At 46.2% G+C, this 69,726-nt stretch overlaps 5 protein-coding genes across 10 annotated transcripts in view; 3 read left to right on the top strand and 2 right to left on the bottom strand.

The window, feature by feature from the left end:
* Window positions 1-12,817, top strand: part of tnfrsf21 (tumor necrosis factor receptor superfamily, member 21) — a 20,587-nt gene extending 7,770 nt beyond the window's left edge. The window contains 7 exon segments of the mRNA XM_062467555.1: window positions 20-415; window positions 417-663; window positions 1,457-1,590; window positions 1,592-1,976; window positions 6,436-6,701; window positions 10,347-10,554; window positions 10,863-12,817. Of these exon segments, the coding sequence (XP_062323539.1) occupies window positions 20-415; window positions 417-663; window positions 1,457-1,590; window positions 1,592-1,976; window positions 6,436-6,701; window positions 10,347-10,554; window positions 10,863-11,092 (1,866 nt within the window). The 3' untranslated portion in view covers window positions 11,093-12,817.
* Window positions 12,818-22,147: 9,330 nt separating this feature from the next.
* On the top strand, window positions 22,148-38,943 carry LOC134024543 (adhesion G protein-coupled receptor F5-like). Of its 6 annotated transcripts, none has more exons than XM_062467033.1 (38): window positions 22,148-22,286; window positions 22,689-22,873; window positions 23,015-23,117; window positions 23,833-23,881; window positions 23,984-24,136; window positions 24,224-24,394; window positions 24,565-24,612; window positions 24,720-24,779; window positions 25,043-25,192; window positions 25,278-25,448; window positions 25,656-25,703; window positions 25,811-25,870; window positions 26,134-26,283; window positions 26,369-26,539; window positions 26,747-26,794; window positions 26,902-26,961; window positions 27,225-27,374; window positions 27,460-27,630; window positions 27,838-27,885; window positions 28,254-28,403; window positions 28,489-28,659; window positions 28,929-28,979; window positions 29,416-29,445; window positions 29,597-29,623; window positions 29,754-30,737; window positions 30,977-31,092; window positions 31,199-31,257; window positions 32,407-32,549; window positions 32,660-32,869; window positions 33,847-34,044; window positions 34,183-34,323; window positions 34,546-34,721; window positions 34,849-35,013; window positions 35,156-36,529; window positions 36,729-36,770; window positions 36,886-36,945; window positions 37,285-37,354; window positions 38,178-38,943. In XM_062467033.1, the coding sequence occupies exons 3-38, from the start codon at window positions 23,016-23,018 to the stop codon at window positions 38,246-38,248; spliced, it is 6,048 nt and encodes a 2,015-aa protein (XP_062323017.1). In that variant the 5' UTR covers window positions 22,148-22,286; window positions 22,689-22,873; window position 23,015; the 3' UTR covers window positions 38,249-38,943. The 6 variants fall into 6 exon arrangements, with proteins under 6 accessions (XP_062323017.1, XP_062323018.1, XP_062323021.1 ...); XM_062467034.1 differs by having other exon boundaries at window positions 22,689-23,117; window positions 38,178-38,282; window positions 38,468-38,943; XM_062467037.1 differs by having other exon boundaries at window positions 22,689-23,117; window positions 34,246-34,323.
* A 2,887-nt stretch (window positions 38,944-41,830) lies between these two features.
* Window positions 41,831-51,059, top strand: LOC134024544 (adhesion G protein-coupled receptor F4-like). Its single transcript, XM_062467039.1, has 17 exons — window positions 41,831-41,921; window positions 43,143-43,200; window positions 43,411-43,423; window positions 43,602-43,733; window positions 44,713-44,865; window positions 45,018-45,085; window positions 45,243-45,301; window positions 45,862-45,980; window positions 46,224-46,457; window positions 46,801-47,034; window positions 47,614-47,757; window positions 47,952-48,139; window positions 48,243-48,422; window positions 48,639-49,958; window positions 50,070-50,111; window positions 50,222-50,257; window positions 50,341-51,059. Exons 2-17 carry the CDS (start codon window positions 43,150-43,152, stop codon window positions 50,404-50,406), a joined length of 3,039 nt encoding a protein of 1,012 aa, XP_062323023.1. The 5' UTR covers window positions 41,831-41,921; window positions 43,143-43,149; the 3' UTR covers window positions 50,407-51,059.
* A 63-nt stretch (window positions 51,060-51,122) lies between these two features.
* mep1a.2 (meprin A, alpha (PABA peptide hydrolase), tandem duplicate 2) lies at window positions 51,123-57,014 on the bottom strand. Its single transcript, XM_062467040.1, has 14 exons — window positions 56,949-57,014; window positions 56,825-56,849; window positions 56,644-56,682; window positions 56,435-56,475; window positions 56,274-56,349; window positions 56,033-56,150; window positions 55,500-55,675; window positions 55,055-55,276; window positions 54,610-54,756; window positions 54,010-54,216; window positions 53,267-53,713; window positions 52,386-52,559; window positions 52,062-52,287; window positions 51,123-51,543 (listed from the first exon to the last, which is right to left on the bottom strand). The coding sequence occupies exons 1-14, from the start codon at window positions 57,000-57,002 to the stop codon at window positions 51,393-51,395; spliced, it is 2,103 nt and encodes a 700-aa protein (XP_062323024.1). The 5' UTR covers window positions 57,003-57,014; the 3' UTR covers window positions 51,123-51,392.
* A 999-nt stretch (window positions 57,015-58,013) lies between these two features.
* mep1a.1 (meprin A, alpha (PABA peptide hydrolase), tandem duplicate 1) overlaps window positions 58,014-69,726 on the bottom strand; it is an 11,970-nt gene continuing 257 nt past the window's right edge. Inside the window, exons 3-14 of the mRNA XM_062467479.1 lie at window positions 69,585-69,629; window positions 69,409-69,461; window positions 69,225-69,300; window positions 69,014-69,131; window positions 68,560-68,735; window positions 68,153-68,374; window positions 67,627-67,773; window positions 67,253-67,468; window positions 66,764-67,100; window positions 66,444-66,579; window positions 58,415-58,580; window positions 58,014-58,244 (exon numbers count right to left, since the gene is read on the bottom strand). Coding sequence (XP_062323463.1) covers window positions 58,195-58,244; window positions 58,415-58,580; window positions 66,444-66,579; window positions 66,764-67,100; window positions 67,253-67,468; window positions 67,627-67,773; window positions 68,153-68,374; window positions 68,560-68,735; window positions 69,014-69,131; window positions 69,225-69,300; window positions 69,409-69,461; window positions 69,585-69,629 — 1,742 coding nt within the window. The 3' untranslated portion in view covers window positions 58,014-58,194. The remainder of the gene's footprint in view (window positions 58,245-58,414; window positions 58,581-66,443; window positions 66,580-66,763; window positions 67,101-67,252; window positions 67,469-67,626; window positions 67,774-68,152; window positions 68,375-68,559; window positions 68,736-69,013; window positions 69,132-69,224; window positions 69,301-69,408; window positions 69,462-69,584; window positions 69,630-69,726) is intronic.

Here is a 69,726-nt window from a genome sequence, read left to right as displayed (position 1 = left end):
TGTGGTTCTGTGTCCTCAGCTGCTGTGTATGCTGGTGGGTGCCCCTGCCCCCCCGCTCCCCAGCCCTGGCCCCCCGGGGCCCCTTTCCACCCGCCACTACTACCACCCCCACCCCCCCACGGGTGCTCGGCTGCTCTGTGACAAGTGTCCCGCCGGCACCTACGTGTCCCGCCACTGCACCCCCGCCAGCGTGAGGGAGTGCAGCCGTTGCCCCAGCGACACCTTCACCCCCGGGGAGACGGGGGCCCAGCAGTGCCACCCCTGCCGGTCGGCCTGCCCCCCCGGTCTGCTCCAGAAGCAGCCCTGCTCGCCCGTCCAGGACCGCCTGTGCGTGTGCCCGCCGGAGAGCTTCCCCCTGGGGGGCGTGTGCCAGCCCCTGAGCCTGTGCCCACCCGGGGAGGGGGTGAGGAGGCGGGGGGGGCGAGAGGGAGGACGTGCGCTGCAGGCCCTGTGCCAGGGGGACCTTCTCAGACGAGGCCTCAAGCGTGCTCAGGTGCCGACCGCACACAGACTGCCTGGAGCATGGCCTGGTGCTGCTGCAGCAGGGAACCAAGGACTCTGATAACATCTGTGGGCCTGCCCCCTCCCTCTCGCCTCTGGGATCTGCACTCACTGGCTTTGTACAAGATGGCTCCACATGGTCCAGGCTGCCAGCTGACAGGGGTAAGTGTGTGCCATCCTGTCTGATCAGTAGGAACCGGTGGAGGCGGGAACCAGATGGTAATAAAAGCACATGGACAGTTTGGATTGTGATTAGCTACCTGTTTGTAGGTAATGGGATGATATGGATTAGCAACGATCCAGGTGTCGATCCTGAAAGCCTGGACAGCCTGTGGTGATTCTATTAGGAATGAAAATCCTGTCAGTGGTGGACATGGAGGTATTGAGTTCAGGGTGAGGGAGGGACTACAGTCTTATAGATTACAGTTCTGTAAGCAGGAACTCTAAATGTGCTTTTGACTCACACCTGTGCTGTAATGCGGTTCAGGACCGATTCCTTTCAGATTAAGACAGTTTCTTAGGCACGTAGCTGCTGCTCTATCGAGACATTTTATTTTTTCCCAATTCAAGATATTATTTTTTCCTTTGACCTCTGACCCCCAGCTGTGGTTCCTGCTGCTCTGGAACTGAGGACTGAGCAGCCTGATCTGGTGTCAGATTAAAATCAGGAGCACAGCTGTGGGCAAGGGAGGGAGAGCAGAGAAAGAGAACGGGAGAGGGAGGAGGAGGAGGGAGAGCAGAGAGAGAGAGGGAGGAGGAGGAGAGCAAAGAGAGAGAGAGAGAGAGAGAGAGGGGGGGGAGGAGGAGAGAACCGTTCCTGGGCTGTCAGGCAGATTGCTTGCGGATTACAGTTTGACAATTTCATCCTTCTGTTTTTTTGTCTGGGTTAAGATCATTTTTATAGGAGTTATTTTAACTCCTTGTGTGTGTGTGTGTGTGTGTGTGTGTGGTCCAGGTCTGAGAGCAGGTGTGCAGGACCTGGATCTCTCCTCAGGGCTGCTGGTCTTCGCTCCCTCAGGAACCCTGGAGACCCTGACCCTGGCCTCCACCCCCACCCCCCCTCCAGCCTCCAGCCCCACACACACCCCCAGCCCCACACACACCACCTTTCCACCTCCCACCCACCGCAAGCACAGCGCCACCCGTGGGCACCCCCCCCCCTTCCGGGGGGTTGGAGGATGGCTCAGGGGGCAGGGTGGGGCATGGCGGAGGGGGGTACAAGCCCCCCAGGAGGGGCTCCCCTCGCCCCAGTGCCCACAGCCACTTCGACATCAACGAGCACCTGCCCTGGATGACGGTGCTGCTGCTGCTGGTGGGGCTGCTGCTGGTGGTGGGCTGCAGTGTGAAGCGGAGCTCCCGCACGCTGGAGAAGGGCCCCCGACAGGACCCCAGCAGCATCGTGGAGAGGGCCAGCCACAAGAGGACCACGCACACACAGGCCAGGGAGAAGTGGCTCTACTACCCTAACGGACAGGGTGAGTCCTGGGCTGTAACACACTGCAGAGCAGGGTGGTGGTTACACATAGCAGAGATCTCCCTCCTTCTTTTCTCTCTCTTTCTCTCTCCCTCCCTCCCTCCCTCTCTTTCCCTCTCTCTCTTCAAACCCCAGGGGCTGCTAGGTAACAGTAGTGTAATCCCAGCAAGGTGGTGGAAAACAATCTCACTCACATGTTCACCCACTCGCCTGCCTCTCTGGTCCTGGCCGCCCCAGGAGGGAGAACAAGTGCCCCCTGGCTCCCACCCAGTGCAGTTTAAACCAGATTATTCCAGTTCACTGTGGTCTGTTCTGTTGGGGAGAAGCTCAACTTTATCATGCTCAGGCAGACACACACTAGTCACTGGAAGGGCAGGGGAGGAAAGGGAGAGAAGGGGCAGGGAGGGAGAGGAGAAGGAGGGGGAGGCAGGGAGGGAGGGAGAGGAGAAGGAGGGGGAGGCAGGGAGGGAGGGAGAGGAGAAGGAGGGGGAGGCAGGGAGGGAGGGAGAGGAGAAGGAGGGGGAGGCAGGGAGGGAGGGAGAGGAGAAGGAGGGGGAGGCAGGGAGGGAGGGAGAGGAGAAGGAGGGGGAGGCAGGGAGGGAGGGAGAGGAGAAGGAGGGGGAGGCAGGGAGGGAGGCAGAGGAGAAGGAGGGGGAGGCAGGGAGGGAGGGAGAGGAGAAGGAGGGGGAGGCAGGGAGGGAGGGAGAGGAGAAGGAGGGGGAGGCAGGGAGGGAGGGAGAGGAGAAGGAGGGGGAGGCAGGGAGGGAGGGAGAGGAGAAGGAGGGGGAGGCAGGGAGGGAGGGAGAGGAGAAGGAGGGGGAGGCAGGGAGGGAGGGAGAGGAGAAGGAGGGGGAGGCAGGGAGGGAGGGGGAGGAGAAGGAGGGGGAGGCAGGGAGGGAGGAGGAGGAGAAGGAGGGGGAGGCAGGGAGGGAGGGGGAGGAGAAGGAGGGGGAGGCAGGGAGGGAGGGAGAGGAGAAGGAGGGGGAGGCAGGGAGGGAGGCAGAGGAGAAGGAGGGGGAGGCAGGGAGGGAGGGGGAGGAGAAGGAGGGGGAGGCAGGGAGGGAGGGAGAGGAGAAGGAGGGGGAGGCAGGGAGGGAGGGGGAGGAGAAGGAGGGGGAGGCAGGGAGGGAGGGAGAGGAGAAGGAGGGGGAGGCAGGGAGGGAGGCAGAGGAGAAGGAGGGGGAGGCAGGGAGGGAGTGGGAGGAGAGGAGGAGGGGGAGGCAGGGAGGGAGGGAGAGGAGAGGAGGCAGGGAGGGAGGGGGAGGAGAGGAGGCAGGGAGGGAGGGAGAGGAGGAGGAGGGGGAGGCAGGGAGGGAGGGAGAGGAGGAGGAGGGGGAGGCAGGGAGGGAGGGAGAGGAGGAGGAGGGGGAGGCAGGAATGGAGGGGAAGGAGAGGGAGAGAAGGGGGAGAGAGGGGGGAGGGGGAGGCAGGGAGGGCCTCAGCTTGCAGTGTGGGGTCACTAGAAGTGTGTAAATGGCTCCTCTCTGGGCTGCTGCCTGTTGGCATGTGACCATGTGACCATGTGACCAGGTGACCATGTGACCCTGGTATAGCATAGCGGACACGACACCCACAGTCCTGAAACAAAAACAACATTTTATGTGGTGAGTTTTATACTTGAAAAGGCTTTCTGGTGAAGCCAGGTCAAGAACAACTTGATTTTAAAGGTACTTTAATGCTGATCTTCAGTGCCTAAAATGTCCTGTTTAAACCCGTCACACAAGCCTCTCGGTTTGACTTTCCTTTCTTACTGAAACACGAGTGCAGTGAAAGGTTCCAGGTGCACCAAGAATCTGGTAGTTTTACTATGTTGTTTATCTGCCCGATGCTTTCAAGTATTTTGATTTAATTTAATTTCGGACTTAAAAGAGCAATTTGAATTTACGGCACACTCCTTGAAAAGGATTAGAGAATGTTTCTAAAATGAATACCAGAGTTTGGATTTAGTTTGTGTGTGTGCAAGTATGGTGGTGGGGCCGTGTGTGTGGATGTGTACTGTGTGTGTATGGCCGTGTGTGTGGCCGTGTGTGTGTGTGTGTGTATGGCCGTGTGTGTGGCCGTGTGTGTGTGTGTGGGGCCGTGTGTGTGGCCGTGTGTGTGGCCGTGTGTGTGTGTGTGTGGCCGTGTGTGTGTGTGGGGCCATGTGTGTGTGCGTGTACTGTGTGAAGATGTGTACTGTGTGTGTGTGTGTGTGGGGCCGTGTGTGTGTGCGTGTACTGTGTGAAGATGTGTACTGTGTGTGTGTGGGTGTGGGGCCGTGTGTGTGTGTGGCCGTGTGTGTGTGGGGCTGTGTGTGTGTGGCCGTGTGTGTGTGGGGCTGTGTGTGTGTGTGGGGCCGTGTGTGTGTGTGTGGGGCCGTGTCTGTGTGTGTGCACTGACTTTATGCAGTTATTTTTTCTCTTAAAAACAGAATCAGAGAAGCCTGAGGGCTTTACTGGAGCAGTTACACCAGAACACACAACGTAGAGTGTGTGTGTGTGTGTATGTGTACTGTGTGGTTGTGTACAGTTTGTGTTTTTGTTCAAAGGACTTTAAGTTTCATATCATGCATTAACATATTATTTTAGTGAGGAAATAATAACAGGAGTCAGATAGCTGAGCAGCTAGGGAATCGGGCTATTAACCAGAAGGTTGCTGGTTTGATTCCTGGCCATGTCAAATGACGTTGTGTCCTTGGGAAGGCACTTACCCCTACTTGCCTCGGGGAATGTCCCTGTACTTAATCGCTCTGGATAAGAACTTCTGCTAAAAGTGACTAAATGTAAACTACAAATAACTACTTTTAGGGAAATAAGTTTGTTTTGTTAAGCGTTTCTGGATTTTTAAAATGTTTTTTTATATCGGCCGATATCGGAATATCGGATTTTTAAATCACCAAATATTTGTATCGGTATCGGCCTTAAAAATCCTTTATCGGTCGGGCTCTAGTGTCTATGCATGTAGCCCAGCCCAGATCCTCCGTGTTTCATGGTCCATAATCACGCTCCAGTCTGAACTATGGCAGTATTCTGCAGCCAGCAGGTTGGTGCATTGATAGTCTATATTAATCTGGAGGAGGTGAGGGGTTAGAAGGACATGGACATGGGAACATGCTGAGTCTGCTGTATGGGGGGAGCATAGAGAGAGACAGGGAAAGAGAGAGAGACAGGGAAAGAGAGAGAGACAAGGAAAGTGAGAGAGACAAGGAAAGGGAGAGAGACAGGGAAAGAGAGAGAGACAAGGAAAGAGAGAGAGACAAGGAAAGAGAGAGAGACAGGGAAAGAGAGAGAGACAAGGAAAGTGAGAGAGACAAGGAAAGAGAGAGAGACAGGGAAAGAGAGAGAGACAAGGAAAGAGAGAGAGACAGGGAAAGAGAGAGAGACAGGAGGTAGGGGGAGGGAGGGAGACAGAGAGAGCCAGCAAACACCACCAGAAGACTTCAGCTTTCAAGATGTCTGTAGAGAGATCTCTATGTACTATGTTTGAACTGTCCCAATGGTCTGTGTGTGTGTGTGTGTGTGTGTGTATGAAAGATTGTGAACTTGTGATGCACTCCTGAGTTATGGCTTGGAGGGATCTGTTTCCATTCCTGGAGATCCTCTGGCTCATGACTGGGCAGCCATTCTGGACAGCAACACGTGGTTAACACTGTCTGTCTGTCTCTCTCTCACTCTCTCTCTCTCTCACACTCTCTCGCTCTCTCTCTCTCTCTCACTCTCTCGCTCTCGCTCACTCTCTCGCTCTCTCTCTCACTCTCTCGCTCTCTCTCTCACTCTCTCTCACTCTCTCGCTCTCTCTCTCACTCTCTCTCTCTCTCTCTCTCGCTCTCGCTCTCTCAGTAGAAAGGGATAGTAAACAAGGAAAGGCCCAGACAGATTGCAAAAACTGCATTGTCTGGCAATTACCCAATTTCTTGGTTGACTAATAACTTTTCTCTGAATGTTCTGACCTGGGATCTCCAGTTACAGAGACACCCCTGATGAGATTCCACATTCTTCATGTGTGGTGTTATATCTGTCAGGGGGGTGAGGACAGATGCAATATGCAGTCATTGATTGACCTAGTTAGTCATCATCATCATCACAGTCCTGGTGTCCTGCTCCTCATCAGACAGGCTGCTGTACTCAAGCAGCACTGCATGATTCCTTGATAAAAACATGGTGGATTAATACTAGCTTTATATTAGATATATATTAGAAAAAGTTATCTTGCTCTCTCTTCTCCTCTCCCCTCCTCTCCTCTTTCTTACCCTCCCCTCCTTTCTCTTTCTCCTCTTCTCCTCTCCCCTCCTCTCTTTCTCCTCTCCTCATCTCCCCTCTCTTACCCTCCCCTCCTTTCTCTTTCTCCTCTTCTCCTCTCCCCTCCTCTCTTTCTCCTCTCCTCCTCTCCCCTCTCTTACCCTCCCCTCCTCTCTCGTCCTCCTCTCTCCTCTCCTCTCTCTTCCCCTCCCCCCTCCTCTCTCTTCCTCCCCTCCCCTCCAGGGGTGGACATCCTGAAGCTTGTGTCATCTCAGATGGGGGGTCAATGGGTTGACATGTATCAGTCTCTGGCCAATGCCTCTGAGCGCGAGGTGGCAGCCTTCTCCAGCAGCTACGGGTCGGACCAGGAGCGAGCTTACGCCGCTCTGCAGCACTGGACGGTCCGTGACCACGACGCCAGCCTGGCCAAGCTGATCAGCGCCCTGCACAGGCACAGACGCACCGACGTGGTGGAGAAGATGCGCTGCGTCATAGAAGACAATCCTCAGGTTAGCTTCCTGTCTCTGACACACCCTCAGGTTAGCTTCCTGTCTCTGACACACCCTCAGGTTAGCTTCCTGTCTCTGACACACCCTCAGGTTAGCTTCCTGTCTCTGACACACCCTCAGGTTAGCTTCCTGTCTCTGACACACCCTCAGGTTAGCTTCCTGTCTCTGACACACCTTCAGGTTAGCTTCCTGTCCCTGACACACCCCCAGGTTAGCTTCCTGTCTCTGACACACCCTCAGGTTAGCTTCCTGTCTCTGACACACCCCCAGGTTAGCTTCCTGTCTCTGACACACCCTCAGGTTAGCTTCCTGTCTCTGACACATCCTAAGGACTATACATGACACGTGGAGAAAGAGGAGACTTAAACGCTTACATGTAATTTAAGTGTCCAAAATGAGAATGTAATACATTTTCATGATACGTATATTTTTCTTCATATATTTGCGTACTTGTGGACAACTTCAATCATGTAAGCATGTTTGTACTTGTACTTTAAGTAAATGTTTTTGTTTTTGCTTGGGACACTTCTGTAGCTTGTGATATATTATGACTGCTTAGCCGAACACACACTCTGTAGTTAAGAGATGCTTGGGATAGCTGTCTGTTTTCCAATTGGTCTCACTCTGAAAGTCTTACATTTTAGCTCTAGGATTAGGAGCAGGTCAAGCAGGAAGAGGGCTCTTGTGGGGTTCTATCCAAAACAAATAAACAGCAAAACCTCTTCAGGTCTTAATTCACTTGTGTGAGAGTATGTGGTTGGTGTCTGGATGTGTTGAGTGGATGAACAGTACTGCACTGTCTGCAGGGACTAGATGGCAGACTGACAGTGTTGGTACGTCAACAAGTTGTCAACAAGTCACAAGACTTCCCATCATGCCCCAGGGCCCCGTGACCACCCTGGCTTTAACCCTGGCACTTTAGTCCTCTCTCCCTCCTTCTCTCTCTCCTCCCTCCTTCTCTCTCTCCTCCCTCCTTCTCTCCCTCCTTCTCTCTCTCCTCCCTCCTTCTCTCCCTCCTTCTCTCCTCCCTCCTTCTCTCCCTCCTTATCTTCTCCCTCCTTCTCTCTCTCCTCTCTCCTTCTCTTTCTCTCCCTCCTCTCTCTCCTCTCCTTCTCTCTCTCTCTCTCTCTCTTTCTCTCTCTCTCTCTCTCTCTCTCTCTCTCTCTCTCTCTCTCTCTCTCTCTCCTCTCTTCTCTCTCTCTCCCTCCTTCTCTCTCCCTCCTTCTCTCTCTCCTCCCTCCTTCTCTCTCTCCTCTCTTCTCTCTCTCCTCTCTCCTCTCTCCCTCCTTCTCCTTCTCTCCCTCCTTCTCTTTCTCTCCCTCCTTCTCTCCCTCCTTCTCTTTCTCTCCCTCCTTCTCTCTCTCCCTCCTTCTCCTTCTCTCTCCTCTCTTCTCTCTCTCCTCTCTCCTCTCTCTCCCTCCTTCTCCTTCTCTCCCTCCTTCTCTTTCTCTCCCTCCTTCTCTCCCTCCTTCTCTTTCTCTCCCTCCTTCTCTCTCTCCCTCCTTCTCCTTCTCTCTCCTCTCTTCTCTCTCTCCTCTCTCTCTCTCCTTCTCCTTCTCTCCCTCCTTCTCTTTCTCTCCCTCCTTCTCTCCCTCCTTCTCTTTCTCTCCCTCCTTCTCTCCCTCCTTCTCTTTCTCTCCCTCCTTCTCTCTCCTCCCTCCTTCTCTCCTCTTTCTCTCCCCCTACACCTCTCCACTCCAGTCTGTCCCACAAGGTGAAACACACATTCACCCAGAGGATACAGTCTATCATTCATCAGCTTCTACTTTCTCTCTTTCTCCCTTTCCTCCTTCACTCCCTCCTCCTTCACCCCTTATTGCCAGATTCGCATCACATTGTGTGTGCGTGTGTGTGTGTGTACATTATCCCTGATGTCCTTGACTGTGAGGTCACATCCTGCAGTACTGTCTGGTCCTGCTGCTGGGGTCTGGAAGACTTCCTGCTTCCTGCTGTCGTCGCCGCTTCATCATCCCTGAGGGTTAGGGTTAGCTGATGAGTGCGTACTCTGCATCTGTGTTGAGAGTGGATGAGATAGCAGGTCATCAATAATGTGTTGAGGGACATCCATGCTTGTCCAGGTTAGACCAGACTCCTGACTAGACCAGGCCAGGCTAGACCAGGCTAGACCAGACTCCTGACTAGACCAGGCTAGACCAGACTCCTGACTAGACCAGGCTAGACCAGGCTAAACCAGACTCCTGACTAGACCAGGCTAGACCAGGTTAGACCAGACTCCTGACTAAATCAGGCTAGACCAGACTACTGACTAAACCAGGCCAGGCCAGACCAGGCTAGACCAGTCTCCTGACTAGACCAGGCTAGACCAGGCTCCTGACTAAACCAGGCTAGACCAGACTCCTGACTAAACCAGGCTAGACCAGGCTAGATCAGACTCCTGACTAAACCAGGCCAAGGTAGACCAGGCTAGACCAGACTACTGACTAAACCAGGCCAGGCTAGACCAGACTCCTGACTAAACCAGGCCAGGCTAGACCAGACTAGTCCAGGTTAGTCCTGACTAAACCAGACCTGACCTTCATGTGTGTCATTAGGTAATAGGGAGGGAGGTTGTATTTTCCGGGTCGTGTTGATTCATGAAAGACGGTTTGGAGCTGCTTCGTGACTGGGTTATTTTTACCTTTACATTTAGCAGACGCTCTTATCCAGAGCGACTTACAGTAAGTACAGGGACATTCTCCCCGAGGCAAGTAGGGTGAAGTGCCTTGCCCAAGGACACAACGTAATTTGGCACGGCTGGGAATCGAACTGGCAACCTTCAGATTACTAGCCCGACTCCCTCACCGCTCAGCCATCTGACTCCCTTCTCCCTTGACTTCCTTACATCAACCACAGGTGGTGTAATAGGCTCCCTCTCTGTCTCTATTTGTCTCTCTCTCTGTGTCCGTCTCCCTCTCTGTCTGTCTCTCTCTCTCTCTACCTGTCTTTCTCTCTGTCTCTTTATGTATTTGTTCATCTGAAAACTGCCGTGAGACATTCACACATGAACAAACTCTCCTTCCTCTGCACTCATTCAACCTTACGTCTTTCTGGTCTAAATCAAGTCCCACATTTCCAGAAACAAGCTGTTAATGATTTGAGCGTGTGTGTGTGTGTTCATGTCTCTAGTCAGTGACATCACTCCCCTGTTCTCTCCTCCATGACTCAATAGAGGACTTCTTGGAACAGTTACTCTGTTACTGTTCCCTACGGCCCCTGAAGGGTCCCTCCCAATCACTGTGTGTGTGTGTTTGTGTGTGTAAGACGTTATGGAATCAGAGAGACAACGGTGGAGAATATGGGTCAAAGAGACAGCATATGGGTCACATAGTGTGTGTGTCAACAGTGTGTGTGACTGAAACAGTGCCGTAACATCCTACTAGATTGTTCTCATCTGAGAGGACAACATCCATCTCTTCTGCCATATGGAGCTGGATCCCCAGACAGGACATTTGGTCACTATTGTGGGACAGGGTTTCCCAGCACTGTTCTCTTTGCTCTTCTGTTCCCTGTTAACAATCTAATCCCCTCCTCTCTTGTCCTCCATCGCTCTCTCTCTCCCTCTTTCTCCTCCCCACTCTCCCCCTCCGCTCCCCCTCCTCTCTCTCCTTTCTCTCCCTCCGCTCTCCCTTCTCTCCCTCTCTGCAGTTTGATGTGGCCCAGCTGATGGTGTGTGTGAATGTTCCTGCGGGCCCCAGCCCCCCCTGGCCTGCTGACGGTCCTGGCGTGGTGGAGGGGTCTCCCGTGGACCGCAGCAAGGGCTTCTTTCCCGACGAATCAGAGCCCCTGCTGCGCTGTGACTCCACCTCCAGCAAAGACTCTGCCCTCAGCAGGACCGGATCCTTCATTACCAAAGGTTGGTCACATGACCAGGACTGGTCACACAACTGAAGTCTGATCTTTTTGTGGTCCTGCCTGACAAGAGAATCTCAACTGCTCTGTGAATGTTTTGTCTCTCTGTAGTACAAGAGATTTGACATCAAAGTATCTTGTTAGAGATATCTATTTAAGATTTAATACCGTCAAGGATTTTTGGTGGGGATGTTGGTATTTGTGTTGACCTTGTAGAGTAGCGCAGCATAGAGTGACATTATTCTAACAGTCCATTGTTGCCTAATAGAGCATAGCGTGTAACAGTGTCCTCCTCCCTACCTAACTCTCCAGAGAAGAAAGACACAGTTCTTCGCCAGGTCCGTCTTGACCCATGTAACCTGCAGCCCATTTTTGACGACATGTTGCACATCCTGAACCCTGAAGAGCTGCGTGTGGTGGAGGAGATCCCCGCTGCCGAGGACAAGCTGGACCGCCTGTTTGAGATTGCTGGTGTGAAGAGCCACGAGGCGAGCCAGACGCTGCTGGACTCAGTCTACAGCCATCTACCTGAGCTGCTCTAGGGCCATCTACCTGAGCTGCTCTAGGGCCATCACCCTGAGCTGCTCTAGGGCCATCACCCTGAGCTGCTCTAGGGCCATCACCCTGAGCTGCTCTAGGGCCATCACCCTGAGCTGCTCTAGGGCCATCACCCTGAGCTGCTCTAGGGCCATCACCCTGAGCTGCTCTAGGGCCATCACCCTGAGCTGCTCTAGAGCCATCACCCTGAGCTGCTCTAGGGCCATCACCCTGAGCTGCTCTAGGGCCATCACCTCCTGCTCTCCTCTCCTCCTCCTACTCTCCTCCTCCTACTCTCCTCTCCTCCTCCTACTCTCCTCTCTCCTCCTCCTACTCTCCTGCTCTCCTCTCCTCCTCTCCTCTCCTCCTCCTGATCTCCTCTCTCCTCTCCTTCTCCTGCACTCCTCTCGAGTTTTGGCATGTCTTCCACCCTCAGACAGCCTTCGCCATTAACCTTACCCCTAACCCCTGACCCCTGAAATGCTCCAGTCCACCCAGCTCACTCTTCCTGCCAGTTTAACCAGGGAGTCCTTCCCCCCCCCCCACCCACCCAGCCCCCCCTCCTCTTCCTCTCCTCCCTGGGCCCAGCCAGACAGGAAGCCATGTGCCTGACCTCACCAGGTCAACATCCTTTCCCCTATCTCTGGGGACCGCCCCCCTGCAGGTGTCTGGACTGTCCAACAGCAACAGAACCGTCACCAACTTCCTGTAAAAACACACCCCTCGTTCTCGCCTCAGTGTAGCGTTGATGAAGTGTTGTCTTAACATTTTGGAGCTTGTTGTTGCTGCGCGTTGGTTCAGAAAAGGTCTTATGCTACTGTATGTCAACACTGTCAAAAACTAACTCTACTCAGTCCTTCATGCAAACATACTTTCGACACACAATGTCTGATCAACGCTAACGATGTGTATTATAATTAATGCACTTATGTTGTTTTCTAGAAATCATGTGATTCGTCTGCATTCTGCCATGCTTCCTGCCCCCCCGTTAGTCCGATGCTATTGCTACCTAGCATCTCTTCCTCTTCTGCGTTTCCTACATTTTCTTCTAATTGAAGTGTTCGTTTGAGTATCATTTTTATTTTGTTCAACTGATTCATGTTTCCAGTAGATGTTTGTCATCTTTATGATTTCTCGGGCATTCAGGCTTTTTCTTGTCTGGGGAGGAAGAGGATTCGTCTTACCTGAGTGGAACACTCCTTAACCCTACTTGAATCTGTCACCTCCTGGTACTTAATTAAAAAACAATGTATACCTTCTAGTTCCTTCAGAATTCTACATTCTTCACAAAAGAAGCACCACCAAAACAAGGTTTAACGATGATGGATGTCTCACTCAGTTATGCTCTGTGCGCTGGCTCTTTGGCACCCTCCAGTGGCAGTTCTGAGAATGATTCCCAGAGCACTTGAGGTGTGTGGAGTCTGTTTTCAAACTTAACATTTACATTTAGTCATTTAGCAGACGCTCTTATCCAGAGTGACTTACAGTAAGTACAGGGACATTCTCCCCGAGGCAAGTAGGGTGAAGGGCCTTGCCCAAGGACACAACGTCATTTGGCACAGCCGGGAATCGAACTGGCAACCTTCAGATTACTAGCCCGCTTCCCTAACCGCTCAGCCACCTGACTCCCCAACATGGGGAGTCATACTTAACATGATGTAACCAGTGTGTTTACTACTATGTAACCTCTTAAAATCAACCAATAAAAGTTTAAACATGTGTTATAAGGATGAGAATGTGGTATATACTTGATATGAAAATGTTAGAAGGTTGTTTTTTGTGCTTTAACTTTTTGGAGAAAAGGGAAGCAACAGAATACTTGTAGATCATATTACAATATCTTCTCATCAGTCCTTTACTGTAATCAATGCATTTCCTGATGTTTCCTCTGCATTATGCAACACAAGCCTTTCTTTTTCTTCTAAGAATGTTAATTTACATTTACATTTAGTCATTTAGCAGACGCTCTTATCCAGAGCGACTTACAGTAAGTACAGGGACATTCCCCCGAAGCAAGTAGGGTGAAGTGCCTTGCCCAAGGACACAACGTCATTTGGCACGGCTGGGAATCGAACTGGAAACCTTCAGATTACTAGCCCGACTCCCTCACCACTCAGCCATCTGACTCCCGGGAACCAGTGGCACCTTAATGCACGGGGTTACCTGGGCTTAAGCCCGGGGCCTCGACCAATCAGGGGCCTCTTAATAATAATACAAAATAATAATGATGATAAACATCCGTATTCGCGGTGTCATTACTCTGCTCTACAGTGGCATCTGGTGGGGGAGCCTCCACACCTGCACCACAGCACGATACTCGCTGTGCAACAGCTATGCACGTTGTATCCATGCGTCGTTGCTAACGTGTGCTGACGTTGTGACGTAGGCTAGCACTGAGTTCCCTTCGTTGACACAAGGCACTTTTTGCCACAAAAACTGAATTTCCGCCTAAACCGTGCAACAGAACATAAATAAAAATATAGCTGCAAGCAGCAATGTGGTGGCCAAGCAGGTCAGATAAACCAGAAGAAACTTTCGACATCTAGTGACTGCGGTGTACCTGGCATCCTTTGCAGTGGCTTATAGTCTCGCTAAACAGAGAATCAGAGACATGACAAGCTTGTCAGCTTTGGCTGGATTTGAACTTCTGACGTTGACGTTGCCAGGACACCAATTTATCCTAGTGAGCTATTCTCAGTGCTGGAAATCAGATTTCAGTGACTGCGTAAAAATATAAGGAATTTTTCCTGTGGCAAGCGGTTGTCAGATTTGTCCCAACTTTAAACAGCTGTAATTCAGTTCTCTTTTGACATGTCAAGGTGATTGTGGTCTGAAGATAATCTGTGCCAAATTAGGTGAATATTTGGTATTCACCAAAAACGTTTTATTCATTCATTCAAAATGGCGGCCACATCAATTCAGCTGGTATCACAATTTAATATGTGTCAGACACGGGATCGCCCCCTAGAGGTTAGATGACACAGCCTTTTGTGGACCTCTTTGAAACAGGGTCCCGAGCACCTGTACCAAGTTTGTTGTCAATTCAGCGAATATTTCCTGAGATATGATCTTCATCGCCGACTTTGATCAGCTTTACTGGAATGTGAAAAGGTTTGTGAGGCTTGATCTGAAGATAAATGGTGCCAAATGTTTGCTTATTGCAGCGCCACCTAGAGGTGAAATGGCATGACCTCTTTTGGACCTCTTTAGAACAGAGTCCCTAGTCCTTACACCAAATTTGGTGTCAATGCAGTAAAGAGGTGCTGAGATATGACCTCACTTCTTTTATGGTGGCTTGGTTGACGACTTTGATTGGCTGTTCCAGTCAAAAGTGTAGAAAAAAAAAAAAAACGTGATGTCTTTTGTGAGGCTTGATCTGAAGATAAATGGTGCCAAATCTTTGCTTATTGCAGCGCCACCTAGAGGTGAAATGGCATGACCTATTTTGGACCTCTTTAGAACAGGGTCCCTAGTCCTTATACCAAATTTGGTGTCAATGCAGTAAAGAGGTGCTGAGATATGACCTCACTTCTTTTATGGTGGCTTGGTTGACGACTTTGATTGGCTGTTCCAGTCAAAAGGTTTAGATAATCAAAAAACATGTGATGTCTTTTGTGAGGCTTGGTCTGAAGATGATCTGTGCCAAATTTGGTGAAGATTGGATAAACCTTATAGGAGAGGTAGCGAAAAAACATTATATTCAAAATGGCGGCCACATCAATTCAGCCACATCAATTTGCGTTCAAATTGATGTGGCATCAGAGTGCGTTGGACTCGTCTTGATCCAGGGAATACAACAATACCTCATTTTGGAAAATGAGGCATATGGTTCAAAAGTAATGTGTGTAAACACACCTTCAACTTTGACCCATTGGTGGCGCTAGATGGTTGGAATGGGACACATGAAACTTGGTGAAATTGATGAGGGGACTGGTCCCAAAGAGTGTGCCAAGTTTCACAACTTCTGACAATACGGTTCTAGGGGCTGCCATAGACTCCCATGGCAGATGTATAATAATAATAACTAGAGAGGGTACAATTTCTGGGGAAATTGTAGGGTGTGCTTGCTTGCATCGGTTGCACAGGGGTCCGTTTTTGAATGACATTTTTACAACTGATATTTCTGTATATTTTATATAAAAATGCATACTTATTATTTATAAAGATTACATATATTTAAAAAAAAATTTTTGCTGCTCATTTACAACTGAAAATACGAGTGAAGTGTAGAATGAAATAGATGTCTTCTCATTTCCCCTGCAAGAGGCAGCCTCATCGTTGAATCAAAACGAATAAATTTGGCAGACCTGTGTAAAAATTGACCTAATCTCTATGACTTAAACGTCCTTTTAAGTTTTTCCCTTCTCGTGATATTTTAAGGCATTTAGCCTACTCATATTGCATTCATTCATGAATAAAGAACCCCCTTTGAAGATTATTCTACGACGTTACCGGCAGTAGAAGATGGAATCGCGATTCAAACAGTACCATCTGCTAACTGAAAAAATGCCCCCAAAAACGTAAATAAGCTTGACATTTATTTAGTGGAAAATCGCTTTCATAAAAAGCTCACTGGTAGCGATCATTGTCAGTAACAACGCCAAGTGCGATATAGCCGTGTGGAGAAGCTGCCTTGGTAAATTGTACAGTACAGTAGACTACTGCTGTGTTCGTCTTGGTAGCGATTGCGTTGGTTGAATTTGATTTAATGTTCCGTTGTACGGTTTAGCCTGAAATTAATTATTTTCATGAACAGATTGACAAAGTTTAGGCTGTGGCAATGAAGTTAAGGTTAGTAGTTAGATAGACTTTTGATTTAAGTAAGGGGAGTGCCGAACATGTTCTGTCGCCGTTTGACTTCCTACAGTTGTGTAAGCTAGATGTTTTTGTAGTGTCTCGCGTAGGCTACAGCTTTGCAGTGAGCAACACTGGTTTGAAACCACAGGTAATGATAATTTCACCCACAAATCGTTTACTTGTAATGTAATGTCATAATAAATCCTACAACGAAAATTTATTTATGAGGAATGTTTATTTTAACGATTGAAAACAGATGCATCATAGACCACTGTAGTATGTGTTGCCCGGGCAACAGAGGCTAATGTCATGATGCTAATACTTCAGTGACATAGTAGACTACTGTTTCCGAAAGTGGATGTACTTCTTTAATAAAATCAGCTTATATTGTACATTACACGTCACAATTGTGTGTCATATCACAAAGTAAAATTAGTAAATAGTTATCACCCTGGCCTCTTTGCTTGTGGCGTTTCTGCAGCTGCCTTGCAGTAAAGCAGTTAGCTTAGCTATCTCCCAGAAGTTAACGAGCTGCTAAACTAATGTTCTGCTAGAGGTAGTCACGCAAGTTTTCGTGACGTTGGTGACGTAAGTAGCGTCATTGACTGTGGCTAGCAAGTTAGCCACCGTTAGCTTCACTTTTCGCCACAAAAACTTAATTTCCACTTAAACCATGCAACGTAACGTAAATCCCAATAGAAGCAACTCAATTGCTACCAAGACGAACCTTTTGACACCGCCGTTGTGTATGTAGTCCAAATATTGACTGATCCTTAGGGGGGCGAAAATAAATAATAATAAATAAATATATATGTGAGAGAACAAAGGTTGTGCCCTTGCCGAAGGCAAAGCACACCCAAATATATATGTGAGAGAACAAAGGTTGTGCCCTTGCCGAAGGCAAAGCACACCCAATAATAAATATAGCTGCAAGCAGCGATGCGGGTTCCTCCGCAAAATGGCAAAATATTATAAACATGTACACTGCAGAAGATCGAGAGTTGGACAACAAGGGAGCAAAACTACTTCATGTTTGGCCAACAACAGGCTGAATGGGGATTTGAACTCATGAGCATAAGGTTACTAGTCAGTCTCTCTATCCTCTCTGCTACACACCAACTGTTGAGATTGTATGAATAGAAAGGGCAGAGTATTAGCTTTGGTCAGCTTTTGGACAAAGGTTAAGAAACGGTTGACATTTCAAGGTGAAGTTGCATGAAATTGTGCATGGTATTTCAGAATGATGTCATCCTGTTTAACTAAACAGATAATCAAAATTATGACAGGCCAAAAGATAATGGCTGGATTCCAACCAACTACCTTATACTTTACAGGTCACCATGCCAGCCCATTGAGCTATTCTCAGTGTTGAATATTGTCATGTTCAGTTACTGTATAAAAAAGTAAGCTGTTTCTCCTGTGGTAAGCGTTGTTAGATTCAGCCTAAGTTGAAACTGCTTGTACATTTCCTATAAAAATGGGACAACGGGATGACTGGGTTGCTGCTGTAAAGAATAACTTTGTCATCGTTTTTTTAAACAGGTTGTTTGGAGTGCCATAACTTGTCATGGAAGGGAATTTTAAATCATTCCTAGCATCAGTGGGAATGTGTCCTGGCTTAGGTTACTGAAATGAATTTGTGCAACAGGCAAGGGATCCACCTGAACAATCAATTTACTTCATTAGAGATAACCATTAGAGTTATCTCTACCATGCGTAGACTACAAGTAGCTAGCTACTGTGGTGAACCTGGCTTGTTTTGCAGTGGTTTACACAGTCTCGCTAAACAGATGATCACAGTGTTGTGATGGGCTCAAATAAACACGCATTGCTATGTTTTTACAACCAGAGGATTGATTGGAAGACTAGAAACCGTTTTGTCAGAATAAAAATTTTACAAATATGCCTCTGACTGGTTTTGAACCTACAACCCTTTGCTTACCAGCACAACATCTCAGCCAATTGAGCCATTCCCAGACATGGATTACACAAAACTGGATAATAAAAAAAGCTGTTTCTCCAATGGCGAGCATTGTCAGATTTGGTCGAAGTTCAAACAGCTGTAATTCAGTCATATTTCGACATATCAAGGTGAAACTTTGCATGGTACTTCAGGGGCATCTCACCTTAAAGCCTATTAAGTTTGAACCATCCTTCAAAAATAAATTTGATTTAGTGACACAAACATATTGAGGCAATGTGGACATTTACATAAATACACCCATTTCAGCCATTTTGTATTTGATTCAATTGCCTTAAGTAACGTTTTTAAATACGTCAAGGATACATATCTGTACCAAATTTCAAGTCAATTTCACCTTTGGTTCAAGAGAAGAGGACCTTGGCGGACCTTATGGGTCCTTGAGGCTTTTTTTTTGTTCCTCATGACAAATGAGGCATGCACACCAAGTTTCAGAAGAATTGGAGCAATGGGGTGGAAATGCCATCACTTTGAAAATCGGACATTTGGGCGTGGCCTGTGGCGCCCCCTATGATGTGGCCCATATTTGGTGTGGGGGTACCCACTTGGATGTAGTATCAATGTGCCTAATTAGAAAATTTATGACCAGGGACTTTTTGAGATATTGGGGCGCAAGGAGAAGAAAAATAATAATAAATATAGCTGCAAGCAGCGATGTGGGTTCCTCCGCAAAATGGCAAAATATTATAAACATGTACACTATCGAAGATCGAGAGTTGGAAAACAAGAGAGCAAAACTACTTCATGTTTGGCCAACAACAGGCTGAATGGGGATTTGAACTCATGAGCATAAGGTTACAAAGCAGTCTCTCTATCCTCTCTGCTACACACCAACTGTTGAGATATAGAACTGTTTCTTTGAATAGAAAGGGCAGAGTATTAGCTTTGGTCAACATTGGGACAAAGGTTAAGAAACAGTTGACATTTCAAGGTGAAATTGCATGAAATTGTGCATGGTATTTCAGAATGATGTCATCCTGTTTAGCTAAACAGATAATCAAAATTATGACAGGCCAAAAGATAATGGCTGGATTCCAACATACTACCTTAAACTTTACAGATCACCATCCCAGCCCATTGAGCTATTCTCAGTGTTGAATATTATCATGTTCAGTTACTGTATAAAAAAGTAAGCTGTTTCTCCTGTGGTAAGCGTTGTTAGATTCAGCCAACTTTGAAACTGCTCTAATTCAATCATATTTTCACATACCAAGGTGAAATTGTTTGTGGTACTTCAGAATGATGTCATCCTGTTGAACTGAACAGATAATCAAAATTATGACAGGCCAAAAGATTAATTTTGGCCTTGGATTCCAACCTACGACCTTATACTTTACAGGTCACCATCCCAGCCCATTGAGATATTCTCAGTGCTGAATATTGTCATGTTCAGTTACTGTATAAAAAAATAAGCTGTTTCTCCTGTGGTAAGCATTGTAAGATTCGTCCAAAGTTGAAACTGCTTGTACATTTCCTATAAAAACGGGACAACGGAATGACTGGGTTGCTGCTGTAAAGAATAACTTACTCATAGTTTTTTTTAAAAGGTTGTTAGGAGTGCCATAACTTGTCAAATTTCAAATCATGCCTAGCATCAGTGGGGATGTGTCCTGGCTCAGGTTACTGAAATGAATTTGTGCAACAGGCAAGGGATCCACCTGAACAATTAATTTACTTCATTAGAGATAACCATTAGAGTTATCTCTACCATGCGTAGACTACAAGTAGCTAGCTACTTTGGTGAACCTGGCTTGTTTTGCAGTGGTTTACACAGTCTCGCTAAACAGATGATCGGAGTGTTGTGATGGGCTCAAATAAACATGCATTGCTATGTTTTACAACCGGAGGATTTATCGGGAGACTAGAAACCGTTTTGCCAGAATAAAAAATTAAAAACTATGCTTCTGACTGGTTTTGAACCTACAACCATTTGCTTACCAGCCAATTGAGCCATTCCCAGACATGGATTACACAAAACTGGCTAATAAAAAAAGCTGTTTCTCCAATGGCGAGCATTGTCAGATTTGGTCGAAATTCAAACATCTGTAATTCAGTCATATTTCGACATATCAAAGTGAAACTTTGCATGGTACTTCAGGGGCATCTCACCTTAAAGCCTATTAAGTTTGAACCATCCTTCAAAAATACATTTGATTTAGGGACACAAACATATTGAGGCAATGTGTACATTTACATAAATACACCCATTTCAGCCATTTTGTACTTGATTCAATTGCCTTAAGTAACGTTTTTAAATACGTCAATGATACATATCTGTACCAAATTTCAAGTCAATTTCACCTTTGGTTCAAGAGAAGAGGAATTTTGAAGATTTTCCCAAATTATCACAGTACAGGAAAATCCATCATGGCGGACCTTATGGGTCCTTGAGGCTTTTGTGTTCCTCATGAAAAATGAGGCATGCACACCAAGTTTCAGAAGAATTGGAGCAATGGGGTGGAAATGCCATCACTTTGAAAATCGGACTTTTGGGCGTGGCCTGTGGCATCCCCTATGGTCCGATGTGGCCCATATTTGGTGTGGGGGTACCCACTTGGATGTAGTATCAATGTGCCAAATTAGAAAATTTATGACCAGGGACTTTTTGAGATATTGGGGCGCAAGGAGAAGAAAAATAATAATAAGAATAAGAATACCAACAATAACAATAGGTTCCCTCCTACCGGAGGAACCTAATAATAAGAATACCAACAATAACAATAGGTTCCCTCCTACCGGAGGAACCTAATAATAATACCAACAAACACAATAGGGTCCTCTTGACGGAGGAACCCTAATAATTATAAGAAAAGGTAGAAACACTTGAGGTGGCTGCGCCACTTCGCGGTTTGGCCACCAATAAGAAGAAGAAGAAAAGGTAGAACTGTTTAACTCAGATGCAGATGTTTAAAATGTGTACATTTGACATTTTGTTCATTAAATGTTTAGCAAATGCTCTTCTCCAATGAGACAACAGGATGGAAAGAACAGAAGGAAATCTGGGATCGTAACTCAGGGAGACACTACACAATAACCACATCTCATCTACCATCAACTACTTGATTTCTATCCAGTACACCAGCTCAAGAGGCAGAGGGCGTGACCTCATTTCTAATAGTTATCTGACAGTTTGATCAGTGCCCTGCGCTATCCTGAACACCCTTATGCGCTTATGAACTACTCATGCTCTAACCACTGAGCCCAGGGAACTACTCATGCTGTAACCACTGAGCACAGGGAACTACTCATGCTCTAACCACTGAGCACAATGAACTACTCATGCTCTAACCACTGAGCCCAGGGAACTACTCATGCTCTAACCACTGAGCACAGGGAACTACTCATGCTCTAACCACTGAGCACAGGGACCTAAACATGCTCTAACCACTGAGCAACACCCTTATCAAACCTAAAATCATTTCTTGTCATCGCTTCCATTGACCTGTCATTCCTTTCTCTGGAGGGAAAGGAGTAGACACCCTAGACAACCTGGACACACATGCTCACACGCACACATTATGCTCACACACACTCACACACACACACATACTCACGCACGCACACACACACTCACACACATACTCACGCACACACACTCACACACATACTCACGCACACACACACACTATTACTGTTGACTCTTATCTCTGTGTCACAGGACACTGTGTGGATTTTACATCTGCATTGTTCCCGCCAGGGGCGTCTTAATAGCACCTGAGGCCCCTGGGCTATGGACAACATAGCCCAGGGGCATTTTTTAAGGCCCCGCCTGCTATTCGCACAATCAATTTAATTTTGCCCCCCTAAGAATCCGTCAATATTTGGACTACATAGAGTACGTCGTTGTCAAAAGTTTCGTCTTGGTAGCGATTGAGTTAAGACTACAGTATGTGATTAACAGCTGCATATTTGGGATTCCTACAAGAAGGGAGAGAATTCAAGAAACACCAGTATGTTCCAAGCCTGGAGGCATCTACATTGAAACAGCCTGTAGCCCACAGTATCACCACTTGAATGTGTGTATTTGCACTTTTTTAGTTGTTTGTCAGTATTGTGAGTCACTCAGAGTGGAGATTGAGAGAGAATGTCTTCCTTTTGAAAACAGGGTAGTCAATGTAAGCTTCGCCCCAACTAATGAGTTTAGTCACTACATACATGACACTAATGGTTTTACTCACTGAGTAATGTATGTCACAGACAGGCAAGAAATAATCGAGCAGTGTTCTCTTTCTCACATGAGGAAATAGAAGAAGACATCCAAACCTGTTGAGCCGGTGCTCGACACACAGGTTGGAGACTTGGTGCCGTGTTTCAGGAAGGGTTTGTGAGCTGAATGTTATCCACAGTTGACAATACGGGTTCACTCTCAGGGAGACAACAGACCACACTGTCAGCCACTCGCTGAAGAGGGATCCAGCAGGGTGAGACACAAATAATGGATCTCCACTTAATCAGTCAAAATGATTTGTGACTTTACGATGTGCATTCAGTTGTAAAATTTGGTTGGTTGTTGAGTTTACAGCTGTTTAATGTCTACATTAGTATTCTGTTGTGAGGACATTGGACTTTGAAAGTGAACAGATGAAGCCAGCAAAGGGTTTTCTAATCAAATTATCTTCTGCATTACTGAGTGTTATTACTGTAAATAACTGTCCAGATAGATTATCAAATATTGATCTAATTCTGTGAGGATTATGGAATTAGATTTGCTCTTTAATCAACTTCCAATGTACTGTGTGTTGGCATGGGGTAATTTTGGATTAAGTTAATTTCCTGGTTAATAAGTTAAAGTGGTATTAATTACATTATTGTGTGGCACTCAGGTTTGTTTAAAAGAAGCAGTGAAAGAGGACCCTGTGAATCCCATCGGCAGTCTAACCCTCCTGGGTTGAGAAACCCTGTGGTCAACCCTAACCCTGAGGTCAACCCTAACCCTGCGATTACAAGACAAGATGAGCCTATCAGGATGTCATGATAATTGCTGGCACCTCCAATTCTGACGAAAAGGGTTATTGTTAAGCTGGATAAATAACAGAACAAAACTATATTAAACCACTGATTTAATGAGCTGATCTTGCTGGTACTTGAGAATATTCGTTTTTTGTGTCTTATTCCTCACAATCTCCTCTGTTTTCTTTTTCACAACAAGAATGGCACTGCTAAAGAATGCAGCTCTGGTCCTGGCTCTTACGGTGACATGCTATGTTTTGGAAACAAGAAAATTCACTGCCATTTCAGGGACCATTTCCCAGGTAATGTGTTTATGGTTCTACAAGCAAAAGTCAAATGAACATCCTATTCTAGGTAGGAATACAGTCAAATGCATTAATAAACCCTCATAACATTCAAGATCAAACCATTATTGTGTGTGGAATCACATATGTTACAGTATGATTGCCTATGTTCAGCTATTATATACAGCACTTAGTTTTTATGGTTTTACTTATTTTTCACATTTGACTTTCGTGACACAATGGGACAACAACGGAGCGTCTGTGTTGCTAATGTCAAAATGTCCTTGGAGTCCTAGTACAGAACAGTAGGCCTTGGAGTCCTAGTACAGAACAGTAGGCCTTGGAGTCCTAGTACAGAACAGTAGGCCTTGGAGTCCTAGTACAGAACAGTAGGCCTTGGAGTCCTAGTACAGAACAGTAGGCCTTGGAGTCCTAGTACAGAACAGTAGGCCTTGGAGTCCTAGTACAGAACAGTAGGCCTTGGAGTCCTAGTACAGAACAGTAGGCCTTGGAGTCCTAGTACAGAACAGTAGGCCTTGGAGTCCTAGTACAGAACAGTAGGCCTTGGAGTCCTAGTACAGAACAGTAGGCCTTGGAGTCCTAGTACAGAACAGTAGGCCTTGGAGTCCTAGTACAGAACAGTAGGCCGACCAATTAGACAACAGATGATTTTGAAAGACCATCAATTTCCTTTCATAACTGTGTTTTCATTTTTATTTAATTCTCTTGACAGGAGAATTACACTGTAGAAGTATTGCCCCATTTTAGGGGGAAAAGAGCAGGTTGGTAAACAGTAGAAATGCCTTTATTAAACTGCTATTTGAAATGAGTAGTTAGCAAGTTATATGTACAAAGACATTAAACAGATCTTCTGTGATTCACAGCCCTGCTATCAGCAGTCGAGTACACCGTAGATGTCGAGCTAAACGTCACCGACTTCGCTACTGTTGAAAAACTGAAAGTTTTACTTGGCAACATGACCTTTTTACTATCACTGGGTCCCCAAGTTAACGTCACTGACGTTGGCATTACCACTGGTAAGGTCCAATCATCATATGACAAGTTTCTTGTAGGTTTCTGTCCTATTGGCACTGACCGTATACCGCTCGTTCCCTCTTGTTCAGTGTGCCTTCCACAGCTGACAGGATACCAGTGTAGGTGTGAGGACCAGTATCGCTGGTCATGTGACAAGTGTGCCACCTACGGACGATGTTCTAACATTACAACTGACACGTGCAGCTGCATCAATGCCATTCCTGCAGACGGACAGTTCTGTCAGTCAGTACTTCAACAAAGTACGAATCGAAACATCTCAATTAACATTTTGGTTTTTATGTCTATTGTGACATAAACACTTAAAAGTTGATGTCTACTAAGTATTAAGGATATTATTGTAACGGCAAAATCATTCAGTGGCTGAAAGATCATTAAATATTTTTTTTCCTGATATCTTCTCCATTAACAGACTTTACAACCTGTCTTACCACAACAGTCATTCCGATGAACGCAACAGGTACTTTTCAAATCAGAAAATCTCCCTGTTAAAAGGCCAACTGTATAATACGATTTATTTTGAAGTCCAGCACAGACCAGTGAACATTCCTCTCAATCTGTCCTCAGTTGCCAACACAACAGCATTCACCAGTCAGAATAGCACTGCAAACCCGACCACAACACCCAGTAAGTATCATCTCTGACAGCTGGGATGTGGTTACTTTGTGATGATGTGCCTGTTAAATACAGCCCATTCCTTGACTCCGACCACCTAAATACTGTAGAACTCTGCACTACTGATCCTTGATCTGGTGCTGTACTTTCTATATGCAGTATTTGTACGTTGGTTTGGATAAAAGTGATCAGTGGGTTCAGTCTATTTCTCTCCCTGTGTCTGTGTGAGGTTTAGTTACCTCTAATCAACAAACATTCCTTTTTTCTTTCCTCAGTCCCTCCAGTATTTTATTACCTCATCGACATTGAGGTGAACACCACCAATGTTGCAGCGTTGGAACAACTGAGATCAATTCTGAGTAGCAACATTTTCCCCATCAGCATCAACAACCTGATTCAAATCACAGATGTCAACATCTCTACTGGTAAAAACACAAATACATTTATAAAGTAATAGGACGTGCTCCGTTACAGGTATTCATGTTTGTCAATGTGGTTTTCCATCAACAGTTTGCTACCCAGTCGCTACTGGGTACCAGTGTAGGTGTGAGGACCAGTATCGCTGGTCATGTGACAAGTGTGCCACCTACGGACGATGTTCTAACATTACAACTGACACGTGCAGCTGCATCAACGCCATTCCTGCAGACGGACAGTTCTGTCAGTCAGTACTTCAACAAAGTACGAATCGAAATATCTTGATTGACATTTTGGTTTTTCTTTCTATTGTGACATAAACACTTTAAATTTGATGTCTACTTAGTATTAACGATGTTATTTTAACGACAAAATCATTCAGTGGTTTTAATGGCAACTGTTTTTAAGAGCCAATAATGCTGAAAGATCATTAATTTTTTATTTTTTTCCTAATATCTTCTCCATTAACAGACTTTACAACCTGTCCTCCAACAACACTCCCTCCGATGACAACAACAGGTACTTTTCAAAAGAGAAAAGCTCCCTGTTAAAAGGCCAACTGTATAATACGATTTATTTTGAAGTCCAGCACAGACCAGTGAACATTCCTCTCAATCTGTCCTCAGTTGCCAACACAACAGCATTCACCAGTCAGAATAGCACTGCAAACCCGACCACAACACCCAGTAAGTATCATCTCTGACAGCTGGGATGTGGTTACTTTGTGATGATGTGCCTGTTAAATACAGCCCATTCCTTGACTCCGACCACCTAAATACTGTAGAACTCTGCACTACTGATCCTTGATCTGGTGCTGTACTTTCTATATGCAGTATTTGTACGTTGGTTTGGATAAAAGTGATCAGTGGGTTCAGTCTATTTCTCTCCCTGTGTCTGTGTGAGGTTTAGTTACCTCTAATCAACAAACATTCCTTTTTTCTTTCCTCAGTCCCTCCAGTATTTTATTACCTCATCGACATTGAGGTGAACACCACCAATGTTGCAGCGTTGGAACAACTGAGATCAATTCTGAGTAGCAACATTTTCCCCATCAGCATCAACAACCTGATTCAAATCACAGATGTCAACATCTCTACTGGTAAAAACACAAATACATTTATAAAGTAATAGGACGTGCTCCGTTACAGGTATTCATGTTTGTCAATGTGGTTTTCCATCAACAGTTTGCTACCCAGTCGCTACTGGGTACCAGTGTAGGTGTGAGGACCAGTATCGCTGGTCATGTGACAAGTGTGCCACCTACGGACGATGTTCTAACATTACAACTGACACGTGCAGCTGCATCAACGCCATTCCTGCAGACGGACAGTTCTGTCAGTCAGTACTTCAACAAAGTACGAATCGAAATATCTTGATTGACATTTTGGTTTTTCTTTCTATTGTGACATAAACACTTTAAATTTGATGTCTACTTAGTATTAACGATGTTATTTTAACGACAAAATCATTCAGTGGTTTTAATGGCAACTGTTTTTAAGAGCCAATAATGCTGAAAGATCATAATTTTTATTTATTTTTTCTAATATCTTCTCCATTAACAGACTTTACAACCTGTCCTCCAACAACACTCCCTCCGATGACAACAACAGGTACTTTTCAAAAGAGAAAAGCTCCCTGTTAAAAGGCCAACTGTATAATACGATTTATTTTGAAGTCCAGCACAGACCAGTGAACATTCCTCTCAATCTGTCCTCAGTTGCCAACACAACAGCATTCACCAGTCAGAATAGCACTGCAAACCCGACCACAACACCCAGTAAGTATCATCTCTGACAGCTGGGATGTGGTTACTTTGTGATGATGTGCCTGTTAAATACAGCCCATTCCTTGACTCCGACCACCTAAATACTGTAGAACTCTGCACTACTGATCCTTGATCTGGTGCTGTACTTTCTATATGCAGTATTTGTACGTTGGTTTGGATAAAAGTGATCAGTGGGTTCAGTCTATTTCTCTCCCTGTGTCTGTGTGAGGTTTAGTTACCTCTAATCAACAAACATTCCTTTTTGCTTTCCTCAGTCCCTCCAGTATTTTATTACCTCATCGACATTGAGGTGAACACCACCAATGTTGCAGCGTTGGAACAACTGAGATCAATTCTGAGTAGCAACATTTTCCCCATCAGCATCAACAACCTGATTCAAATCACAGATGTCAACATCTCTACTGGTAAAAACACAAATACATTTATAAAGTAATAGGACGTGCTCCGTTACAGGTATTCATGTTTGTCAATGTGGTTTTCCATCAACAGTTTGCTACCCAGTCGCTACTGGGTACCAGTGTAGGTGTGAGGACCAGTATCGCTGGTCATGTGACAAGTGTGCCACCTACGGACGATGTTCTAACATTACAACTGACACGTGCAGCTGCATCAACGCCATTCCTGCAGACGGACAGTTCTGTCAGTCAGTACTTCAACAAAGTACGAATCGAAATATCTTGATTGACATTTTGGTTTTTCTTTCTATTGTGACATAAACACTTTAAATTTGATGTCTACTTAGTATTAACGATGTTATTTTAACGACAAAATCATTTAGTGGTTTTAATGGCAACTGTTTTTAAGAGCCAATAATGCTGAAAGATCATTAAATATATTTTTTTTTCCTAATATCTTCTCCATTAACAGACTTTACAACCTGTCCTCCAACAACACTCCCTCCGATGACAACAACAGGTACTTTTCAAAAGAGAAAAGCTCCCTGTTAAAAGGCCAACTGTATAATACGATTCATTTTGAAGTCCAGCACAGACCAGTGAACATTCCTCTCAATCTTTCCTCATTTGCCAACACAACAGCATTCCCCAGTCAGAATAGCACTGCAAACCCGCTTGTTAAATACAGCCCATTCCTTGACTCCGACCACCTAAATACTGTAGAACTCTGCACTACTGATCCTTGATCTGGTGCTGTACTTTCTATATGCAGTATTTGTACGTTGGTTTGGATAAAAGTGATCAGTGGGTTCAGTCTATTTCTCTCCCTGTGTCTGTGTGAGGTTTAGTTACCTCTAATCAACAAACATTCCTTTTTTCTTTCCTCAGTCCCTCCAGTATTTTATTACCTCATCGACATTGAGGTGAACACCACCAATGTTGCAGCGTTGGAACAACTGAGATCAATTCTGAGTAGCAACATTTTCCCCATCAGCATCAACAACCTGATTCAAATCACAGATGTCAACATCTCTACTGGTAAAAACACAAATACATTTATAAAGTAATAGGACGTGCTCCGTTACAGGTATTCATGTTTGTCAATGTGGTTTTCCATCAACAGTTTGCTACCCAGTCGCTACTGGGTACCAGTGTAGGTGTGAGGACCAGTATCGCTGGTCATGTGACAAGTGTGCCACCTACGGACGATGTTCTAACATTACAACTGACACGTGCAGCTGCATCAACGCCATTCCTGCAGACGGACAGTTCTGTCAGTCAGTACTTCAACAAAGTACGAATCGAAATATCTTGATTGACATTTTGGTTTTTCTTTCTATTGTGACATAAACACTTTAAATTTGATGTCTACTTAGTATTAAGGATGTTATTGTAACGGCAAAATCATTCAGTGGTTTTAATGGCAACTGTTTTCAAGAGCCAATATTTTTTTTCTAACCCGTAACCCAGTCAAACTAAGAAACACCACTGCAACTGAATCTTAACATCTATTAACCAAGCTTAGATGGTTGATTAATACATTTGTGTTGCTTTACCCAACAGACTTTACAGCATGTCTACCAACGACAGTTTCTCCATCTACGATAATAACAGGTACGATAATAACCTAGTAGTAACCAACCTACCACATGTAAATCACAGGTGGTACACAGGTGATCATATACAGATGAAACTAATGTAATTTGATGGTCGCGTTGGAGTGAGTTGGCTCAACGTGGTACAATGAGTGGATTATTTTTTCAAGATTTATTTTCGGGGTGAACTTTCCCAAGGCAAAGTCAAGCATGGGCAATGAACACCAACAATGTCCGAGTAAATTTCCGCCCAGTTCACAGTGTTCAACAACATTAACGTTCTAAACAATCTATGTCCCCCTATTGGCCAACATTTGTAGCTACACCAATTACACTTATCATCTCCCCAAAAAAATAAATTCAGTTTCATTAGTATGTGCTACGCCACAAAGCTAGGATCCAAAGGAGGTATCACCTGTTGGTTTGGGTACAGATTATTTCTCTCTTCCTTGCAGATTTTCCATCATCCACTCCTCAAATCACAAGTAAGTTGGAACTTTAGTGGAACAGTACTTTTGTGTAAATCAAAAAGAAAGGATCAAACTAATTCATATGAATACCACATAAATTACCTGAACTAAAATAATGTGCTGACATTACAATAACATTAATAATCAATAATATTTCCACTTACAGGCTCTACATCATTGGCACCAACAACAAGTATGTGCCATCATATACACAAAATAATAAAATATATTTTGTGTGAAAGATTTGTGATCTGCAGAATCAAACAATAATATGCCTACACTACTGTAATAATCACCAATCTGGTGTGTGTCTTCTGTTTTAGATGCTTCCACAACTGATTTGACAACCCAACAGAACACTACCCTGACCCCCACAACCCAACAGAACACTACCCTGACCCCCACAACCCAACAGAACACTACCCTGACCCCCACAACCCAAGAGAACACTACCCTGACCCCCACAACCCAACAGAACACTACCCTGACCCCCACAACCCAACAGAACACTACCCTGACCCCCACAACCCAACAGAATACTACCCTGACCCCCACAACCCAACAGAACACTACCCTGACCCCCACAACCCAACAGACCACTACCCTGACCCCCACAACCCAAGACAACCATAACCTGACCCCCACCACCCAACAGACCACTACCCTGACCCCCACAACCCAACAGAATACTACCCTGACCCCCACAACCCAAGAGAACACTACCCTGACCCCCACAACCCAACAGAACACTACCCTGACCCCCACAACCCAACAGAACACTACCCTGACCCCCACAACCCAACAGAACACTACCCTGACCCCCACAACCCAACAGAACACTACCCTGACCCCCACAACCCAACAGAACACTACCCTGACCCCCACAACCCAACAGAACACTACCCTGACCCCCACAACCCAACAGAACACTACCCTGACCCCCACAACCCAACAGAACACTACCCTGACCCCCACAACCCAACAGAACACTACCCTGACCCCCACAACCCAACAGAACACTACCCTGACCCCCACAACCCAACAGACCACTACCCTGACCCCCACAACCCAACAGAATACTACCCTGACCCCCACAACCCAACAGAACACTACCCTGACCCCCACAACCCAACAGAACACTACCCTGACCCCCCCAACCCAACAGACCACTACCCTGACCCCCACAACCCAACAGAACACTACCCTGACCCCCACCACCCAACAGAACACTACCCTGACCCCCACCACCCAACAGAATACTACCCTGACCCCCCCAACCCCAGGCACTACCCTGTCCCCCACAACAGGCAAGTAAAACTTGACAGCTGTGCATGTTGAAGAGCATTTTACTGTATTTGGAGAAAAGCGTCAACTAAATGAATACATAAAAAAAAACGACTACTATTAGATGAGTATATATAAGATTAATATGCAATATAAGATTTTTGTAATGCATATTGTGTACCACTGGAAAGATTTACTTGAATTGCTTGCTGTGAGACACAAATACATTTTAATTTAAATTATTCTTTGATGTTTTCTGTAGGTTCTGTAGGAGTTGTGTGGAACATGCAGTTCAGTTTGGATAGGACATTTACAGATGATCTAAATGACATTACGAGCTTTGAATACAATATTTTAAAAAACGGGATTGAACCAAAGGTAAGAACATGATTCAAGACATTGAATTGAAATTCCATGTTGAGATTTAATGTACAGAGAGTACTGCTTTTACTCAAAGTTTATTAACAGCTCTGTTTTCTCCCAGCTCCGGCAGCAATATGGGAAAACTCCAGGTTTTTTGTCGGCAACTATAAAGAAATTCAGGTACTGTTTGTTTTACTACAACTATTCAGAGCATGTGTTTTGATTGTTTAACCTTTTTTAACCCATGAAGGATTCATTGAGGATTATCTTTTGTTTAAGCAGCACTGCGTCTTTACATTATCACAGGCAACATGAAGCCAAAAAATAAAGCATAGTGGGATCATACACTAATGTAAACAATCTGAAAATCATGAAATCAGCCTCAAAATGCTTAAATGATTTAGAAACCATTTCATCCAGTAAAAGGCAATATCGTAAAGGAGTTCAATACAATGGTGCAGAGTACATAAAAGTCGTTTGACCAAACTCAGTTCTAACATTTAACACCCTGTGAACAAGAACAATACCTACCACATTTCCAATAAATAAAAATGCTAAAATAGGATGAAGGCCAGCCGACTTATATACAACGATATATACGGTATACAATATATACAAGGTATACAAGATATACAAGGTATACAAGACATACAAGATATATACTGTATACAAGATATACATGGTATACAAGATATATAAGGTGGTATACCTTATATATCTTGTACATACCAAAGTACAGAGGTGCATAAGACTGTTGCAGTTTACAACAACAACTAATTAAACAAATTAAAACGTGGCTTTGGGGTTAGTTATAACTCTTATGGCTTTAGGGTTGGTTATAACTCGTATGGCTTTAGGGTTAGTTAACTCATGTACTACGCATGAGTTATAAATATCACTGCCCCATCAATGAGGCGCCAGGAGATTGACTGACTGTAATTACAATTGTGTATTATATTAAATTAATGTGTTGTTTTGATAAATGATTATGGTGTGCAAGAACATCTTAGTGCAAGTCTTAGTCTACTTACCATAACTTGTATAACTAACCTGAAACATGAGTTATAACTAACCCTAAAGTTGAGAAGCGACTAACTTATGCATTCACACAGTTCGGGAAGGAGCTTCCCTTCCTGCCTTTGGCAGCTGTGTTGCTGTTAGCCTGGATAACATTTTGGAAATCATGTTTGTCTAATATTATAGTTTGCTCATTTGTGGGAAATATACTATGTACAGTATAGAACTGTATCAATATTAGCAATATTTGTCAGCTCATCACTTAAATCATTAGCGTAAATATATCTATTGTTTTTTATTTTTTCTTTAAAGGTCGGGAAGCGTGATTGTGGACTTTGAAGTCGTAACGACTAACACAAACCTTGCTGATATCAAAAGTGTTGAATCAGGGCTCATAGCAGCACTGGCACCTGTTTTCATTGTTAGGACTGACTCTTTTAAAACCACTTATGAAAGTAAGACGATGATAAGCCATCTGTTTGTTGTTCTCACTCTCTTACACGTTTACATTTTCATTAAATGAATAAGGTCTTAAACTCTCTAAAACCCTGCTCCGTATGTCCAGGCCTTGTTCCCTTACCTTACAGCCCCAACCCCATGTACCCTGGTCTCACTCTCACGCTCACATGTGGCCCTCCTCCTGCTTTCATCGTGACGGGAGACTTGGGAGTTACATGGAAAGTAAAGGGACAAGATACATCTGGCAATCCAAATTTCATCATCAACAATCAAAGCAAGACACTGACGGTTAAAAACACTAGTCCTAGTGATACTGGTGAGTAATACGATATAAATGGGGCAGATTAAAGTTACCCCTCAACTATGATGTAATGTTACCCATCAACTATGATGTAATGAACAGGGCAGGGTTAGAGTTATCCATCAATTATGAGGTAATGAACAAAGGAATCTTACCTCCCATGGGTAGGTACTGTGTATCACACAGTTTTACATTTACATTTATTCATTTAGCAGACGCTTTTATCCAAAGCGACTTCCAAGAGAGAGCTTTACAAAGTGCATAGGTCACTGATCATAACAACGAGATAGCCACAAAACATTGCGAGTAGCCAAAACATGAAGCACACATTGTGAACAACCAAAATAAGTGCCAAAGGGAAGAACCATAAGAGCATGTAGTTAAACAAGTTACAATTAAACAACATGAACTGCTATAAGTGCAAGTGTACCTGTGAAAAAAAAATAAAATAAAAAAAGCAAACAACAATAATAAAACAATATATCACAGCGAGTACAAAAATTTAAGTCAGTTACCACTAACCACAAGAGCAACAAGTCTCTAAGCAAGAGTCATTGTGATCCTTGAGGAAACTAACATCGGGTCAAGCGAACCATTCCTAAGTACCGTTGTACTCCCGGAACAAGTGCGTCTTGAGCCTTTTCTTGAAGGTGGAGAGACAGTCAGTGTCTCTGATGGAAGTGGGGAGTTGATTCCACCACTGGGTGGCCAGACAGGAGAAGAGCTTGTGTTGTAGAGTTTTATTGAGTAGGTACTGTGTATCACACACTGTCTGTAGGCTGCCTACTGGATATTGACCAATTATTGGAGTACTTGTTTCCTGGTGTAATTGTGGTTGAGTTGTCATTTTATATTCTCTGTTGAAAAAACTTTAAATCTAAAAGTCAAATCATCCATCAAATTCAAAGCTCGAAGTAAAAAATGAAAAGTGTGATTATTTAAGTGCCAGTCAGTGTGTCTATACTGTAGATGTATTTGTCCCGTTACTTCAGGTCTTTATGAATGCACTCTGAAGGGATCAAGCGTAGACTTCCATCAGACAGGAAATGTGATTGTTAATGAAGCTCCTAATGTCCGAGCCCCAACCCAAATCAACTCCCAGTGTGAGGTGGGGGGAAGCACTCCTCTTGAGTGTTGTGTACAGAAACCGTATCAAGTCGAGTGGAAAGACCAGAACAGTAAGGTATCAGGTGAATATGAACCTATTTATGAGAGTAATGTTATCCAACACTAACATTATGTTAATGTATCATTAATATGTATGCTAATGACCATTATATTTATGTTAAATGTGAGTAGCTACTTATTGTGCAATATGTTTCTCACAGTTGTATTTCAAGACTACTGCGTCACATGTACTTTCTCTATGCCTGATACTTGTGAAAATACAGAAACAACAAACTTTGTCTGCCAAGTCAAAAATTCATCTGGCTATAGTGTAAAAACAAAACTGACTATTTTTACAGAAGGTAAGAGATGTATTCAACATGAATACCTATAACCCTAACCATAATACCTATAACCCTAACCATAATACCTATAACCCTAACCATAATACCTATAACCGTAACCCTATTCTACATGAATACCTATAACCCTATAACATTCACCCTATGTTTCAAAGTTGATTTCCAATGTTTGATGCTTGATTTCCTATGTTTGCCTGCTATTAATAGTGAATCTATTTGCAGATGTAAATTGTGAAAATGATGAGTTCGGTGTTGGACGAAAAGATGATGTATCAGTAATAAAATGTGGATCTGGGGAAAAAGGATTGATTCAGGCAGTTTGTGATGGTGTGAATTGGGTAGACAGACGGGACACTTGTGTCTTGACTGTGATTCTCAACCTACAGACCGACTCAGAGGTACTGTACTATGATACACCAATGAGCATTTAAAGTATTTGTTAATTATTCTGTGTTTATAATATACTTTATGTATATTACTTTCATACTTTGATTTTTTTGTCCCATTTCTTCTGTTTTCATATAGTCTTTACAGGAAGAAGGTGTTCCTGATTTTGTCAAGGATCTTCAAAATACTACAGAGGGGAATCAAAAGAACATTGAAAGGTCCACTGCTACTATATCCATCCTCGTTACAATTTTGAAGAATGTGGCGTCTGTTTCTACTAATGTCAGTCGCGATGTTATGGAGGTATGTTGAATGCAAACAATTATGTACAATACTTCACTGCTAATTTGACATTTACATTAAATCAAGGTTATTCTAGTCTGACAATATTTTGAAACAAATCAGTTTTATTGCAGCTTAAATTACTTAATTTTTCTACCCACAGGGTTTTCTTAAAACAGTTAATGTACTCATTTCAGTAGGAGCACAGGATTCCTGGGGTCAGCTAAATGCAAACACGTCTGGCAACACTGGTAACACTGGCAACACCAGCTCTATTTTACTGGGGTCCCTAGAAACCATCACTGGGGCTCTACAAGGGGACCCCTTTGTCTTTAACACAAGCACCATGATCCTGACAAGAACAAAGTTTCTTCAAAATTCCTTCAGCTCAGAACAGAGCTCCAGTGTTGGCTTACATATTCCACAGATTAACTCCAGCAACAACTTCATTAACACTATCGCCTTCACCACCCTGAACAACGTCTTGCCTGCCAGAAATGGCAGAAATCTGACTGTCAACGGTACCATTATCAATGGAAACGTGCTGCTCGTTAAGTTAAACGGAACCGTCACAAATGTCTCTCTGAGCTTTGAAAAATTGAATAAATCATTAGCTAACGTTCAGTGTGTATTCTGGAGCTTTGATCTGGAGGGATGGAATGATGAAGGATGTCATCTGCAGTCTGACGACAATGAAACCGTCACCTGTAACTGCAACCATCTGACTTCTTTCTCCATCCTAATGTCACCATCCAATGACGGCTTTAGTGATGAAGAGCAAAAAGTGTTGGACATCATCACCTACATTGGAGTGGGCATCTCCATGGGAAGCCTGGTTGTGTGTCTGATCATTGAAGCTTGTGTCTGGAAGAGCATGACCCGGAACAGCACCTCCTACATGCGCCACGTCTCCATAGTGAACATCGCCGTCTCTCTCCTGATAGCAGACATCTGGTTCATCATCGGAGCTTCCATTTCAGCCAATCCAGGGGAAGACAAATATGCTGCATGCAGCGCGGCAACATTCTTCATTCACTTTTTCTACCTGTCTCTGTTCTTCTGGATGCTCATCTCAGGCCTCCTACTGTTCTACAGGACCATCATGGTCTTCTCCCACATGTCAAAGTCCACCATGCTGGCCATTGGCTTCTCTGTAGGCTACGGAGCACCTCTCATCATAGCTGTTGTCACGGTGGCATCCACAGCCCCAAATGAGACATACATAAGGAATGATACAGAGATGGCCTGCTGGCTGAACTGGGACAGTAGCAAGGCTCTCCTGGCGTTTGTGATCCCAGCCCTGAGTATAGTGCTCATCAACTTCTTAATCCTCATCGTGGTTCTGTACAAAATGCTGAGGAGAGGTGTTGGGGACACTGCCCAGCCTGATGAGAAGAACACATTAGTGGTCATCGCCAGATGTCTGGCCATTCTCACACCCTTCTTTGGGCTTACCTGGGCACTGGGAGTGGGAACATTGGTGGACTACAATAACTTTGGAACACATGTTGCTTTTGCTTTCTTCAATTCCTTACAGGTAAATTAATTGCTTGTTCTTTGTTTCTGCTTTGTTAACCCCTTGCACATATTTTCTTATTATATATCAGTATTTCATATTTATATACACTAATTATACATATACCATATACACACATTAACTATAGAGCTTTATTGAGTATTGTATACTGTGTGAAAATTATCATTTTACAAATGCACTTGTCTCCAATTTCTCATAGGGTTTCTTCATTTTGGTGTTTGGAACACTTTTAGATAGCAAGGTAAATAGCATTCTTACATTTCATTCTTACAATGTATAAATTAAGTTGTGTCCATTTAAACATAGATTCGTGTTGTATTTGACATATTCACAATATGTATATCCATATTTTATAGATCCGGGCAGCAATAACTAGACTGTTCCGAGGAGCCAGTGGAAGCACACAGGGTACCGGGGTAAGTCCACCTTGTCCACGTTATACAAACCCATCTAACTACATATACATTACGTTCAGTAAGCAGATGCTTTATCCAAAGCCAATATCTGGGACTTTCATGGCCCAGTGGCATTACTGGTGTGGTCATGTGAGGGGTGGTCACATTAACATGTTCCACCTTGTACTGCTTTCATCCTGAGTCATATTAACATGTTCCACCTTGTACTGGTCTCATCCTGAGTCTTGTTAACATGTTCCACCTTGTACTGGTCTCATCCTGAGTCTTGTTAACATGTTCCACCTTGTACTGGTCTCATCCTGAGTCTTGTTAACATGTTCCACCTTGTGGTGCTTCCAGACTCGCAGCACCAGCACTGGGCCATCCTCCTCCAGTGCCTTGAACATACTCAGAAGAATGCGGAGAAGAAGTAAGTTATCAACATACTTATACATACAATTATTTTCCCCTCAGTCAAATGTTAGTATCAGTAGATACATTATACAAATGACACCTAAAAATATATGATTATACCAATCATCAATCAATACCGCAAAAGGCCACCTGAATAAGGCCTTTAACGAATTACATCAATGTATTTACACAAACCTCCTGGTATGAAATAGGATTGACTGTTGTGATGCATGGGTAAAATATCAACAATACAGTACCAAAACAGTATAGTGTCTGTGATCTATAGTATTAATGCAACGCTTCAGTTATAAAGGTATCTCACCATATGGAAGCTAGTTTTTAGTTTAACAAAAACTGTTGTACCTGTCCTGTACCTGTCCTGCCCTGTACCTGTCCTTTACCCGTCCTATCCTGTACCTGTCCTGTACCCGTCCTATCCTGTACCTGTCCTGTACCCGTCCTATCCTGTACCTGTCCTGTACCCGTCCTATCCTGTACCTGTCCTGTACTGTACTGTACTGTACTGTACTGTACTGTACTTGTACCTGTCCTGTTCCTGTACCTGTCCTGTACCTGTCCTGTACCTGTCCTGTACCTGTCCTGTACCTGTCCTGTATCTGTCCTGTCCCTGTCCTGTACCTGTCCTGTCCTGTCCTGTACCTGTCCTGTATCTGTCCTGTCCTGTACCTGTCCTGTACCTGTACCTGTCCTGTACCTGTCCTGTACCTGTCCTGTCCTGTCCTGTACCTGTCCTGTATCTGTCCTGTACCTGTCCTGTACCTGTCCTGTCCTGTACCTGTCCTGTACCTGTCCTGGACTGACTCCTTTCTGTTCCTCAGATGTCTACAACGTCTCTGAAGTTGCAAACACCAGCAGCTCCGCCGCTACAGAGTCTTTCATCAACATCTGATGTTAATTTACTTTAAGATAATACAATATTAAATGTATGTATTAAATGTACTCGTTTAATTTAGAAGCAGTAATTAGCCCCACAGTATCATTGCACTAACATAATATTATACTTAGCACTTTAATCATATTATGTTGTGATTTAAAGCATTTTTCAAGTAACATTGTTGTAAAATCAGTTTAACAATGTGTGTTATCATTTTTTTTATTTATTATTAAGCAAAATATTTGGACCAACAGTCTAGAAAGAGCGACTTACAGTAAGTACAGGGACATTCCCGCGAGGCAAGTAGGGTGAAGTGCCTTGCCCAAGGACACAACGTCAGTTGGCATGACCGGGAATCGAACTAGCATCCTTCGGATTACTAGCCTGATTCCCTCACCGCTCAGCCACCTGACTCCCAGTTTGTTAAATTAAATAAATGTATGTGGCTAAACAAATATATTTGTTCTATACAGTATAGTGTCTGTGACTTATGGTATTACTGTACGCATTACTTCAGTCATAATGTTATAAATTATTGTTTTTAATTTAGCATAAATTGGAAAATAGCATTGACTGGCAGTTAAATAATCACACTTGTGAATAATTACTAACATTTTGTATTGTAATTCTTTTTTTAAATATGTAAATCAAATGCTGGCATATCTTCTGCAGGGTACCAAGATCTATAAATAAAATGCAAAAATAATGTTTCCCCTGTAGTTTGGTTAGTTTGCGAATCAAATCATTGAGATGAGGAACAGGATCCCCTCATTCACCTTGAAGACAAAAACAAGCAAGATCAGCCTTTTGTGAGTGAATAGTTATTTTATGCTGTAAATCATCAGCAAGAATCTTCTGAAATAATTTACCATGAGAATACTGAATTTACTGTAGTTTTTCTAAAAAAGATGGCTTGAAGGAACTTTGCTTCAGTCCTAAAACCCAGAAGGAGGGTGAATGCTCTGTAGTGAGGATGTTTGAAAGAATACGAGACAGTGGCCTTTTTTACATATGCTGATTGTGGTTCAGGCTTGGGATTTTTCTGTGTTCGTACATGAAGGAGTGGATCACTACAAAGGTAGAACTCAGGCCTACAATGACATATTATCAGAGCAACCTGCCGAACCTGCCAAATCTGTATATAGGCAAATAATTGATGTAAGCCAGGCCATAGGCCCCATTCAACATTTGCACATTTACCACTGACCGTAAATGGTTGGCAGTAAGGTGATATTACTGAGTCCTTGGTTTGTGGGTACAGGACCGTCAAATGAAAATACCACTTAATAAAAAAATGAGGCTCCATTTCTTTTATGATTCATGTTTGACTGATTCTTTAATTCATTAAAAGAAAGGAAATGTAAATGACCTCCAAAACCACCTAACTCTACCGATGCACCGATGTTTGTTTGAATAATAAAATATATATATAGCATGTAGAGTATGTAGCCGTCCATCTGTTGAGAAAGATCATCCATGTATGTGTAGCATGCTGGTCGGCTTGCTACAGTGCTTGACTGAGCATTGACAGATACAGTAGTGACTGTTTGTCAGTGAGAAAGATCATCCATGCATTTACATTTATTCATTTAGCAGACGCTTTTATCCAAAGCGACTTCCAAGAGAGAGCTTTACAAAGTGCATAGGTCACTGATCATAACAACAAGATAGCCACAAAACATTGCGAGTAGCCAAAACATGAAGCACTCATTGTGAACAACCAAAGTAAGTGCCAAAGGGAAGAACCATAAGAGCATGTAGTTAAACAAGTTACAATTAAACAACATGAACCGCTATACGTGCAAGTGTACCTGTGGAAAAAACAAGCAACAATAATAAAAACAATATATCACAGCGAGTACAAACATTTTTAAGTCAGTTACCACTAACCACAAGAGCAACAAGTCTCTGAGCAAGAGTCATTGTGATCCTTGAGGAAACTAACATCGGGTCAAGCGAACCATTCCTAAGTACCGTTGTACTCCCGGAACAAGTGCGTCTTGAGCCTTTTCTTGAAGGTGGAGAGACAGTCAGTGTCTCTGATGGAGGTGGGGAGTTGATTCCACCACTGGGGGGCCAGACAGGAGAAGAGCTTGTGTTGGGACCGGGCGGTCTTGAGCGGTGGGACCACCAGGCGGTTGTCTGAAGATGACCATAGGTGACGGGTGGGGGTGTAAGGCTGCAGGAGAGACTTGATGTAGACGGGTGCAGTCCCGTTCACTGCTCGGAAGGTCAATACCAGGGTCTTGAATCTGATACGGGCCATGATAGGTAGCTAGTGGAGAGAGATGAGGAGCGGGGTAACATGGGAGCGTCTGGGTAGATTGTAGACCAGGCGGGCCGCTGCGTTCTGAATCCTCTGAAGGGGGCGGGTTGCACATGCTGGGAGACAAGCGAGCAGTGAGTTGCAATAGTTCATCTTGGAGAGGACAAGTGCTTGGACTAGCAGCTGGGTGGAATGCTCAGACAGGTATCTCCTGATCTTCCGGATGTTGTAGAGGGTGAATCTACACGACCGGGAGACCGCAGCAATGTGGGCCGTGAGGGAGAGTTCGTCGTCCATGGTAACCCCAAGGTTCCTGGCAGAGGATGAAGGGGTCACCATCGCAGATCCCAGGGTGATTGAGAGATCGTGGGAGATGGAGGGTTTAGCCGGGATGATGAGAAGTTCTGTTTTGGCGAGGTTCAGCTGGAGGTGGTGCTCGGTCATCCAGGCGGAGATGTCTGTGAGGCAGGCCTCAATCCTAGCTGAGATCCCCGGATCGGTCGGGGGGAACGACAGGTACAGCTGCGTGTCGTCAGCGTAGCAGTGGTAGGAGAAGCCATGGGAGGTGATGATTGGTCCAAGTGAGGTGGTGTACAGAGAGAAGAGGAGGGGTCCAAGGACGGAGCCCTGTGGGACACCAGTGGAGATGTATGCACCATGCATGTGTAGCATGCTGGTCGGCTTGCTTCAGTGCTTGTCTGAGCATTGACAGATACAGTAGTGACTGTTTGTCAGTGCCTCCTGTATTTCTGTTCAATGGACAGAAAGAAGGAAGTTGACAGATTGTATAAATGTAGTCTCTCAATCCTTTAGTGATCGTATATATATCTGCATCTGTGGCATGATGACATTCCAATGAATTCTAGACACAGACAAGACCATGTACTGCCCTTCGCTCATCAGCAGATCAACAGTAACCCCAACTTAATAGCAGGTGCACATTTCTTTGTAGGGTAGACAGTCACACCTCCTTAAGTCTGTTTTTACAGACATGCAGACAGGAGGTTAAAGAGACACTGACATAGAGATGAGGGGTAATGTTAAGTGGGAGAATATTTGACTGCAGATCATGGGGTTGCAAGTTCAAACCCCCTCCGTGTATGTCGCTTTGGATAAAAAATCAATGAATATATGTAGACTGTCTGGAGAGCTCGGCCATTTCTTGAAACATCACCCTTACCCTCCTGAAGGAGAGAGTCTTGATTTGGTTGACAAATATTCATGGGAGATAGGACGCTTGTGTTGACTGATGCAATCAATGCAAATAACTGTTGGCGGCCGCGTCCCTCCTGCCTGAGGGTGCTCTGCTCCTGTGCTGTTCTCTTCCTGACCTGACAGTCTACCAGAGAAACTGGAGGATGTTCCTGGCGTATTGATTCTTACAAGCCAGCCACAGTCTCTAATTACCACTTGACCATCAAGGTAAGTATTTCCTCAATAATAAAAATATTAATTAATATAATAATTTTTGGGATGAGACATTGGTTTATGGACTAATATTGTTTTTGTAACCGTAATAAGTAAACAACATAGTTAAAAAAACAACACTTATATGTACACTTATATGTATTAATTTAGCAAATATCTTTATCCCAAGCAACGTACAAATGTTGTACATAGCAAGTACAGCAGAAGGGCAGAGTTCTACAGTATTTCTGTGGTGTTTAGTTCTAACCCAGCTACTATGCATGTTCACCACATCTCAGCTACTAGGCATGGTCACCACATCTCAGCTACTAGGCATGGTCACCACATCTCAGCTACTAGGCATGGTCACCACATCTCAGCTACTAGGCATGGTCACCACATCTCAGCTACTAGGCATGGTCACCACATCTCAGCTACTAGGCATGGTCACCACATCTCAGCTACTAGGCATGGTCACCACATCTCAGCTACTAGGCATGGTCAACAACAAGAATAATACTATGGTGCAACATTAACATCTCGATCGTTAATAATATAACAGTGTAAACTATCTGAGGGTGGATAACCCTAACCCTCACCCTTTTGTTCTTCTTGGTTCTGGACCTATTTGTTGAGTGCTTTTCCCCCTGTAATAGTTCATTGAAGGTAACCTGAGTTTAGACTCGGTACACACTGAATTTTAAACAGTATATAATGCTCACTATTAGTCATGTTTGTTAAATGATGATGTTGTTGGTCAGTTAAGTACATGTTATTTCCATGTGTTGTGTTTATCATTGAGCTCCATGCAAAATAGTGATGCAAAACTAAATTTGACTATGACCCTTGCGCCCTTCCGAGCAAAGAGCTCAAAAGAGATAAGAGACACATGGAAATTTTCAATAAAAGTTTGATATTATTATTATTTTTAAAATCTCGATTGCAAAAGGTAACAAATCCAAATTAAAGGTAAATATTGACCATATCATTCTATATATTTCTGACAAATCAGTTATTTTCATGGATTCACACTGTAATATCACTTCATGATATCATGAATTCATTTGACCCCTCCTCTTTTTGTATTGTATTTTACCTTATGAATGTCTACGCAACTTCAACATCAGTTGTTTTATATTCTGTATGTTTATATGTATGTTATGTATATTTATATATTCCTCTGTAAAGCATCCTTGGGTGTTAATACATTTTATTATTATTCTATTTGTTCTGTAGATAGAAGATGTGGCTAACAGGTCTAATTGTGCTGTGTGGCACAGCCCTCACCACTCAGGTAAGCAGCTCTGGGGCCTCACACTGCACTGGCTTTCATATGCAAGGGCCTGAAGGACCTAGGCTCTGAATATATTGTTAAATATAGTATATATATAGTAGTATATATAGAACTGCTGATATTTTCTCCCTGAAATCCATCCCACGGTCAATATATGATTATTAAGTTATTGATGCCTTTTTATTAACTCTTTCTGTCTTTTTAATGTAGGCGATTGGAGTCGGTGAGTTTTTTTTACATTTAAAGTGATTCCTTAAAAGTTAATCACGTGCTGAAGAGCAGAAGAGCTGACTGTTGTATGGTTCCAGTAAAAGAAACACAATCTTAAAATCTACCTCGATTTCAACCAACAAACTAAATATGGTTTCTCTGTGTATCCCTGCACATCACACTGATGGTAGAAACCTACCACGCTGAGTTTGTGATAGAGAGCAACGTCACGATGGACATCTCAACTGTTTTGGGCTCCTTAAATCTCTCCCAGATATCACAACCAGGAAACATTTCTGTCACAAAGCTTAACCTAACAGCAGGTGATGTTTAATGATTCTTCTTTTTATTTTATTTTCTTGGTGTGAGAGATTATACACTTTGGATGGAGTGAGTTGTGTAAAGTATAGGATAGTTGTGTAAAGTATAAGATAGTTGTAGCATTAGAATGTAGATCAAGTATTCTGGGTTCCAATACCATTAGATATTAAATTAAATTAAGACCAGCTCATATAGAGCATTAAACACAACTTTTATTATAAATGTTCTTTACCAACTGTGTTGTGTGTTTGGTTAGTTATGACTGGGTTGTGTGAGTGTTTATTAGGTTGATAGTGTCGATGTTTGTGTGTTTGGTTAGTTATGACTGGGTTGTGTGAGTGTTTATTAGGTTGATAGTGTCGATGTTTGTGTGTTTGGTTAGTTATGACTGGGTTGTGTGAGTGTTTATTAGGTTGATAGTGTCGATGTTTGTGTGTTTGGTTAGTTATGACTGGGTTGTGTGAGTGTTTATTAGGTTGATAGTGTCGATGTTTGTGTGTTTGGTTAGTTATGACTGGGTTGTGTGAGTGTTTATTAGGTTGATAGTGTCGATGTTTGTGTGTTTGGTTAGTTATGACTGGGTTGTGTGAGTGTTTATTAGGTTGATAGTGTCGATGTTTGTGTGTTTGGTTAGTTATGACTGGGTTGTGTGAGTGTTTATTAGGTTGATAGTGTCGATGTTTGTGTGTTTGGTTAGTTATGACTGGGTTGTGTGAGTGTTTATTAGGTTGATAGTGTCGATGTTTGTGTGTTTGGTTGGTGATGTCAGATGGGGAGTCAGATGGCTGAGCGGTTAAAGAATCGGGCTAATAATCAGAAGGATAACGGTTTGATTCCCGGCCGTGCTAAATGACGTTGTGTCCTTGGGCAAGGCACTTCACCCTACTTGCCTCGGGGGAAATGTCCCTGTACTTACTGTAAGTCGCTTTGGATCAGAGCGTCTGCTAAATGACTAAATGTAATGTCAATGAATGTGTGCAGTTTGTGAGATAGTTGGGGATCAGAGTACATGCAACTGTTCCTTTGGATATGTGTGGAGTAACGCAGTGTGCAACAACCTGAACTGCTGCAGTGACACATCTTGCTCTGCAAACATATCTGACTTCATCAACATCTGCATACCCAAAGTGACAGGTAGCTACTTTTATTGATGTTGTTGCAATCCAACTTTTATCAGCTGCCATTACTGTTGTTGTTGGTGCACCATAATATCACCAATAATATAATATACAACAGTTTGTATGTTGTATATACATGCCATTGCTAAAAAAAAACATCTTGTTAAGTTTGTCTCAGTGGATTGGTCACAATTGCTGGCAGTCTGACAGTCTCTGGACCGGATCTGGCAAAGACAGTAGGATACTTTTGTTATACAGATTTTATTTAAAAAATGATCCTTTGACATAATATAGTTTGTAGCATCTGATGGAAAAATGTAATTACTTCAGAATCATGTTCAGTACGAGATAACATATTACATTATTTAAGTTTTTCTCTTTTTATTTTTACAGCTTACAAAGGAGTTCCAAAATCTGAATGGGTTTAAGGGGCTGAAAGTGACTGGGAACAGGTAATAAACAAAGAATGTTAAATCTATCGATGTTGTCGGCTGTATTTCAGAGACAGTAGCAAATAGTTCACGTTTTCAAAGACCACACCAACCACTGGATACTTTTTTAGTTTTACTTGAAGTAGGAACAAGGATGAATGAATGATTGAAGGGGCTGGTGAGAGATCCAGGCAGGAGACTATGGATGTGGAGGATGAGTCCTGGGGCTTCAAGTGGGCTTCTCAGAGCTGATCTCCAGGTGTCTGGATAGAGCTGATCTCCAGGTGTCTGGATAGCAGAAGGGAAGCTCGAGAGAAGAGGAAGAGATGGGGAGGAGGGGGTGAGATGTGAAGGGTAGAGACATGTGAGTGGCTGATATAGAGAGATTGTTTATAGCAGGCTACTGACCAGCCTGATATGTTGGCATCAGATGTGTGACTGATGAGGTGATCAAGTTTGGTGGCAGATGCGAGTTGTGGTGTCCTCCTCTTCAACCTTAGTTACTTTAAATACATGATGATCACCCTCCTTCTCTTCCCTGTGGCCTGCCTGTCTCTGCCGTCTCCCCTCGGGGTCATCAGGAGCACAAACGCTGACTTTGAAGTGGAACTCAGCGTCATATTTGAAAATGCAAATCTCACTAGGGTAATAACAGTCCTAGAAAGTGAATTGAGGGCCACAATAACAGTTGTCTCGTCAGGTAAAAAACACAACTGAATTACCTATTTTTATATATATTTTTTTTTAATTTATTATTTGTTTTTAGTTTAGTCCAGGGCTGCCCAACCCTGCTCCTGGAAAAATACCTTCCCGTTTCCATTTCCTGAAATTAAAACCTACAGGACTGCTGCTCTCCAGCAAGAGGGTTGGGCAGCCCTGGATTAGTCATTTAAAATGAATTTGCCTTAACCCCCACAATGTCATTGTTTTAATCATCACAAAGGACTGGTTAGTATCAAGTACCCAAAGGAAACCGTGGATTACAACAGCCTCCAGACTCTAAACTGCACGTATGGACAAGCAATAGACAGTACAGGATGGGACCTGACCAATGGTAATATCACATCAAATATCGACAATGGGATTGTGTCAGAGGTGACGTTTGAATCTGGAAACTCCTCCAGTCACCCATCCAAGACCAATATCATCATCAGAAAAGTGACAGGAAACTGGGCAGGTGAGCATCATGATTCCAGCGTTGGAAACCTGATGCTTTGATCCCAACCCCCACACCCCCACCATCCACCCCTTCCACACACCCCCAGCCACCCCCAGCCACCCCTCCCACATCCCCACCAGCCACCCCTTCCACACACCCCCACACCCCCCCCAGCCACCCCTCCCACACCCCCACCAGCCACCCCTCCCACACCCCCACCAGCCACCCCTTCCACACCCCCACCATCCACCCCTTCCACACCCCCACCAGCCACCCCTTCCACGCCCCCACCAGCCACCCCTTCCACACCCCCAGCCACCCCTCCCACCGTCCCACTTCTGACAAACTTTGTTCCCCACAGGAAAGTACACTTGCAGCTTCTCCAAAGGTCCAAAGGTGAAACATGTCGCCTCAGCACAGCTTGACGTGGCCCTGCTGCCAGATGTCATCACCATGACCACCAAGCCTCTGTCTGTCGACTGCTCTCACAAGACAGAAAGTATTGTGGAGGTCAAAGCCACCATTCAGGCCACAACAGAGCCCTACACCGTCATGGCAACATACAATAACAAAGAGCAAACTGTAACTAATACAAGTAAGACTGAAGCACGCGATTGGGAGTGACATTTCTTCAACGACCAAGTGTTTAACACATAAATATATGTAACCCTAACTCACACTACCCTTGGCTTAACCAAGCAGTTACATCTGATACATTTGTCAATTGTTTAGTATCTGTCAGGTAGATCAAGGTTGAAACAACGTAATCACAATGCAGAAGTTTGGATATCATGGAACGATCAGCATCACTTTTAGCAACAAAACCCTAAATTAGCTTAAAATTCACTAACCGTCCTTCCTTAAAAAAGAAAAATGCAAACCATATTCTTACAACCAACTATGTAGACATTATTCTACTTAGAGGCCAGATGTAGGTAATCTCATCATCCACCATGATGCATTCAGTTAGCAAAGCTGGTCCCACATCGCTGCCCATTAATTCTATAAAATATGCAAAAGATTCATGGATAATCAAGGGACTTGTCTCATCTTTCATATTTTGATCCTAGGTAGACGCAATTGTGCTTGAATTTTCCTAAATGAAACAATCTGTATGACGATGGCTTGATTAATTTATGGTCGTAGAAAGATTCCATGGCTTGTTCTCTTATAGGTAATATGGCGCAGATCAACTACACCTCCAAAATAGAAATTAACTGCCAGACAACACAAGGATCCTCTCAATCTGTAACCTACACATTTACTAACAGAAACAATAAAAATAAGGAGGGAACTATATCTTTTCCAGTCTTTTACGGTATGTGCATTGTTCTGTCTCTTAATTTTTAGGGTCAAAAGTAACATTTTCCTGATTACAAAAAAAGTTACATGTTTTAGTTTTAAAAAAGCAAAAGAAAACTATTCATATTACAATTTTATATCCTTGAAATACCTTTACTCCTTGTAACCATCTCAAAGTAATATTTGTCTTGAAAAAAATGTGTCTTCCAGAGGGTGATACTACATGTCCTGCTGAGAAAGACTGGCCTGAAACTCCAAGTGGAAGCACGGTGGTCAGTCAGGAGTGTGAAGCAGGCAAAGTGGGCTCTAAAGAGCGTACATGCTCGAAAAATAAATGGTTGGAGATATTGTCCAAATGTATTTCAGAGAATTTAAAGAAAGTTGCCAATGCCGCAAATGTGAGTATGGTCTTTCAGCAGTGTTGAACATGAAAGTACCCTTTTCACTTAATGAGACAATCACTGGAAGACTTCTTTAACCCTGTTTTGTTTGCTCCTTTAGGACTTTGCGCAGGGCCTTGGGGCCACCCAGGCCGTGGCTCTCTCGATCTTCTCTGGGTTGAAGAACTCTTCAACGTCAGACAGCAGCATGAACTTGGCCGAAACGCAGGAGTCCATCAACGTTCTAAACACCATGGCAACTGCATCAGCTACCATCGACCTGACAGAGTCTATTCTGCCTGTGAGATGATCTATGACCTTTCAATTATCCACTTTATATCATACATTTTACACTACATTTCATTCACATAGCAGACGGTTTTAATACAAAGCGACATACAAATAGTGCAAATAAAAACTACCGCTGATACTCTTATCATTACCATTCAAGCAACTGAATCAGATAACGGAATTAACAATGTATTGTCATAAATAACACAAATGCATGATCTTATAGGATTTTCTTGGAGCAGCCAGCAATATCCTGAATAACTCATGGGAAGTCCTAACAAGTTCCAACAAGTCTTTGTTACACAACATGTCTTCCAAGTACCTCAATTCAGTAGAGGGATTGGTGAGGAATATCCAAGTGAACAACACGCAGGATCTGATCACCCATAACTTGGATCTGAAGATCTGGCGTGTGGAACCAAACACAACCTGTAACCACACGGTGTTCGGCGTAGCGGTCATACTGAATGCATCGTCAGGGAGAGTTAAAACCATGGCAATGAAAGAACTGGGGAAAAATTTAGAAATGAAATTTACAGACACACAACCTCCTAGTATCATCCTGACAGCGATTCTGGAGAACTCAAGCTCAAGAATCAACATTAAGCTCAGTTTCCCCCCAATCGAGGGTAGGACCGAGGACAGTGAGGTGTTCTGTGTTTTCTGGAACACCAGCACCAACGAATGGTCAAGGGAAGGTTGCTGGTTGAATTCCATTGAGAACCAAACCTTTTGTGAGTGTAACCACCTGACTTCCTTCTCCATGCTCATGTCAAAAACCTCAGTGAGCCTGCCATTCCTGGATGAGATCACCTACGTGGGTCTGGGAGTGTCCATCTGTTCCCTCCTGGTCTTCCTGGTCATCGAGGTGTTCGTTTGGTCCGCTGTTGTCAAGTCAAACCTCTCACACTTCCGCCACACAGCTATGGTGAACATCTCCCTGTGTCTGTTCCTGGCAGACTGCAGTTTCCTGGCCTCCTCCTTCCCTCAGGACCGGTCGCCCACCTGGTGCCTGGTTCTGACTGTGTGCAAACACTTCTTTTTCACGGCCATGTTCTTCTGGATGCTCTGCCTCAGTCTCATGCTCCTCCACCAGGTCATCTTCGTCTTCAGCCCGCTGAGAAGGCGGGTGTACATGTTCATTTCCTCCATCCTGGGCTATGTCTGCCCCACCGTCATCGTGGGAGCCACCTATGTGTACTGCAGATACACGGGCACCAACTATCACGACCACGAGACCTGCTGGCTCAAATACGAGGGCCTCCTGGAGGGATCCATCCACGCCTTCATCCTTCCTGTGGGAACCATCGTTCTAACAAACATGTTCTCCATGGCGGTGGTTATCCTGACGCTCTTGAAGTCATCTATCCCTGAGGGAGGAAAAGAGGATGATAAGGAGACAGTGAAGAGCATCATGAAGGCGGTGGTGTTCCTCACTCCCGTGTTCGGGGTCACGTGGGCTCTGGGGTTTGCTGTGTTGATGACTGATAAGGATCCCATAAATCCTGTCTTCCATTACACTTTCACCATTGTCAACTCCTTACAGGTACTTAAACTCACATTGTTTTCTAGCCTTTTCAAATCATGTATTTCCTAGTATGAAAATATAACATTTACAGAGAAAACATAATTTACCTTTTTACTCAATCATTTTCAGGGATTCTTCATTTTACTGGCTGGGTGTTTCGCAGAGAAAAGGGTATTTTGTGTGTTCTTGGAGACATTGTAGCATGTGCTTTGCATGGTGGGAATTGTTTTCTAATAATATGCTGTCCAGACTAACTTTCTCTTCATGTCTCTTCATACTAGGTTCGAGATGAGTTGTGCAAGCTCATAACATCAGGCGTAAGTTCACTTCTGTTCTGAACCCTTTAATATCTGTATTACACATTGAGGGGAAATTACATGTTCTCTTTCTGTTCTCCTAGAGGCCAGCCTCAAAGAGCAAAAGTGAGAGTATGAAAAACTTGACTACAAGCAACACCAAAGACTGATGTTCTGCCATGTTACGTCAATGTTCATCTAAACTATTTTGTACACACTGCAGACTATAGTTCATACTGCATCCTCTTCTTTTCTGTTCACGTTAAAATGTTCAAACGTTAACAACAGTACTCAGTGATTAACACAGAGAGATCGATCATTTAGTTGTTATTTAACGAAGATGGTTGGAGGCAGTAGGCTCAGATATAATTTGTAATTCTAGTTTACTGAAGTATACATTTAATAACAATGTTAATAATTTATTATGTGTTTTTGAATCGTTAGTAACTTCTCTTGCATTCCGCCTGCATTATTAGACTGTAGTCTTTATACTAGACAAGATAAATAATTCTTCCAAGCCATAGTTACCAGTTGTTGTGAACACACTAGTTTTATAATGGATTGGGAAACGCTTCAAAAGTTATCAATTGTATCAAACTATCAAGTATGAATGGATTATGAAACACTATACTGACTCTGGAGGGGTAGTCCCCTGTGTCCTTCTCAGCGACTGTGGAAGTCTATTCCTTATATTCCATTACATTGATGATATTTGTATCTCAGAATTAAAGGCTTAACAAACAATTACATGTAGTGATTTGTCAGTTGGTAAGGAAGTTCTAATTCTATGTTATTCAATCAGTAATGTACTGTACATTTACATATTTATTATTTACACAAAATACTTTTTTATTTTGTGAGACACATTACCTGATGAACTCAGATGTTTCTACGAGTGAAAGAGATCACTCAAAGAATGCTTTATTCAGGGTTTCTGCAGGAATCAAGTCACATTTAAGACTAACAGCGGCAACAGAGGGGCACCAGGAGGGAATCTTTTTAATGCCACTTGAAATGCAATTCATAACCAATTTCGCACATAACATTTCATGCAAAAAAGTGAAAAACTGCATTCCAACCAATTTAAGACCTTTGAAGGACCCATGGACACCTTGTTATTCTTTGTCCAGCATGATGGTCCAGGTGAGTGAACAGCTCAGTGAGCGCTCCTGATCACAGTCAGGATGGCCAGGGCCAGCAGCACTGTCCCCAGCGCTCCGCCCACCAACAGCCCCACGATGGTGCTGTCCACATGCTGCTGCTCACACCGGGCGCCAGCGTAGAAGGAGGCCTGGCCGGAAGCACATCTGGAGTGGAATGAACCACAGCCAATATGTGTCACTGGTCCAGAAATTAATACTTGTATTTAAGTAACTAGATAAGGTACATTGTCTGAAGAAAATGGTGTGATGTTTTCATTTCATTAAGAAAATGTATGTGTTTGCTGAAAGCAGTTAAAACTATTTTGATAGCTTGAATAGTGATTAAGGTTTACACACGTTTAAAAAAATATGTCTGCAATAAAATTGAGCATTTAGTAGGGAAGTATATCTGTTATTGTTTTGCATTGTGACATTTTCTTATTCTTGAAAATGTGGTGATTAAAAGAGTATATATCACTTAATACAAAAACTGACTAAGACTGCCTATCATGTTACCTCACTGCCATTCCACCCTGAAATATTCCCACTGCTATCGTAGGTGTTTTACAGAAGGATACTGAAGATTCAAGGAAAGGGGAACACAGATGTGATTTCAAACTGGTGTCACAATCGAGACTACTAATTCAGCATTGTGTGAGTGTTACAGAGTGTACTGCATGTACCTGCAGGAAGTTTTCCCTTCATTCACTACACACACTCCACCGTTGAGGCAGGGGTTGGGAAGACATGGGCTGCTAGATCTCACTGATCTATGATTGGTCAGTTCAGGGCTGGGCACAGATCTCACAGCTCTATGATTGGTCAGTTCAGAACTCTGCTTCTCTAGAGTGTCATCACTGGGCACCACAGGCTTCACAGGAACCTCCGTCTTTATTAGGTGGGTCAAGTCTAACAACACAACAGACATTTATGTTATTCATAATTAATTTGTAATTATTCATACTGAGGATACATAGCCATGTGGGAAGTCATGATTATATCCTCACCATCAAAGTCAGCCAAGATGATGAGGTCCTGGTTCTTTAGGAAGCTCCTTGTGTTCAGCTGCTTGTGAGAGATGAAGGTTCCCCAGCCCAGCTCAGGCCCTCTGTAGCACCGGCAGCTCTCATCCCACTCTGATCCTGAGGAGGCTGTGGGCCTGTTCCAACTGGGGCTGGTATCTGGAACCAAAACAGAGTCAGTCATGTATGTTCCAACTGGGGCTGGTATCTGGACCCAAAACAGAGTCAGTTATGTATGTTGACACACTTTCTACTCCTCCGGTACTGTAGGGCGTTGTGATGGTGTTTACACTGAGGAGGGTCAGGGCTAGCATTGTGATGGTGTTTACACTGAGGAGGGTCAGGGCTAGCATTGTGATGGTGTTTACACTGAGGAGGGTCAGGGCTAGCATTGTGATGGTGTTTACACTGAGGGGGGTCAGGGCTAGCGTTGTGATGGTGTTTACACTGAGGAGGGTCAGGGCTAGCATTGTGATGGTGTTTACACTGAGGGGGGTCAGGGCTAGCGTTGTGATGGTGTTTACACTGAGGAGGGTCAGGGCTAGCGTTGTGATGGTGTTTACACTGAGGAGGGTCAGGGTTAGGGCTATTAACATTTCAATTTGATTACGTCAGCAGCCGTTCTGTCCAAATATAGGGGTCTGTCTACATTTCAGTTAAAATAAATTGCGTATTTTATGGAAGACAAAGAGCTCTACTGTATCATATGTTCCTTTTGTGCTTTTGACCAAATATGCAGGCGGTGGGGGGGTACTTGACCTGCAGTTAAAGGGTTAGGGTTACACTGTCAAACCCTGCGACTACTTGATCTGCAGTTCAAGGCTCTAAAATAAAAGACTCCAGATCCATCTGGAGTCTAGACCCACCAGTGGTGAAGCTCCTTGAGGACGACATCCTCAGCTTGACGTCTGGGTCTTGATCCATGATCGTGACGGTCACCTGGCGGCTCGCCGCAGGCCACTCCATGACAGCGTCGTTTTCCCCACTGCAGAGGTGAAAGGTCACGCCCACATAGTCAGGACTGGAGCCATTCCTCCCGTTAGCATAAAGGTCGACACCGTAACCATAACCCTCTGCGTTGTAGAACCGGGGACTCCGGACACGTCCACCGAACGGCTCACTGGACAGCAGGTGGGTAAAGTTCTGGATGGTCCAGGCGGCCCTGGGACAGGCGGTCTCTGTCAGGGTGATGTCGTCCAGGAGGATGGCGCCCGAGGAGACGGTGGAACCCCTGGAGCCGTGGAAGAAGTAGCGGAACTTCGTCGTGACCTTCAGGGTCACGTGGGCAATGTTCCAGATGCCAACACCGTCTCCTGCAAGGGACAAAGGAGACGCTGTATACGACTGTTGCTGACAGGATGACAGACAGACTGATCACGTTTTCAGCATTGACAACTATACAGAGAGCTCTGACTGAAATGAGATGTGGAAGGGGAGTTGATGGGGAGTGGACAAGCTCATTCATGTGTGCAAAATCCCAAATATATCTGGATCTATAAAGACAAACATGTGCACCGTTTGCAAACACAGTGCTTAGACATAATGATGTATGCATTCAACACAGTTCCCTTCGTCCGGCCCCAGGTGTTCATTCCCATGCAGATACTACCTGTGATGGTGTGCAGCTTCCTGACACGTTGGATGGTGCCTGTCCCATCATCGGTTCTGACCCAGACAGCTAGCTTATCCTCAGCATGTCCCGTCATCCTGTAGAAGAACTGTAGACACTGCTGGCTCCTGCGGGGGTACAGGATCCTGGACTCCAGAATGGCACTGTTCCCAACCTTCCCGTCAAACTTCATGAAATAGCCGACATCTACAGAAAAGGTCAAACACAAAAAGAAGAGAGATACTGCACCAACTTCTAGCATTGATACAGAATTGACACATCTTGGATATTTACCATACCAAGAGAAAGAACCACTGGTGACTAAGGGCTGTTAACATTGTGTATGCTGTTATGATGTATATGATGTGTACATGTATACAGGTATATGATCCGTAGCCTCATATTTTTAGAACTCCAATGTCACATTGTGAGTCTCTCTATTTGTCTTTGCATGGTGCTAGGTTCTCATAAAGAACATAGCTTTGTCCTTATTTCTAGTGCTGCAACCTCTAAATGAACATGACGTGTACAAACCCAAACAGTAAGGACACATGCATCCTGTTTCAGGTGTGCTGTATGGAATGTCTCCCAAGGCAGTACCTCTGCAGCGTCCAGCCAGCGTGTGGTCTGTCTCCACCCCACTGCTCAGGGTCTGGACCCAGTCTGCGCTGTCCTCATCGTTCTGGATCATTCCACAAATGTTGATCAGCTCAAAGGAGCACTGGTCCAGGAGAGTGTGTGTGGAAGCTGCAACACGCAGGCTTGTTGTTCCAATATGCTCATCATTAAACTGATCACTGATTCTCAACACCACCATCTAACATTTATCTACAGATCATAGTGTTTAAGTGACCATTTTATGCAATGTATATATTTAGCAGTCAAATGCTCTTCCACTGAGTTCTACCCAGTCCTAACCTGGAGCTACTTCCCATATATGTTGTTTCTCCCTTTACTTTCAGACTGGCTGTCTTGATCATAATATTATCAACAAATAAAGTCTACTCATAACCCTAACAACCTACAGGACTCTAGAGCTACGCACCACAGTCATACAGTCGGTTCAGCCTGGTCAGGTCCACCGCACTGAAGTCCAGTCTCTGACCGATGATCTCATTGAAAGCTGGGATGGTAGTGGTGATGGTGGGGATGCTTGCGTTCTTGTTAAAGGACAGCGGCCTGTAGTGCATGATGGATTCATAGTCATACGGTGTGTTCAGGTCGGTTATGGTGTCATCCTCGTACTTGTTGAAGTTGTGCTCCATTCCTGTTTTCAATAACCAGACACAGACATTTCATCAGACTGACAGATACACAGGATCTCACCTCAAGCACACAAAAAATGGGGGGGTCAGCATTTCACACAGGTCCTGCTGTGGGATCAGTAGGAAAGCTGCCATAGTCAGGTCATGCATACAGCAAAACTGCCCCTGGATCAGATCAGTCCAATATCTAACAATACTATCTAACAATATCTAACAAGATCCCACCTTCCTGTATCTGGTCCCACCAGATTTTGACGTAGTCGTCCCGGTCAGAGCGAGACTGCTCGTGGTAGAAGCCCAGCGCGTGGAGGAGCTCGTGCTCCACGATGGCCTTGGTGTCGCACCGCGCCCCGATGGACAGGTTCTGTCCGGTCCGGAAGTCTCCCACGAACGACCAACACCTGTCAGAGGACAGAGCATGCTAATGTTAGAAGGAGCGTCATTACCTTATATACAGCATGCTAATGTTCTGGTTACAGATAGGTTATGAGTCAGTTTGTTGATGAATAAAAATATTCTTGTATGAGTGTGAGATCCAACACTAATGAATTGCATAACATTCCTGAAGCCTGGAGACACACTTTGCCTGCAGATCTGTTACACCTGGACAGAAACACTGTGCCTGCAGAAGTGTTTCTTAATGTATTGTTTCACACGAGAACTTAGATTTTATGTTTTGTCTGCCTGTTTCCTAAAATTCAGCGATAGTTGAAGTGCAGTAATATGGTTTACCCTGACGGTGCAGTAATATGGTTTACCCTGACAGCTTGGCGAATGAAATGTAAGTGCTCTCTCCCTCATAGGGCTTAAAGTCCACGCAGGATTTCAGTCTGTAGGCCTCAAATGCCTGATGGATAACGCCTTTCGCATTCAGGTCTGGAAAGTGAGGAAGTAAGATTTAGGCAGTTTTGAAGAACAATATAGTTCTAGTAGGAATAGTGTAGTTGAGAAGTGTAGCTTTGAATCCTGTGTGCTTGGTGTGTAAAGGCTGTTACACACCAAGAGAATCGGTAAGGATATAGGGAATGGGAAACTTCCATCTCATGTTTTCATCCAGGATTGCATTTCTCCTCGGCTGCAAAGACAAGAACAGGTCAGGTACTGCCTCACATACAGGTGCTGCTCTGTTACTCACCTGGAAAACAAATGTGTTCACTTACATCTCCAGCAATATCTCCTTCAAAAAGGTCCAAGTTTAATTCTGAAATAAGAGAATCAATACTTTTTAGACAATATTGTACATCTTCAGTTAATAGTAAGTGATAATATATGTGTACTTGCAGCATGCGAAGCATGTATTGTAAACATTTCATTATGTGTAAATTAAGTGTAGGTAAAAGATGCATTGTAGACAGAAGAAACAACTTACTAGAGTTGATGTCAGGTATGTCTTCATCTACTTCACCAACTGACATCAGACAGAAGAACGCCGCGAGTGGAAACATACGATATTAGAACAAAATGCTGGATGTTCAAGCACACATATAGTCAAATTTGAATGTATTTCTGTGACTTGCACGAGCCCAGCTCATTCAGGTGGCAAGACTTACCATGAGCTGGTGGAAAAGCATGCACCTGAAGAAGAAAAAAGATCAAATTCACAGTAGCTCAAAACCTAAGTGAAACATCTTCACAATAAACAAACTTGAATTCCTTTTGTATTTATCATCTCACCTTTAATATCACCACCACTGCTGTGAGAGCAGCGACTCTCCACTGAGCCAGCATGTTTGTTCTGACGCTGCCTGTGTTCACACTGTGTTCACAGTGTTCAGTGCCAAGTTAAGATGATGAAGACGCTTTCTAGAAGGAACTTTGATCTGTTGATCTGTTTGATCAGCAACTTGCCCTTCACACATGGCCTTGTTTCCCAATGTGAGATGGAACTGATTTGTCCATAAACTTGTTTATCTGCACATGCCCCTTGTAAACAGTCTGACCTCTTAAGCTCTGTATGGTATCTGCTTGACAATCTTTTTTATATAATATATGACACCGACAGCAACAAAAATGGAAGAATTACGTCAAATGTATTCTTACTAGGGCTGGGCGATATATACAAAAATGTGATATTTCCATATATACTTCGTCTGGTCGGGTCGCGGGGGCAGCAACCTAAGCAGGGAGGCCCAGACTTCCCTCTCCCCAGCCACTTCCACCAGCTCTTCCTGGGGGACCCCGAGGCGTTTCCAGGCCAGCCGAGAGACATAGTCCCTCCAGCGTGTCCTGGGTCTTCCCCAGGGCCTCTTCCCCATATATGCTTGAATTTTCAAAACAATTAATGTCTGTACTCTTTATAATTTCTTTGTATGATTTGTGCTTTCTGTACCCCCTTGCATTCTTGTGTGTGTTTGTATAATTCAATAATTGATTGTATTTCTGCCTTTGTGCAGTAAGACATAAAAAGTATGCTTGCATTTGAAATATTCGATATTCACAATATTTTAAAACATCGTTGTCAAAATTATTGCAATATTATCTCCAATATTCGATATATCGCCCAGCCCTAATTCTTACCATATTTTACTGTGTATTTTATTCTGTTATTGTCTGTCACTATAGTCTAGGGTTATTGGATTTTCATAGTCAATTCTGTATTTGCAGTTGGGATTGCCTATTCAGATAGTTGGAAAATTGGTTATTTAGTCTCAACAACTATGTTTACAAATGAAGGGATTATGCTCAATAACTATAATAATAATAATAATAATACTGACAAAATGAAACACTCAAGCCCCCAAAAATTCAAATTTTATTTTAAATTGGAAAATATTTCATCAGTCAAAAGAGACCCAGGAAATTCTCCCTCCCAGCAGATCCAGCATGATGCTCCTGCGTGCTGGCCTGCTGCGTGCTGGCCTGCTGCGTGCTGGCCTGCTGCGTGCTGGCCTGCTGCGTGCCGGCCTCCTGCGTGCTGGCCTCACTCCACTGGTTTGACAGGAACCTCAGTCTTGATGAGGGATGTAATGTCTGTAGAGACATTAACGTTACTATTAATAATTACTAACCCTATAAAACTTGTCTGTTTACACACTGTACATTATGTATCAATAACCTATAATCAGTTGGGGTCGTATTGTTGCACTGTACCTGGTCAATACAGACCACTCCACCAGAAGTGACATTCAGGTTTTGCTCACCCTCAAAGTCGACAAAGATGATGAGGTCGTCGTTCTTGAGGTAGCTGCGTCGCTGCAGGTCAAAGTGCTTGATGAAGTTACGCCAGCCCCAGGATTCTCCACGGTAGCAGTCACAGCTGGGGTCAAACGTGCCCACCTTGGTGGGGTTGTCCCAGAACAGCGTTCCCTCTGGGGCTGGGGGCACACACACAATGACACCCCCCCCACACACACACACACACACACACAGGATGACACCATTAAAGGGTTAGTTCACTTATTATAGAAACAAAAGAGGATCCTTCATGGCCCACGTACTGGTCCTCATGTCTGTGGTGAGGCTACGTGCTGACGACATCCTGAGCAGGACGTCGGGGTCCTGGTCCATGTCTGTGGTGAGGCTACGTGCTGACGACATCCTGAGCAGGACGTCGGGGTCCTGGTCCATGTCTGTGGTGAGGCTACGTGCTGACGACATCCTGAGCAGGACGTCGGGGTCCTGGTCCATGTCTGTGGTGAGGCTACGTGCTGACGACATCCTGAGCAGGACGTCGGGGTCCTGGTCCATGTCTGTGGTGAGGCTACGTGCTGACGACATCCTGAGCAGGACGTCGGGGTCCTGGTCCATGTCTGTGGTGAGGCTACGTGCTGACGACATCCTGAGCAGGACGTCGGGGTCCTGGTCCATGTCTGTGGTGAGGCTACGTGCTGACGACATCCTGAGCAGGACGTCGGGGTCCTGGTCCATGTCTGTGGTGAGGCTACGTGCTGACGACATCCTGAGCAGGACGTCGGGGTCCTGGTCCATGTCTGTGGTGAGGCTACGTGCTGACGACATCCTGAGCAGGACGTCGGGGTCCTGGTCCATGTCTGTGGTGAGGCTACGTGCTGACGACATCCTGAGCAGGACGTCGGGGTCCTGGTCCATGTCTGTGGTGAGGCTACGTGCTGACGACATCCTGAGCAGGACGTCGGGGTCCTGGTCCATGTCTGTGGTGAGGCTACGTGCTGACGACATCCTGAGCAGGACGTCGGGGTCCTGGTCCATGTCTGTGGTGAGGCTACGTGCTGACGACATCCTGAGCAGGACGTCGGGGTCCTGGTCCATGTCTGTGGTGAGGCTACGTGCTGACGACATCCTGAGCAGGACGTCGGGGTCCTGGTCCATGTCTGTGGTGAGGCTACGTGCTGACGACATCCTGAGCAGGACGTCGGGGTCCTGGTCCATGTCTGTGGTGAGGCTACGTGCTGACGACATCCTGAGCAGGACGTCGGGGTCCTGGTCCATGTCTGTGGTGAGGCTACGTGCTGACGACATCCTGAGCAGGACGTCGGGGTCCTGGTCCATGTCTGTGGTGAGGCTACGTGCTGACGACATCCTGAGCAGGACGTCGGGGTCCTGGTCCATGTCTGTGGTGAGGCTACGTGCTGACGACATCCTGAGCAGGACGTCGGGGTCCTGGTCCATGTCTGTGGTGAGGCTACGTGCTGACGACATCCTGAGCAGGACGTCGGGGTCCTGGTCCATGTCTGTGGTGAGGCTACGTGCTGACGACATCCTGAGCAGGACGTCGGGGTCCTGGTCCATGTCTGTGGTGAGGCTACGTGCTGACGACATCCTGAGCAGGACGTCGGGGTCCTGGTCCATGTCTGTGGTGAGGCTACGTGCTGACGACATCCTGAGCAGGACGTCGGGGTCCTGGTCCATGTCTGTGGTGAGGCTACGTGCTGACGACATCCTGAGCAGGACGTCGGGGTCCTGGTCCATGTCTGTGGTGAGGCTACGTGCTGACGACATCCTGAGCAGGACGTCGGGGTCCTGGTCCATGTCTGTGGTGAGGCTACGTGCTGACGACATCCTGAGCAGGACGTCGGGGTCCTGGTCCATGTCTGTGGTGAGGCTACGTGCTGACGACATCCTGAGCAGGACGTCGGGGTCCTGGTCCATGTCTGTGGTGAGGCTACGTGCTGACGACATCCTGAGCAGGACGTCGGGGTCCTGGTCCATGTCTGTGGTGAGGCTACGTGCTGACGACATCCTGAGCAGGACGTCGGGGTCCTGGTCCATGTCTGTGGTGAGGCTACGTGCTGACGACATCCTGAGCAGGACGTCGGGGTCCTGGTCCATGTCTGTGGTGAGGCTACGTGCTGACGACATCCTGAGCAGGACGTCGGGGTCCTGGTCCATGTCTGTGGTGAGGCTACGTGCTGACGACATCCTGAGCAGGACGTCGGGGTCCTGGTCCATGTCTGTGGTGAGGCTACGTGCTGACGACATCCTGAGCAGGACGTCGGGGTCCTGGTCCATGTCTGTGGTGAGGCTACGTGCTGACGACATCCTGAGCAGGACGTCGGGGTCCTGGTCCATGTCTGTGGTGAGGCTACGTGCTGACGACATCCTGAGCAGGACGTCGGGGTCCTGGTCCATGTCTGTGGTGAGGCTACGTGCTGACGACATCCTGAGCAGGACGTCGGGGTCCTGGTCCATGTCTGTGGTGAGGCTACGTGCTGACGACATCCTGAGCAGGACGTCGGGGTCCTGGTCCATGTCTGTGGTGAGGCTACGTGCTGACGACATCCTGAGCAGGACGTCGGGGTCCTGGTCCATGTCTGTGGTGAGGCTACGTGCTGACGACATCCTGAGCAGGACGTCGGGGTCCTGGTCCATGTCTGTGGTGAGGCTACGTGCTGACGACATCCTGAGCAGGACGTCGGGGTCCTGGTCCATGTCTGTGGTGAGGCTACGTGCTGACGACATCCTGAGCAGGACGTCGGGGTCCTGGTCCATGTCTGTGGTGAGGCTACGTGCTGACGACATCCTGAGCAGGACGTCGGGGTCCTGGTCCATGTCTGTGGTGAGGCTACGTGCTGACGACATCCTGAGCAGGACGTCGGGGTCCTGGTCCATGTCTGTGGTGAGGCTACGTGCTGACGACATCCTGAGCAGGACGTCGGGGTCCTGGTCCATGTCTGTGGTGAGGCTACGTGCTGACGACATCCTGAGCAGGACGTCGGGGTCCTGGTCCATGTCTGTGGTGAGGCTACGTGCTGACGACATCCTGAGCAGGACGTCGGGGTCCTGGTCCATGTCTGTGGTGAGGCTACGTGCTGACGACATCCTGAGCAGGACGTCGGGGTCCTGGTCCATGTCTGTGGTGAGGCTACGTGCTGACGACATCCTGAGCAGGACGTCGGGGTCCTGGTCCATGTCTGTGGTGAGGCTACGTGCTGACGACATCCTGAGCAGGACGTCGGGGTCCTGGTCCATGTCTGTGGTGAGGCTACGTGCTGACGACATCCTGAGCAGGACGTCGGGGTCCTGGTCCATGTCTGTGGTGAGGCTACGTGCTGACGACATCCTGAGCAGGACGTCGGGGTCCTGGTCCATGTCTGTGGTGAGGCTACGTGCTGACGACATCCTGAGCAGGACGTCGGGGTCCTGGTCCATGTCTGTGGTGAGGCTACGTGCTGACGACATCCTGAGCAGGACGTCGGGGTCCTGGTCCATGTCTGTGGTGAGGCTACGTGCTGACGACATCCTGAGCAGGACGTCGGGGTCCTGGTCCATGTCTGTGGTGAGGCTACGTGCTGACGACATCCTGAGCAGGACGTCGGGGTCCTGGTCCATGTCTGTGGTGAGGCTACGTGCTGACGACATCCTGAGCAGGACGTCGGGGTCCTGGTCCATGTCTGTGGTGAGGCTACGTGCTGACGACATCCTGAGCAGGACGTCGGGGTCCTGGTCCATGTCTGTGGTGAGGCTACGTGCTGACGACATCCTGAGCAGGACGTCGGGGTCCTGGTCCATGTCTGTGGTGAGGCTACGTGCTGACGACATCCTGAGCAGGACGTCGGGGTCCTGGTCCATGTCTGTGGTGAGGCTACGTGCTGACGACATCCTGAGCAGGACGTCGGGGTCCTGGTCCATGTCTGTGGTGAGGCTACGTGCTGACGACATCCTGAGCAGGACGTCGGGGTCCTGGTCCATGTCTGTGGTGAGGCTACGTGCTGACGACATCCTGAGCAGGACGTCGGGGTCCTGGTCCATGTCTGTGGTGAGGCTACGTGCTGACGACATCCTGAGCAGGACGTCGGGGTCCTGGTCCATGTCTGTGGTGAGGCTACGTGCTGACGACATCCTGAGCAGGACGTCGGGGTCCTGGTCCATGTCTGTGGTGAGGCTACGTGCTGACGACATCCTGAGCAGGACGTCGGGGTCCTGGTCCATGTCTGTGGTGAGGCTACGTGCTGACGACATCCTGAGCAGGACGTCGGGGTCCTGGTCCATGTCTGTGGTGAGGCTACGTGCTGACGACATCCTGAGCAGGACGTCGGGGTCCTGGTCCATGTCTGTGGTGAGGCTACGTGCTGACGACATCCTGAGCAGGACGTCGGGGTCCTGGTCCATGTCTGTGGTGAGGCTACGTGCTGACGACATCCTGAGCAGGACGTCGGGGTCCTGGTCCATGTCTGTGGTGAGGCTACGTGCTGACGACATCCTGAGCAGGACGTCGGGGTCCTGGTCCATGTCTGTGGTGAGGCTACGTGCTGACGACATCCTGAGCAGGACGTCGGGGTCCTGGTCCATGTCTGTGGTGAGGCTACGTGCTGACGACATCCTGAGCAGGACGTCGGGGTCCTGGTCCATGTCTGTGGTGAGGCTACGTGCTGACGACATCCTGAGCAGGACGTCGGGGTCCTGGTCCATGTCTGTGGTGAGGCTACGTGCTGACGACATCCTGAGCAGGACGTCGGGGTCCTGGTCCATGTCTGTGGTGAGGCTACGTGCTGACGACATCCTGAGCAGGACGTCGGGGTCCTGGTCCATGTCTGTGGTGAGGCTACGTGCTGACGACATCCTGAGCAGGACGTCGGGGTCCTGGTCCATGTCTGTGGTGAGGCTACGTGCTGACGACATCCTGAGCAGGACGTCGGGGTCCTGGTCCATGTCTGTGGTGAGGCTACGTGCTGACGACATCCTGAGCAGGACGTCGGGGTCCTGGTCCATGTCTGTGGTGAGGCTACGTGCTGACGACATCCTGAGCAGGACGTCGGGGTCCTGGTCCATGTCTGTGGTGAGGCTACGTGCTGACGACATCCTGAGCAGGACGTCGGGGTCCTGGTCCATGTCTGTGGTGAGGCTACGTGCTGACGACATCCTGAGCAGGACGTCGGGGTCCTGGTCCATGTCTGTGGTGAGGCTACGTGCTGACGACATCCTGAGCAGGACGTCGGGGTCCTGGTCCATGTCTGTGGTGAGGCTACGTGCTGACGACATCCTGAGCAGGACGTCGGGGTCCTGGTCCATGTCTGTGGTGAGGCTACGTGCTGACGACATCCTGAGCAGGACGTCGGGGTCCTGGTCCATGTCTGTGGTGAGGCTACGTGCTGACGACATCCTGAGCAGGACGTCGGGGTCCTGGTCCATGTCTGTGGTGAGGCTACGTGCTGACGACATCCTGAGCAGGACGTCGGGGTCCTGGTCCATGTCTGTGGTGAGGCTACGTGCTGACGACATCCTGAGCAGGACGTCGGGGTCCTGGTCCATGTCTGTGGTGAGGCTACGTGCTGACGACATCCTGAGCAGGACGTCGGGGTCCTGGTCCATGTCTGTGGTGAGGCTACGTGCTGACGACATCCTGAGCAGGACGTCGGGGTCCTGGTCCATGTCTGTGGTGAGGCTACGTGCTGACGACATCCTGAGCAGGACGTCGGGGTCCTGGTCCATGTCTGTGGTGAGGCTACGTGCTGACGACATCCTGAGCAGGACGTCGGGGTCCTGGTCCATGTCTGTGGTGAGGCTACGTGCTGACGACATCCTGAGCAGGACGTCGGGGTCCTGGTCCATGTCTGTGGTGAGGCTACGTGCTGACGACATCCTGAGCAGGACGTCGGGGTCCTGGTCCATGTCTGTGGTGAGGCTACGTGCTGACGACATCCTGAGCAGGACGTCGGGGTCCTGGTCCATGTCTGTGGTGAGGCTACGTGCTGACGACATCCTGAGCAGGACGTCGGGGTCCTGGTCCATGTCTGTGGTGAGGCTACGTGCTGACGACATCCTGAGCAGGACGTCGGGGTCCTGGTCCATGTCTGTGGTGAGGCTACGTGCTGACGACATCCTGAGCAGGACGTCGGGGTCCTGGTCCATGTCTGTGGTGAGGCTACGTGCTGACGACATCCTGAGCAGGACGTCGGGGTCCTGGTCCATGTCTGTGGTGAGGCTACGTGCTGACGACATCCTGAGCAGGACGTCGGGGTCCTGGTCCATGTCTGTGGTGAGGCTACGTGCTGACGACATCCTGAGCAGGACGTCGGGGTCCTGGTCCATGTCTGTGGTGAGGCTACGTGCTGACGACATCCTGAGCAGGACGTCGGGGTCCTGGTCCATGTCTGTGGTGAGGCTACGTGCTGACGACATCCTGAGCAGGACGTCGGGGTCCTGGTCCATGTCTGTGGTGAGGCTACGTGCTGACGACATCCTGAGCAGGACGTCGGGGTCCTGGTCCATGTCTGTGGTGAGGCTACGTGCTGACGACATCCTGAGCAGGACGTCGGGGTCCTGGTCCATGTCTGTGGTGAGGCTACGTGCTGACGACATCCTGAGCAGGACGTCGGGGTCCTGGTCCATGTCTGTGGTGAGGCTACGTGCTGACGACATCCTGAGCAGGACGTCGGGGTCCTGGTCCATGTCTGTGGTGAGGCTACGTGCTGACGACATCCTGAGCAGGACGTCGGGGTCCTGGTCCATGTCTGTGGTGAGGCTACGTGCTGACGACATCCTGAGCAGGACGTCGGGGTCCTGGTCCATGTCTGTGGTGAGGCTACGTGCTGACGACATCCTGAGCAGGACGTCGGGGTCCTGGTCCATGTCTGTGGTGAGGCTACGTGCTGACGACATCCTGAGCAGGACGTCGGGGTCCTGGTCCATGTCTGTGGTGAGGCTACGTGCTGACGACATCCTGAGCAGGACGTCGGGGTCCTGGTCCATGTCTGTGGTGAGGCTACGTGCTGACGACATCCTGAGCAGGACGTCGGGGTCCTGGTCCATGTCTGTGGTGAGGCTACGTGCTGACGACATCCTGAGCAGGACGTCGGGGTCCTGGTCCATGTCTGTGGTGAGGCTACGTGCTGACGACATCCTGAGCAGGACGTCGGGGTCCTGGTCCATGTCTGTGGTGAGGCTACGTGCTGACGACATCCTGAGCAGGACGTCGGGGTCCTGGTCCATGTCTGTGGTGAGGCTACGTGCTGACGACATCCTGAGCAGGACGTCGGGGTCCTGGTCCATGTCTGTGGTGAGGCTACGTGCTGACGACATCCTGAGCAGGACGTCGGGGTCCTGGTCCATGTCTGTGGTGAGGCTACGTGCTGACGACATCCTGAGCAGGACGTCGGGGTCCTGGTCCATGTCTGTGGTGAGGCTACGTGCTGACGACATCCTGAGCAGGACGTCGGGGTCCTGGTCCATGTCTGTGGTGAGGCTACGTGCTGACGACATCCTGAGCAGGACGTCGGGGTCCTGGTCCATGTCTGTGGTGAGGCTACGTGCTGACGACATCCTGAGCAGGACGTCGGGGTCCTGGTCCATGTCTGTGGTGAGGCTACGTGCTGACGACATCCTGAGCAGGACGTCGGGGTCCTGGTCCATGTCTGTGGTGAGGCTACGTGCTGACGACATCCTGAGCAGGACGTCGGGGTCCTGGTCCATGTCTGTGGTGAGGCTACGTGCTGACGACATCCTGAGCAGGACGTCGGGGTCCTGGTCCATGTCTGTGGTGAGGCTACGTGCTGACGACATCCTGAGCAGGACGTCGGGGTCCTGGTCCATGTCTGTGGTGAGGCTACGTGCTGACGACATCCTGAGCAGGACGTCGGGGTCCTGGTCCATGTCTGTGGTGAGGCTACGTGCTGACGACATCCTGAGCAGGACGTCGGGGTCCTGGTCCATGTCTGTGGTGAGGCTACGTGCTGACGACATCCTGAGCAGGACGTCGGGGTCCTGGTCCATGTCTGTGGTGAGGCTACGTGCTGACGACATCCTGAGCAGGACGTCGGGGTCCTGGTCCATGTCTGTGGTGAGGCTACGTGCTGACGACATCCTGAGCAGGACGTCGGGGTCCTGGTCCATGACCACCAGCGTGGCCTGCCTGTTGACGGCCGGCCACTGCAGCACACCGTCGTTCTCCACTGCAGCACACCGTCGTTCTCCACTGCAGCACACCGTCGTTCTCCACTGCAGCACACCGTCGTTCTCCACTGCAGCACACCGTCGTTCTCCACTGCAGCACACCGTCGTTCTCCACTGCAGCACACCGTCGTTCTCCACTGCAGCACACCGTCGTTCTCCACTGCAGCACACCGTCGTTCTCCCCGCTGGCCAGGTGGAAGTACAGGCCGGCGTAGCGGCCCGTGTAGTCGCTGTAGCCGGAGTCGGGCTTCAAGCGCAGGCCGTACCCATAGCCCTCGGGGCTGTAGAAGCGAGGGCTGTCCATCGCCATGCTGCTGTTAGCCTCCTCCAGGATCCTGGAGAAGTTGTGGATCGTCCACACGGCATTGGGGCAGCGTGTCTCTGACAGGGTGACGTCGTCGAGGGAAATCCCCCCCGCGGAAGAGGTGGGGTCCCCTCGCATGCCCTGGAATGCGTAGCGGAACTTCTCTCCCACCTCCATGGGAACGTGGGCGATCTTCCAGGTGTGGTCAGAATCCCCTGAGAGGCACAAAAAGGACATTTTTGGGGACAGCAAGAAACACACACTGCAAGACCCTTCATTCATACAGCAAGTCCAAAACAAGTGTCTGCTTACATCGGGCCACACACCACACACACACACGCATCCACCAGGCCCACACACTCAATACCGTGAAAGGTGTGTATCTTCTTCATCTTGCGGACGGTCCCCGTGCCATCGTCCATCCTGACCCAGACCACAAGCCTGTCCTGTGGGCTGCCCGTCATCCTGTAGAAGAGCTGCAGACACTGCTGCTGCCTACGGGGGAACAGGATCCTGGACTCCAGCAGAGCTGACTCCTGAGCGCCACCCTTCTGGCTGCTGAAGTGCATGAAATAGCCAGCATCTAAAATGTAGCACACAGAGACAGGCTGCTCAGCTAACATGGATGATATGGAAGACGTGTGAACAGACCTTAACCCTAAATAAGGTTTTTAAATGTTCATTCATAATTGATCATGTTAGCAGTAAGAGCAGCAGCCAGGTCTGAAGGTGACCTCTGACCTCTGCAGCGTCCAAGCAGGGTGTGGTCCTCAGAGCCCGCAGCGCCCATCAGGTGTTCCCAGTCAGCCTCATCCGTCTGACTCTGGATCATCCCACAGATATTGATGTTCTCAAACGCACACTGGTCCAGCATAGTGAGAGGGCCAGCTAGAGGGGTGGGAGTGGGGAGAGAGAGGGGGGGAGATAGAGAGAGGGCAAGGGGGGAGGGAGAGAGGGGGCAAGAAAAAAAAAAGAGAAATACTTTATTCACCTAGGGGAAATTGCAGCGTTACAGCAGCATATCACAAACAGTTCTACACAAATTACATGTGAAAGACAAGCTTAGTTTAAATACATGACCAGATACTGTTAATCATACTGTATTAGTTCTGTAATCAGACCACGTTACAGTATTGGAATAATGTACTGCAAGTACATTATTACACAAATTACATCATGTAATTTCATGCTGGTCCTTACAGGAAAATCGCTAACTTTTACTGTATATAGTCTCTCAAACATATATATAGCGTCTCTCTGTTCTCACAGCAGTTGTACATCCTGTTGAGTCTGAGGGTGTCAAGTGTGCTGAAATCCAGGTACTGTCCGATGATGTTGTTGAAGGCGGGGATGTTGGTGGTGATGGTGGGGATGCTGCCATTCTTGTTGAAGGAGTACGGACGGTAGTGCATCACCGACTCATAATCATACGGGGTGTTCTGGTCGGTGATGAAGTCGTCATTGTATTTATTGAAATTATGTTCCAGCCCTGTCAAAACACAGTGAAACATAAACATTTGTAGGTCCAAAACATCTAATCTCATTTGATTAAAATAGTTTATCTGTTGAATTTGTTCAATAGTTAATCTATGGCAAACAGTTTACATGCTCGTCCAATCACATATCAAAACCAGCCCCAGGTGAGTGCTGAAGGCTGTTAGCCCACGGTCTGACCCGGAGTGACTTGGTCCAGCCAAATCTTGACGTAGTCGTCCCGGTCGGAGCGAGACTGCTCGTGGTAGAAGCCCAGTGCGTGGAGGAGCTCGTGCTCGATCACAGCCTTGTGGTCACAGCCGGTCCCCAGAGACAGGACCTGGCCAGCCTGCTGGTCGCCCACGCTGGAGAAACACCTGCAAAGAAAGACATGATCATCGCAATGTATTTCATTATAAAAAAACTGTATGCAGGAGGGGGTTTTAACCTGTGAACTCTTGGTATGCAGTCAAATGCTCTACCCCTGAGCTACACCCATCCCCATTTAGATGGATTGTAACATCCATCGACTTAATATTAGTTTTTGAGAAGGGTCAAGGCTGTAATGCAAGGCTTTCTTAATACAGTGCTGTCAAGTGGTTTGCTCCTGCTTGCAATTTGATTAAAAAAAATATCTTAAAGTTTTGTGTCTTACCCTCCCCGCTTCTCAAACTTGATGTAGGTCTTCTCTCCAGCGTAGGGCTTGAAGTCTACGCAGGACTTCAGGCGATACATCTCAAAAGCCTGGTGGACACAGCCTTTAGCGTTCAGATCTGGGGAGGGAGAGGGCATGTTTCAAACCCTGCTACTGTGGTGTTGCCCCAAAATAGAGCAAACACAGGGGCTCTTCATAGCAACACACTCACCCAAGTCATCAGACAGAATGTAAGGAATGGGAAATTTCCATCTGTACTTTGTGTCAATCAGAGCGTTGCGTCCTTTCTGTTAAGGATGAACAGCATAAAAAAAGTTGTAGAAGTTGACAGTATAAATTCTGATTGAGAAGCTCTGATTACAAATGTAACATTCACTCAATGTTATAAAACTCACTGGAACGAGGATGTCCCCTTCAATCAGGTTAGGGTTAGAGTCCCCCTCTGAATCTGTAAGCAGAGAAAAAGCTTTTAGTTTGCGGCAAATATATTAGACAAAGTACAAACGTGACATTGAATATTGCAAGTATAAGTTTTAAATGCACAAAAGAGTATTTGATTGTTTCAACTCACCCAAATTAAGCAGTGGATTTTCATCCTCAGCATTTTCATAGACCTCTACATTGAAATAGAATAACATCATTGCTCAAATGAAGGACATTGCAGACACTTGTATTTAATTAGTGGTAAGATATAGTATTCTGATGTTATATAT

The sequence above is a fragment of the Osmerus eperlanus genome, chromosome 8 (assembly GCF_963692335.1).
Source record: "Osmerus eperlanus chromosome 8, fOsmEpe2.1, whole genome shotgun sequence".
In the NCBI taxonomy this organism is placed as follows: Eukaryota; Metazoa; Chordata; class Actinopteri; order Osmeriformes; family Osmeridae; genus Osmerus; species Osmerus eperlanus.
The sequence above is the reverse complement of the archived record's forward strand: the minus strand, read 5'-3'. Positions and strand labels throughout refer to the sequence as shown.

What these genes read in the sequence shown, in the direction of transcription:
- LOC134024543 (XM_062467033.1), top strand. Translation starts at nt 23,016, where the DNA reads ATGGCACTGCTAAAGAATGCAGCTCTGGTCCTGGCTCTTACGGTGACA. An exon ending in TCAGTCAGTACTTCAACAAA is followed by an intron (nt 28,660 to 28,928) that starts GTACGAATCGAA and finishes TTTACCCAACAG; the next exon opens with ACTTTACAGCATGTCTACCA. An exon ending in CAGAAGAATGCGGAGAAGAA is followed by an intron (nt 37,355 to 38,177) that starts GTAAGTTATCAA and finishes TCTGTTCCTCAG; the next exon opens with ATGTCTACAACGTCTCTGAA.
- LOC134024544 (XM_062467039.1), top strand. Translation starts at nt 43,150, where the DNA reads ATGTGGCTAACAGGTCTAATTGTGCTGTGTGGCACAGCCCTCACCACT. An exon ending in CCATTGTCAACTCCTTACAG is followed by an intron (nt 49,959 to 50,069) that starts GTACTTAAACTC and finishes AATCATTTTCAG; the next exon opens with GGATTCTTCATTTTACTGGC. An exon ending in GCAAGCTCATAACATCAGGC is followed by an intron (nt 50,258 to 50,340) that starts GTAAGTTCACTT and finishes CTGTTCTCCTAG; the next exon opens with AGGCCAGCCTCAAAGAGCAA.
- mep1a.2 (XM_062467040.1), bottom strand. Translation starts at nt 57,002, where the DNA reads ATGCTGGCTCAGTGGAGAGTCGCTGCTCTCACAGCAGTGGTGGTGATA. An exon ending in GCTGGCTGGACGCTGCAGAG is followed by an intron (nt 54,217 to 54,609) that starts GTACTGCCTTGG and finishes CCTTTTCTGTAG; the next exon opens with ATGTCGGCTATTTCATGAAG. An exon ending in CTCAAGGAGCTTCACCACTG is followed by an intron (nt 52,560 to 53,266) that starts GTGGGTCTAGAC and finishes TTTTGGTTCCAG; the next exon opens with ATACCAGCCCCAGTTGGAAC.